At 35.6% G+C, this 72,089-nt stretch overlaps 4 protein-coding genes and 1 long non-coding RNA gene across 5 annotated transcripts; 3 read left to right on the forward strand and 2 right to left on the reverse strand.

Annotated features, from left to right (window-relative positions):
• The first annotated feature begins 9,378 nt into the window (after positions 1 to 9,378).
• LOC120090223 lies at positions 9,379 to 12,691 on the forward strand. The gene is made up of 3 exons (XR_005485453.1): positions 9,379 to 10,055; positions 10,156 to 12,461; positions 12,550 to 12,691. It is a non-coding gene; the product is annotated as an uncharacterized LOC120090223 (long non-coding RNA).
• A 6,677-nt stretch (positions 12,692 to 19,368) lies between these two features.
• LOC120091776 (DEAD-box ATP-dependent RNA helicase 32) lies at positions 19,369 to 24,661 on the forward strand. The gene is made up of 8 exons (XM_039049896.1): positions 19,369 to 19,977; positions 20,185 to 20,460; positions 21,014 to 21,337; positions 22,055 to 22,246; positions 22,321 to 22,476; positions 22,974 to 23,374; positions 23,566 to 23,723; positions 24,102 to 24,661. Exons 1-8 carry the CDS (start codon positions 19,606 to 19,608, stop codon positions 24,419 to 24,421), a joined length of 2,199 nt encoding a protein of 732 aa, XP_038905824.1. The 5' UTR covers positions 19,369 to 19,605; the 3' UTR covers positions 24,422 to 24,661.
• A 6,279-nt stretch (positions 24,662 to 30,940) lies between these two features.
• On the forward strand, positions 30,941 to 32,443 carry LOC120091830 (fatty acid desaturase 4, chloroplastic-like). Its single transcript, XM_039049972.1, has one exon. It carries the CDS (start codon positions 31,381 to 31,383, stop codon positions 32,332 to 32,334), a length of 954 nt encoding a protein of 317 aa, XP_038905900.1. The 5' UTR covers positions 30,941 to 31,380; the 3' UTR covers positions 32,335 to 32,443.
• Positions 32,399 to 36,311, reverse strand: LOC120091831 (vacuolar protein sorting-associated protein 22 homolog 1). The gene is made up of 7 exons (XM_039049973.1): positions 36,101 to 36,311; positions 35,814 to 35,924; positions 35,313 to 35,448; positions 34,480 to 34,634; positions 32,980 to 33,087; positions 32,799 to 32,888; positions 32,399 to 32,717 (listed from the first exon to the last, which is right to left on the reverse strand). Exons 1-7 carry the CDS (start codon positions 36,149 to 36,151, stop codon positions 32,616 to 32,618), a joined length of 753 nt encoding a protein of 250 aa, XP_038905901.1. The 5' UTR covers positions 36,152 to 36,311; the 3' UTR covers positions 32,399 to 32,615.
• A 28,791-nt stretch (positions 36,312 to 65,102) lies between these two features.
• LOC120089827 lies at positions 65,103 to 67,949 on the reverse strand. The gene is made up of 2 exons (XM_039047231.1): positions 67,678 to 67,949; positions 65,103 to 65,645 (listed from the first exon to the last, which is right to left on the reverse strand). Exons 1-2 carry the CDS (start codon positions 67,829 to 67,831, stop codon positions 65,362 to 65,364), a joined length of 438 nt encoding a protein of 145 aa, XP_038903159.1. The 5' UTR covers positions 67,832 to 67,949; the 3' UTR covers positions 65,103 to 65,361.
• Positions 67,950 to 72,089: the final 4,140 nt, after the last annotated feature.

Below are 72,089 nucleotides of genomic sequence, written 5' to 3' on the forward strand. Positions count from 1 at the left end.
GATTGCTCCAGAAGACCAGGACAAGACCACATTCACCTGCCCATATAGGACCTTTGTTTTTCGCCGCATGTCGTTCGACCTCTACAATGTGCCAAGCACATTCCAAAGGTGTATGATGGCCATCTTTTCAGAATTTCTTGAGGACTCCGTCGAAATATTTATGGACGATTTCTCTATCTATGAGCACACCTATGAAGTCTGTCTGGCCAACCTGGAAAAGATACTGAAAAGATGCAAAGAGACGAATCTCGTTCATAATTGGAAAAAATGTCATTTTATGGTAAAGGAGGGCATCATGTTGGGGCACAAGGTTTCTCGGGATGGGTTGGAAGTGGATAAAGCAAAAATAGAAGCAATTGAAAAAATTTCACCTCCAACAAGTGTAAAAGTTGTACGAAGTTTCTTGGGGCATGCCGGATTTTATAGACGTTTTGTCAAAGACTTCTCCAAAATAGCACGACCACTGAGTGTGTTGATGAAGGCTGACAGAAATTTTGATTTTGACAACAATTACCTCAACGCATTGAGGATTTTGAAGAATGCACTGACTACCGCACCCGTGTTAATTGCATCAGATTGGACACTTCCTTTTGAATTAATGTACGATGCAATCGGGTATGTGATGGGAGCATCTTTGGCACAGAAGAGAAAAACAATCTTACATCTCATCGTATATGCGAGTAAGACGTTAAATCCTGCTCAGATCAATTATATCACCACAGAGAAAGAGCTACTTACGGTAATTTTTGTGTTGGAAAAATTTAGAGCATATCTGCTGGGAACAAAGGTACTCATCCATACTGATCATTCGGCGATAAAGTATTTAATGACAAAGAAGGATGCGAAGCCGAGGTTGATCAGATGGGTTCTCCTCCTCTAAGAATTTGACATAGAAATAATTGATCGAAAGGGGACGGAAAACCAAGTTGCGGATCACTTGTCTAGATTGGAAAACCCTAAGGTTGACCTCAACGAGTCAAGAGGTGAGTGTGGTGTTCCCAGATGAGCAGTTGTTCCATATTGAAGAATTGCCATGGTATGCTGACATAGTCAACTATATGGTTTGCGAGCAATTTCCGGAGGAATATACTGACCACTAGAAGAGGAGGCTTAAACACGAATGCATATCATATTTCTAGGATGAGCCGAATCTGTACAAAAGAGAGACAGACAAGATTCAGCGACTATGCGTACCAAATGTTGCTCAACAATGCATATTATCGCAATGCCATGACTCATCATATGGTGGGCACTTTGGAGGACGGCGCACCGCAACTAAGGTTTTACAGAGTGGATTCTTTTGGCCAACATTGTTTAAGGATGCAGCTGACTATGTAATGAAGTGTGATCGGTACCAACGCACAGATAACATTTCATGGAAACATGCAATGCCGATGAACATCATCTTGGAGCTTGAGTTGTTCGACGTATGGGGTATTGACTTCATGGGACCATTCCCTCCCTCGAATGGTAAAAATTATATTTTATTAGCCGTCGACTATATGGCTGTCTCTTATACACATCTAGATGTGTATAAGAGACAGGTGGCCACCGCATACCATCCGCAGACGAATGGTCAGGCCGAGGTGTCCAATCAGGAGATCAAGCTGATACTTGAGAAGGTGGTAAAGCCTTCGCGAAAGGATTGGGCAACAAAGCTTGTCTCTTATACACATCTAGATGTGTATAAGAGACAGATGATATTCTCCACAAAGTGGCCACCGCATACCATCCGCAGACGAATGGTCAGGCCGAGGTGTCCAATCAGGAGATCAAGCTGATACTTGAGAAGGTGGTAAAGCCTTCGCGAAAGGATTGGGCAACAAAGCTCGACTATGCATTGTGGGCATACCGGACTGCATTTAAAACACCCATAAGTATGTCCTCGTATGTGTTGATACTTGGTAAGGCGTGTCATTTGCCTCTAGAGCTGGAATACAAGGCACTGTGGGCGGTAAAGAAACTAAACTTTTATTTGAAGAAAGTAGGAGAAGCGAGAAAACTTCAACTGGTTGAGTTGGAGGAATGGAGGATCAATACATATGAGAACGCAAAGATTTACAAAGAGCGCACAAAGCACTGGCACGACAAACATATATGTAGCAAGAACCTCCAAGTCGGGCAGAGGGTCTTACTATTCAACTCACAACTACGACCCTTCCCTGGAAAATTAAAGTCACGTTGGTCCGGACCATTCATAGTTAGAAAGGTATTTTCGCATGGCGCGGTTGAATTATCACATGATGATGGAACCAACATATTCAAAGTTAATGGGCAGTGAGTAAAAGCGTTTCACGGAGAAGGTTGGCATCGCCAAGTCGAGTCCGTGGAACTGAGAAACTTTGAATAAAGGAAGAAGTAGGAGGTCCCTGCGCTATCAGACAATCGAAATTCATCAGGGACGCAAGTTTTGAAATCATGGAATCTTCAACTTTTCTTTACTACTCAGAATTTTCATTGCACTATATCTTTTCAGTTCTTTATCTACAAAAAAAAAAATGGAGATTGCGGTAAAAGAATTTTGTTTTGTTTTGACCCTCTCACTGTTTTTCTTGCAACGATCGAGGTACAGGATTGCGGAGGTGTTACATGAAGAAGCAACTTATCTTATTCCGTCACCGCAATCTAACGAAGATGGGTTGCATTCTTCCTTAACTTTATTTCAAATTTTGCACTATCGCATTGCATTTTGATCACCGCAAAGTAGGATGCATCAACACACAATACGGGCGACAGCGTAAATTTGGGGGTTGTATTCTTCCTTAACTTTATTTCAAATTTTGCACTGTCGCATCACATTTTGATTTTAAAGGTTTTATCACTGCATCCTCTGTGATTACCACAATCATTTAATAATGATAAATTTAGTAAGTCATCGCATGTTGTCTCTTTGCCAATTAAGAATACAATGATGAAACACATGCTTCTATTTTTTTTTCATATATACTAGAACCAACTTAATCTTAGAAAAGTCACCTCATGAAACATTTCTAGAAGTTAGAGGTCTGCTATATTTTTTTCAAATTCTCTTTACGTAGCTTCCTAAGAACATCGCATGACTTCTTTCAATCTTTTGGTAATGGGGACATTACCGCATTTTAAATTTGGGGGTGAGGTATTTATTTTCGATCTTGCTATTTAAATGAGAATAACAATTCTACTGTCAACGCAATGAGAAAACCCATGTTGATAAGATTAAGTGGTGAAGGGCACTTACCTGTAGTTGGATGTCCACATGACACACGTGGGGGCAAGCCAAAATGAAAGTAAGTCGCCAGGATCAACGCATAAATACAATGACCATAACTCTACTGCCAAGAAGGTATGAGTTTAGTCTAATAAAGAGCGCATTGCTCGTAGTTGGATGTCCGCATGACACATGTGGGGGCAAGCTAAAATAAAGGCAAGGCACTTGGATCAACGCAAGGTCAGAAAAAACTAATAATGTTAAGAAATATGCAAGGATAAAAATCATTTGACACCCCAGTGGAAAAGTTTTCTTTTTGAAATAAATCATGCGATGTCCCGGAATTTAGTAAAGTCCTTTTGAAGGTTAAACTTGCGGTCCCTAAGTCTTAAAAATATTTTTAGAGGAGACTTGAATAAGACTTAAGAAAATTTTGGTATATAAGATTTAAATGAGGTATCCTTGAGAAATCTAGGAAAAGAGAATTGCGGTCGACTTGCTAAAGAAAATCTTTAGCTTATGCTTGAGGACAAACATTGTTTAAATTTGGGGGTATTATTTTATGATGTGGAATTATGGATGAAATGCGATGATGAAAATGCATTGAGTACTCAAGTTTTCTCAGTAGCATCCAAGTGTAAACCCCACTGAGTTTCCTGGTAAGTCCAGGGTCGAACTCAGGGACTTGGGAAATCAGGTTGCGATGGTAATTTTTCAGAAGACTTTGGGGTAACCGGTAACTCAAATAGTTGTTGGTTTTATTTGTTGTGGTAATGAAAATAAACAAATGCGGCAGAGTTCGAAAAGAGTTGATAAAATGGAAGATACGATGAGTATGTGGTGAACGGGTTGAGAAAGGTTTCGGCTAACACTTCATAGGATGCGTTCATGCTATGCGAACATGTAACACACATACAATAGTAAACCATCTCTCGTTGCGAATACTATGGCTTCTAATGCTAGAACGCATGCGATATAAGCAATAAGTCTATAAGACCTACACATAAGTCTCTATTCTTATTTATGCGATGACAAAATGACACACACAAAAATAAAGCGACCACATAATATCATTCCTATCTCTAGGATGCGATGCAGGTTGGCAAACATAGATTATCTCTAAGTCCCTATCTCTTGTTTATGCAGTTCAAATCTTGCTTTTTCGAGTCTATATTCTAACCTAGCTCTCTTAAGTCTTAGGTTCTTTCTTTAGACTCTCTCTCTCTCGAGTAGCTCTAAAGGGATGTTTGGCACAACATAAAACAAGATAATTACAAGCAATCAAAATCCTAGGGCATGTTAGCTTAGTTCTTCTCAACCCATTTGACAAGTTTAGCTACTCATGCGTGCTAAGAGAGTGAACATATATAGAATAAGAACTTCCATTATATAAATATAAAGATGAAGTACAAAATAACAATGCAAGAAGAGAATAAAGAGCCTGGTAGCAATCTCTTGCTTCCCAGACTTTTACATTGTCTTTCTACTCTTGTTCAAAAGATAATCTCGCTCTCGTGAGAGCCGGCCCGCTCTCTGCTTTTTACGCCTCTAGATTCTCTCTCGAGTTGCCCTGAGCGATCTTCCGACGTCTCTACTATTCCCTTGCTCTGCCTTAAGAATAAAAGAAAACTATGAACTCGGCTAAAGCTCCTAAATAGGTGAACAGGTGAACTTGTTAACCTCTTTTCTGAAGGATGCCTTTGGTATTTATAGAGCTTCGAGATGAAAGGCGGCTTCTCTCTTATGATTGCACAAATGGGATGGCTTTAATTCTCCGACTAATGTGCCGAATATTTGTCATCGAAAAGCTGAATGTACTCGTTATCGTTAGCGACTGTCAACTTAATTCGGATTCGACCGTCATCAGCTTTCTGTCCCATCGTGATTAATGATGTCTTTCACCCAGATGCTCCCACCAAGTTACTCCGGCTTTATGCGGCAATCCTTCTTGAGCAGATATTTGTGAACACAAATCACTACAAAGCCTTGCGGTAATGCTGCGCTCGTCCGTTGATTTCTTGTGATCGCTCTTTTCGTCTTGCATCAACGCATACTCTGCATAAAAATATAAAAAATCAATTGTTTCTATACGATGAACGCATGCGACTGGAATATTATAAACTTAATGCTTCTGGACACAATCTAACATATTTTATCAATGCAAACCTTCATTGTTTAATAACTTAACACTATAATAAGTTGCATTTCTATCTATTATCATGTATTACTCAGATTGGTTCTCACTAACTATTGTTCTCGAGAAATGACCCGATCTAGTTTATGCCTTTGATCGAGTTGTAGTTCTAAGGGTTGATAACCAATATCTAATAACAATTAACATTCAATCAATAACTTATTTGAAGTAAAACATGTGTATTTCATTTTATAGGCATGATATTCCATGTGTATCGAAAGTATTTAAAATATAAGATATGAGTGTATTAGACATCAATAAATAGTTGAAGTTAGACATGTGTGTACCAATAGCATCTCTAACGGCAATCAACATTTAGGTGTATCAACAGTATATCTCGCAATGATCAATTTTAAGGCCTCATATGGTAACTATTTCATTTTTTGTTTTTGTAAATTAAGTCTATTTCTTCTCTCTCTCTCTCTCTTTTTACAATAGTTGACTTATTTCTTAATTACGAGAGTTGAAATCTTAGTCAAATTCTAAAAGTAAAAAACAAGTTTTCAAAAACTATGGCATCGTTTGGTAATTGTTTCGTTTTTGGTTTTTGGTTTTTAAGAATGAAGTCTATTTTCTCCCCATTTCTTACCATGATTTGCATGTTTCTTAGGTTGAATTCTTAGCCAAATTCAAAAAATAAAAACAAGTTTTTAAAAGCTACTTTTCTTGGTTTCTAATTTTTTGTTTGATTTTTTAAACCATTAGTAAAAAGTAGATAACAAAGGGAGAAATTTGGAGGTGGAGTAATGTCTATAGTCTTGATTTTCAAAAAAAAACAAAAAACAAAAAACAAAAAACAAAAAACAAAAACAAAAACCAAATGGTTACTAAATTGGGTCGTATTTCTTAGTTTTCAAGATTTGACTTGGTTTTTTAAAACATAGGTAAAAGGAATATTACAAAGCAAGGAAGCTAGAGATGGAATGATTGTTTATAGGCTTAATTTTCATAAACTAAAAACCAAAAACCAAAAACCAAGTGATTACCAAACGAGGCTTAAGTAATTGTTTTTTTTTTTTTTTGCCATTTTTGCCATTTTTGCAAACATGAAAAAAATGAAGACATTAACCTAACTTTTATAATTCTTTTTGCTAACAGTGCAACCAGCCCTTAATTTTATGCATAATAGTTTTGTGAAATTATAATTATTGAATATGATGAAACCCATTAGACTCAAAAGTTTAAAGCTTTAGAATTTACCTAACATTTTTAAAGTCAAACGTTGTTAAAATTCCATAATTCTGTTAAATATTTCCATGAGAAGTTCACTCCCTCCTTTGAATGGAATCTACATATCTATGAAGAAATAGATGGCTGAAAGATGTTTGGCATCTCTAAATAGTTACATGCTTGTTTTGTAGAAATATTTATATGGCGTGTGAAAATATTTGGATAACTTTTGGAAAGATATAATAAAAGGAATATTTCACTTTAAATATCAATTTGAAATAAATCAATATATTATTAAATTTAACTAAAGTTTATTTCATATCCAAGTGTAAAATATAAATATAGTTAATTGCATATATTGTTATGTTGCAAAAGCATCCAAAACTATATAGGTACTTTCATATGGACATCTTAAGATGTCTGAGCATTTAAAGATATGCCTAGATATTTTACATTATCGCAAAACAAATGTGTTAGTATATGTGTCCATCCATGTAGAATCTTAGATTTTCAAAAAACAAATGATTTATGAAATGGGGGCATTTGAGACAATGAGGGGAGTTATACTAAACTCTAAGGGATGTTTGGTTCACCAATATGAGTTAGATTTTATCGACTCGATGATTGACCCACCAACTTTAAATGTTGGTGGAGTTGAGTTGACTATTTTTGCAATTACCAACTCAACCCAATTACGTGTTAAAATGGCTCCACTTGTTGGCCATTGCCAGCGACTTCAGTTACCACACTCCAACGGATAAATTCGACAACTACCTTCACGCGACCATCTTCAATGATCAACTTCAGGCTCCAACAACCATCTCTAGCGACAACTCCATTGAAGAACTCCTCCAATGAGCCACTATGGTAACAACCACCTCTAACGACTAATAACGGTAGCCATCTTAGGTGACCACACTACCTGACTGACGTCGCCACACTTTGATGACCACCTCGCATAGTCAACTTTGACGATCAACTACAACCTCGAACAACCACCTCCGAACGACAAACTCCAATGACGAATACCTCCTATGTTCAACTTTGAAGGACAACCACCTCTAACAACCTACACTAATATTCACCTTTGACGACCAACTTTATCATTCATCTCCAATGATTAACTCTAGCGATCAATTAGACCAATCACGTACTAAAATATAACAAAAAAAAAAAAAATTGGCTGCCGAAAGTTTCCTTAAATACAATTTTGAAATTATTAGTTTATAGTGTTTTTTTAAAATAAAAATAGTTTATAGCGTTTAATGGTCATCTTTTATAGTAATTTGACCTTAAAGGATTGTTTGAGGATGACTGTGTCATCCTAGTAGAGCTACTTTTCACACCCATCTAGAAAATTGACTGGAAGAGATATTGTTTATGCCTACTTGGTATGAGTGACTAGTTTGTCTATCTTAATGAACGATATTTTTTTGTATGTATGAAATCAGCTCATATATTTGCAAACATATAAATAGACACCACTAATGGGTCAAGGTAAGCTTGGCTTAGCGGTATTAGCAAGTGCTATGTCCCTATAGATCAAAGATCCAATCCCCCACCCCTACAATTGTTATACTAAAGAAATATATCACTAATAATTACCCTATTTTTTGTACATGTTCAACTTATTCATTTCACATTGGCTAAAGTATGTTGTAGGGTTGTTGCTTCTATAAAAAAAAAAAAAAAAATAGCATTTGTCTAAGTGCAATAATTATGTGTAGAAAATTGTAAAATATATTTTTATTTATTGAGTTTACATCTCAAATGAGTATTAAGAATTTGGGGAGGTATGTATATATAGAATTGTTATACAAAAAGCTAAGCAAAAAAAAAAAAAAAACCCTCATAAAATGCATGGGTTTTTAGGTTACGAAAAATTACACTAATTATTCATAACTCAACCAACTCAATTCTACCGCCAAAACACTAACTTTCTTAATCAACTAAATTAACTATGCACTCCAAATACAAACAATTATTATCAACTCAATTCAACAAAACTTTGAACACAAAACACACTATAAGGAGTTGAACTCCTAGGGTATATGGTGTAGGAAGTTAATAAGTTATAAAATCGATGTTTTTAGGAGTGGAGAACCCACAAACTCTTTTGGCTAAAGAAGGAGTGAAGTTCACAACTTTCCTCTCCCTGAACTCATGCTCTCTAACTCCTTAGGTCAATTAGAGCTCTTTAAAAAATTAAAAAAAAAAAGTGGACACTTTGAAACTATATGCAAAAATGTGTCTTATTTATTTATTTATAGTTGTAACTCTTCAAGAGTAATCGAAGAGAATGAACTCTTCACCCCACGGTAGAAGTACTAGATTGTGTTGATTTTTTTTTTTTTTTGAATTAAACTACAAGAAAAGGGTTAAGTAAATAAATACCTCGTAATAATGTGGAGAAGATTTATAAGTGTCCATTTACTACGGGGACTCGCCTCAAATGGGGTGGGACATCTCGAATCAAATGGGGAATGTGGGAGGAAGTGGAGATAATTTTTTTTCGTTGACTAAATGAGGTCATATTACATTCCCCATCCCCGACCACGCTACGTCCCTATGAATATTATATATACATACATACTAACTATATATATACACATACACATATACATACATATAATACTTCACAAAAATCATAGCTTAAAAAATTAGTCATTTTCTATTTTTTCACCCCAATTTTTCATACTTTAACACATTTATAACATATAGATAGGGTTGGCAAAAAAATCCACGGGGCGGATCCGGGTCCCCGTTTGGGTCGGGGATTCCCCAATTTGACTGGGGATGGGGTCAAACCGGGGAATTTATTCGGGCCCCGTTCGGGGATGGGGACAGTATCCCCAACCCCGATTAATCCCCGATCCCAAATTTTTACACACACATATATATATTTAGAAATTTTATGAACTTATTAATTTGTTTATATGTAATATGTTTATAAAATGGCCTAAAATGAAAAAGTAAAAAGCCCAAAAAGCCTAAGATTGAAAAAAAAAAAGGCCCAAAATCTTTTCCTCTCCTCCTTCCTTTCTGTCAAAAATACTAAATCCCTAAAACGATAGCAAGCCTACTGCCGAATCCAGCTCCCTCCACATCCACTACTCCAGGTGATTCGTTGGAGTCATGACTCGTGAAGAGTCTTCAGCCATTGAATACAGTGAAGATAGCGTCAGCCATTAAAATCTGAAGACAGTCGGAGTCTCCAGCCTCCGCGTCCGGTGTCCGCCTAGTCCGCGTCGATAGTCGGAGTCTCCAGGTGAAGACAATTGATTCGTGAAGCTCAGTCGACAGTCCGGCGTCCGCCTAGTCTGCGTTGAAGTCGTGATTCGTGAAGCTCCGCCCAGTCTGCCACTTTCAGGTGAAGACACTTCCGATGTCTGCCCATCGGAGTCGACAATCGACAATCGACAATCGAAGTCTCCAGTCCGTCGTCCGCCCATTCCGCATTGAAGTCGTGATTTGTGAAGCTCCGCGTCCGTCCGCCACTTTCAGGTGAAGACACTTCCGGCTTGAACTTTGTTTAGATCATTGGTCTTTGTTTTTTTATATATATTTTGACTGTTCTGTGTTGTTTTTCTTTCGAAAAAAACAGATTTTGTGCTATTTCGAGAGGCGAGTTCTATCCATTTAACTTTCAAGACTTCAAAGTTTAAGTTGGTGCTGGTAAAAATTTTCTTTCGTTCTCCGTTTGGCCGTCTGATATTTTTGAAAAGTATACTTGAAATTAGTAAATAATATGTTTGAAAAATATGTTTGTGTATTTTTTATATTTGAATGTTTTGAATTTTAGGCTTGAATATATTTGGAAAATATGTTTGTGTATGTTTGAAAATTGAATGTTTTCAATTTTGGGGTTGAATGCTTTGAAAATGAAGTCCAAGTCTAAAGAGAGGTTTTTAAATTAAATTTTTGGTAGGTTGAAAACAATGTCTTCGTCACCTTCTACAAATAATGATTCTTCAAATCCAATTCCAAGTCCAATCCCAGATCCAACCCCAAATTTAACCCCAAATTTAACTCCATGTTCATCGAATGATGATAATTTGAATGTTGATAATTGTGTTATTCTTGATGAGGATATTGAGAATGGATATTTAAAGAGGAGATTGACATCGATTGTTTGGAACCCTTTTAAGAAATAAAAAATAGATGGAGTAGACAAGGCGGTTTGTAATTATTGCAAACGAAAATTAAGGGTGAAAGTAAAAATGGAACCAAACATTTGCATGATCATATTAAGATATGCCCATATAAAGGACAAAAAGACATACGACAATCCCTATTGAATCCTAATATAGAGAAGAACAATACATTGAGTTTATATAACTTCGACCAGGAAGCTGCAAAAAAAGCATTAGCTAGGATGATAATAAGACATGAATATCCTCTCTCAATAGTTGAACATGAAGGTTTTATGGAATTTTGTAATGTCATTCAACCATTATTTAAGATGATGTCAAGAAATACAATAAAGAAGGAGATTTTGAAAATTTATGAGACTGGAAAGTTGAAAACCATGACATTGTTGAATGAGATCAAAGGAAAGATTGCCCTTACAACGGACATGTGGATTTCCAACCACCAAACAAAAGGTTATATGGTTGTCACTGCTCATTTTGTTTATGATAGTTGGGTTTTGCAAAACAAAATAATCAGGTTTATATATGTCTCTTCTCCACACACTTCTGAGATGCTTCATGAAGAAATAATGGAATGACTGTTAGATTGGAATATTGATCGAAAATTGTCATCAGTAACGGTAGATAATTGTAGTACCAATGACTCTATGGTGAATATGCTTGTTAATAGTTTGTGTGGAAACTTAATATTGGATGGGAGTTTATTTCATATGTGGTGTTGTGCTCATATTCTAAACTTGATTGTGAAAGATGGGTTGGCAGTGATAGGAGATGGGATCGAAAGAGTATGTAGTAGTGTGTCTTTTTGGGTGCATACACAAAAAAAGAAGGAGAAATTTGAGGAAACTACTCGACAGTTGAATGTTTATGATGGTCAGATGTTGAGTCTTGATTGTTGTACTAGGTGGAATTCTACCTATTTTATGTTAGTCACGTACAAAGCTGTTTTTTATCGATTAAAACAACAAGAACCAAAGTACAAGTGTTTGCCTTTGGATCAAGATTGGATATTAGTAAAAGAGATATGTGAGAAACTGAAAATATTTCATCACCTGACTGAAATATTTTTTGGATCCAAATATCCTATTGTTAATCTTTTTTTTCCAAAAATTTGTAAATTGAAATTGGCTATTTCTGGGTGGACTAATTCTGCATTCAAGAGATCAGAGACATGACTTCAAATATGATGTCAAAGTTTGATAAGTATTGGAAGACAATTCATGGGGTAATGGCCATGCCTGCAGTTTTAGATCCACGTTACAAATTAAAGTTGATTGAGTTTTACTTCCCTAGAATTTATGGAGATAGTTTTTTTTAAGTGGAAATGATTAAAAAAATTTGTTCAGATTTGGAAATAGAATATCAGCTGAAGCATGAAGGTGAAAGTGATGATTATCACATTAGAAATTTAGATGGAACCTCACAAAATATCGAATTTGATGATTTTAATGATTATGACTTGTTTATATCAAATTCCAATAATATGAATCAGAAGCAACAGTTTGATGCATATTTGGATGAACCTGTCTTACCTCGAACATCCGATTTTGACATTTTGAGTTGGTGGAAATTAAATGGTGTCAAGTAACCAATTTTACAAGAAATTGCAGGAGACATATTAGCCATCCCGTTATCTAGTGTTGCATCAGAGTCCGCTTTTAGTACCCGTGGTAGGATTGTAAGCCCATATTGTAACAAACTTCATCAATAGAGACTTTGATGTGCGCGCAAAATTGGATTGTAACTGAAGTTTTGATAGGTTGGTTTGTTTATTTTGTTTTACATCTTTTTATCATTTAATATATTAATAAATATTTTATTTTATTACAAATATTTGATAATGTAAGGTACTAGCACGGGAAAATAAATGGTTAAGATGTAAACGATTCTGATGAAGATGGTGTGGTGACTAAGGTATGCTCAAGGATTAACATTATTTCGTGGTCTGCTTTTTTTTTTTTTTTTTTGTGACATTATTTGTTTATTAAATGAATACAACTAAGGATGGGATGATGCCAATAAAGGGGAAAGATTTGATTGTGAAGTCGTGAGAGAAATGCGAGTTTTGTTGAATTTTAAGTTGTAAACTTATTTAAATGTATAAGACGTTTGCCTTTAATTGACTTCCTTATTCAAATTTTATTGAATTTTAAGTTGTAAAGTTATCTAATGGATTTGTTAGCTATTAAATTGTCAATTGATTGTCAATTGTGTTTATTTCATAAAATAGTCTATTGTTTTTTGTTCATTTGTTGTGCATTAGTCAAATTTCAAATAAAATCACTTGAATTAAAAAACGTGGAATCCGATAACTTATTTAATGGATTTTTTTGTGGCTTAATCAATTTTTAATTTAAAAAAATGGGGAATCCCGTGGGAAACGGGGAATGGGCCCTGCGGGGACCCAATTTCCTCGACGGGAAATCCCCTCCCCGTCCTCGCCATTTAGGGATAATTTCCCCCACGGGGTCGGGGACAGGGGACGCACCCCGCCCCGGCCTCGTTGACCCTACATATAGATAATCTGATATTTTAGATTTTCTTACTTTCCAGACCATGAATGTTGAATATTATATATTTAAATTTTAATTTTTAGAAATTATGCAACTAAATATTTTAATTATATATCTACACATAAAATATTATTATTCTAATTACAAAATATTATTTTTTTATTTGAATAAAAATGTATTTTCTACGGGAACTTGATACTTGCGAATCTGCTATAGAGAATTTCATGGAAATGGGAATTGAAATAGCCACTCATCCTCGCTCCACCCAATGGACATCTCTTAGAAGACTATTGATGCCACTTGGATTAATAAGGTATGCCAATTTGATTAAGGGATGGAGAAATAGAGACATGTATGGGGCATGTTGAAATTTATCAAGGGTATTGATGGCATTGTGGCTAAGCTACCAATTAAATATGTCCACTTTCTTTGAATAAATATCAAATGGATGACTTTTTCTTATTCAGTCAGATTGGGCACAACAATGAAAAGGAGTTCCATTAACCTAATTTAAGATTGATGAGAAGTACAAAAACTAAATTGAAAAATTGAAAATATAAATACTATATAGTGGATTGAAAACTTAATTAAAAATTTGAAAATACAAATATTATATAGTGGATTGAAAACAAAAATTCAGGACCAAATAGTGTTTTAAACTAAAAAGGAAAAAAGAGTACTTAACATAGAAAGGAGCATATATTTTGAGTTTGTTATACGGATGAGCAAAAATTGGGTCTAAAAGAATATATGCCCTACTTTTTATTTATTTATTGTTATTATTTTAACATATTCCTTATTATATGAGTTTGAAATTATCAAAACGAACTATTTTGCATGTAGATTACGACCTTGTTCTCGCTCTCGCTCTCTCACCCCTTTTATACCCCCATTGAATTGACACCCCAAACTCATCTCTCGCTCTTACTTTGATGCCACTTTTAGGTGAAAAACCATAGATTTCAGTGGTGGAAAAATCAACCGACCTAATTATGAAACTCAAATTTTAATTTCTCTACTTAAGCAGATAATTAAACGAATTAACTAAGTGTAAGTTAAATACTATGTTGAAGAGAAGAGAAATTTCTAAGTGTTAAATAGATTTTTCTTGAGTAGCTTTGAGATAAGCCTTAACTAGTGAAAACTTGGTTAAGTGTAAAGTCAAAAGAAACCATGCATTTGGTGTTAACGCATGAGATGAGGCTAAGTTGTAGAGGTTAAAAGGAGTTAAGCATTGAAGCCAAGGGCAAACATGCGTAGAGATTTGGACGCATGTTGGCCAAATGTTGGCAAGAGGCATTGTTAAAAGTGCTCATGCGTTGAGTTGCGTGAACAAGAGCGAGAGAGCGAGATAATGAGCATAAGGCGTTGGGCGGACGATCGTATAACTATGTGCAGACGCTAAGCGATGTATTAGACGATCGTGTAGCTTCAAGCGACACTAAACGATGTGAGTTGATGCGCTAGACGATGGGGCTACACGATAGGCGATGACACTATACGATCAAGTGTAAGTGCTAGACGATAAGTGTAGAAGTTGGACGATAGCGCTAAATGATGAGCGGACAAGCTTAGACGATGCGTTAGGCGGACACTGAGCGGTAGATGCAAGTGCTACACAATGGCGCTACATGATGAGCATGAGCGTTACAAGATAGGCAGAGTGCTGGACGATGGGCATTGTGCGATAGACACAAACGTTGGGTGATGGCGTTACACGATAGGCAGATGCGTTAGACGATAAAGCATCAACGCTACACAATGGAACTAAACGATTGGCACAGGAGCTATGCGATACGCGATAGCGAGATCGTTGAGAGTAAGAGATCGCTAAATGATTTGAGCTATGCGATGGGACACAGGTACTAGACGATTGGCAACAATAAGAGGGCTAGATGTTAAGTGATAACGAGAGGTTAGCTAAACGATGGGGCTGTGCGATGAAGTGCAAGAGTTGCACGATGGACTAGACAATGGGCTATATGTTTAAGCGGTGCTGACGCTTGTGTTACGTAAGGCTGATGAGCTCACTCGAACAAATGGCTATATCGAGAGAAGGTTGAACTTGAGATTAGTAGAAGCTAGACAAATAGAATGTCATGCAAAGAAATCTTATGCATGAGGAAGACAACTCAAGCAGGTAAGTGGCATGAGAGTAGTGAATGGAAAGGAAGAAGGTGGTGGCAAAGCATGGTGTAAACACTCCAAAGTAGGAGGTGTCTTGCGTTGAGGCTTAGTAAAGATGAGAAGGATCGGTTCCTTTGGCCTATAAATACCACCATAAGGCGTCTCTTCAATTCATAACCCAAATCCTCTTCAAAGAATGTAAGGAAGAGTGTTAGAAGGTAAATTTGGAGGATATGCATTGATCATGAAGGGCATGCATTGGTAGCAAGACCATATGTTGGTCAAGAAGTTCCAAGAGGAGGAGATGTTGTCGGGCAATGAAGTCTGAAAGTAGCATCAACTTGGGAGGAGGAGTTCTCCCAGAATACTCGTGTGTTTTGAGTAATTTCAAAGCCACCTAAAAGCTGAGATAATCTAGTTTTCAGGGTAGGACTATCGAGGAAGAATCTCCAAGGAATCAGGCTGGAGGATGAAGAAAAGGCAGAAGGGTCAAGCTCTCGAGTAAGCTTGAGCCAATCTTGATGATTTGAGGATTCCAGCCGAACCACAAAGATTTATGAGCTAATATTTTAAGGTAAGCTTTCTGAGACATTTTAGAGCATGTTTGTAGAAGGAAGTATCTCGAAATAAGTCTCATAACTCTGAGTAATCAGAGCTTAAAGTTGAATATGGAATTTAGGGTTCAAAAGGAAGCTTTAGGAAATCAAGGAACTTTTAAGAGAAAGGTTCCTACTTTACCAAGGTTTGTGGTACTTTCCTTTAAGTCTTAAAGCATATCTTTTAAAGTATATGCTTATGTTATGAATGAGTAATTAGCACGAGAATGAGATTATATGATCGGGATGGTCAGGGGGTCAATAGACCTAGTTCCTGAGCCCTGAGTGGAATCTCATGGGATGGTCAGGGGATCGAGAGGTTTAGTTCCTAAGCCTGTGAGATGAACCTTGTATGGGATGGTCAGAGGGTTGGCAGGCCTAGCTTCTGAGCCCATAAGCGAGGATCTATGTGCACATAGGAAAGAAGCTAGGATCTATGTGCACATAGGAAACAAATGGAATGCAAGAGAGTAAGTGTTTATGATTAGTATTAGTTTAACTATCTACCGTGTGTGTAGGTATAGTTTGAGATCAGACTCATTCAAGACTAAGGTTTGAGTATTAACCTCGTATTTGTGATATGCTTGTATTATTTATGAGTTGAAATAAACTCTAGAAGTTGCTTACCATTCACTGAGCTTCTTGAAACTCGTTCTTTTCTTTCATGTTTTTCTTCCCAGGTAGCGAAAGATGAGGAGTTCCAGTGTGCTACTAAGGTCAAGGTCTGCCATAGCCACAGTCATACTTTCAGATTTTAGAGTTGTGGATGTAAACTTTATAGTCAAGCCTGAGAGTTGTATAAACGTTATACTGTTGTAATAACATGAGCTTGATCAAACAGTTGTTGTTTACTTATTTTGCTTAAAGTTTACTGAGAGTAAAGAGGTTCAGATGGGCAGTAGGTATCACAAAAAGGTGGTATCTACGGTCCCTCACGCCTCTCCTCGGGCTCAAGAGGCGGACTCGGGGTGGGATGTGACACTAATAAACCCATTATTTGGCAAAAACTCACACATTTGACTCTCCAACGACTTCTCACATCCCTTTTGATGACCCCACGAGCTCTTCAGTGAACACATAGCCGACAATCACTACGTAGCAACAATGGGAAAAAAACTAGAGAAAGAAGAAATTTGGGAAGAGGAGGAAGGTAAAAGATATTATGGGCAATTTGGTTTAAGGTTTTGTAGATATATGATAATCGAAGATGATTATGTTTTGTTGTGCATGAGAAATACTACCAGAATTATATAAACAAAAATTATGTTTGTATTTAATTTATAAAATTAAGCATGACAATCTTATACAGGTTTAATATATTAATTGATTAAAAAATAAATATCATTAAAAATTAATTGATTAAGAATCAATAATAATTTTAAATATAAATATTTGAAAATGGAGTAAGTTATCATTAAAATTAATTGATTAAAATATATAATGAATGTCATATTAATGATAGTCTAATACTTAATCATTTTTAATTATTTGAAACCAAAGCCAAGGGCAAAAACTCCACCAATAAGAGCCCCACCATCAACCAATAGTTCAGGAGCAGAAACAAGTTTAACATCTGTAATTTTAATTTTAGTTAAATAATAAAGGGAAATATATTTCAATAAACAAAATATTATATAAAAAGTGAAAAAATGATATATATATATATACGTACGTATGTACGTGCGTATGTATGTATAAATATGATACGTTAATAATAGACGAAGAAGTAAAAAATAATCACAAAAAATAATTAACCAATTATAAAAAAAAAACATATAATCATAATAAAGAATCAAATTAAAATTAATCTTAATAAATAATTGTTTGATTATAAAAAAACCTATCGCAATCGATTATCATTATTCAAAACTGAATGTTATACTAAATAGTTTACTAAATAAATATATTTAAGATTTTGTTAGCTAATTAATAAATAATTTATGTAAATAAGTAATTGCATTAATTTAATAAATTTTTATGGTAAAAATAGATTAAGTAAATATTTATATTACTTTTTTTATTAAAACAAATATTTATATCAATCTTATTAAATTAATATCAATAAATTAATTAATTAAATTCAAATGAAATTATAAATAAAATGAAAAACCTAATAATAGAGAGAAGTAGAGAAAATCCACAATTTTGGAAAGGAAAAGAGCTTATTTCTAGACAAAATGTTGAAAAATGTGAAATAAACATTAGTTTTGAATATCCGTGGTTTAATTTTCAAGCTCTCAAACCAAAAGAGCATTATTCTCAGTTGATGATTATCTATATATATACTATATTAAAAGAACTAATGGAGGAGACTTTTTAACTTTTCTATTTGTCTTTAACTTCTTTCAATAAAGACTATTTTGCTCTTACAATCACACTAGTCCACATTCGTACCTTTCATACTTCTTTTTAACATGTCTCTTTTTTCTATTATATCTTTCGATAACTTCTACTTCACATCCCGTCCTACTTTTTTGTACATCTACTTTTATTTTACCTTTCATGTGTTTTCTTTTTCTTTTGTCATCAATTTTACATTTTCCTTTTCATTCATTTAATTTTACATTTTCCCCTTGTTATTAGATATTTCAACCATTCCTATTTTATCTTCAAAATCTTTTTTTTCCCGAATATTAGTCTATTTATTTCGAATTTTTAATTTTTTATTAAAAAATAAACATAAAAATATTTCTCCAATCTATAAAAATTCTACAATGTTTTAGAAGATACAACGTTGTTTCAAATTTCCTTTTTTAAAAAACTCTAAGTGTATATAGTTATAAATAATTTATTTTTACTCAAGACCATTTAAAATTATAAATGAAAATACATTTCTTTATTTCATATTTTTATTTAATTTTAAACTTCATATCTAATATTTACAAGAATTATATCTGATTTGCCATTTATATTTCCCTAAAGTATATTTCAAAAATTTTAAACTACATCCAACACATTTTATATTCATTATAAATTGATTGGATAAACCACGATGTAGTCTTAGTTATCTAATATAGTTTATTACTTTTAAATTGCACATTAGATATTTATACTATTTAAATTTAACTAAAAATATATTTATTTAAAATTTTAGGTTCTAACAATTTTGGACCATGTATATTACAATGTGCTATAACTAGTGTCAGTAGAAGATAAAATCTATATTTTGAAAAAGCGGAGCAAAAATTATTTTAATTTTTTTTTCTATTTACAATTAACTTCAAGGTTATTTTCAAATATATGAAATAGATCAAAATATTTACAAACAATAGTAAAATCTTTCGTTTAAAATATATATTTTTTTATTTCAGGATTGTGATAAACGGTAATATTTTGATATTAATACTAAAATATCGTGTCATCGCTCTCGTGATAGACTCTGATAGTTTAAAATAATTTCGTTAAACTTCATGTATTTTCCTATATTTATTATAGATTTTTAAAAAAGGTTCCAAAGAAGAGAAAACCCTAAACCCTACCTTCGCTCCCTCCATTCCCCCACTGATTTTCTTCAGTTCTTTGTACTTCTCCCTCTTCTGTTATTGTTCAGCCGCAGACCTTACCGGCCCACCGCCAGTCACCGGCGCGCCTCCACCGCCATATTTCTTTCTTCGATCCTTATTTCTCCTTCTGGTGCAGTTTCACGCCAACCCCTGGTTTTTTCACAATGAAGAAGAAATTCAAATCCAAGAAGTCTGCCAAGCAGAAGCGACTATCCGAAATTGAAGAAATTAAGATCTTAAATTCATGGATTGAATCACAGAAACCTGACTCAGGCTCCAATCCTATGTCGCTCCCTCCGCCACCCGCGAATTGCCCCGTTGGCCGCATCGACGCCGATACCTACTCTCGTTACGCCGGAGCGACGAGGTTTGATCAGTTGCCGATTTCGAACAAGACCAAAGATGGGTTGCGCAAAGCTGAGTTCGTCGACATGACTGACATACAGAAGGCTTCACTGCCTCACGCGCTTTGTGGTCGAGATATTCTTGGTGCAGCTAAAACTGGTTCAGGAAAGACGCTAGCTTTTCTCATACCTGTAAGTTGAACAGGGTTTTTTAATTAACTAAAACTGTTACTCCTTTTGAACGTTATTCTAGATTGGATTAGAGGTGGATATTTAGAGGGAGTTCGGGATAATTGAGAAGCGTTTTTAACTGACTTGTTCCAAAGATTCAAATGCATTATGTCTCCTACCTCTTGCATGCATACTTGCTTAAATTGATCGAAGGAATCCATTTTTCAGGTTCTTGAAAAATTGTATAGAGAGAGATGGGGTCCTGAGTTCGGAGTAGGGAGTATAATAATATCTCCCACAAGAGAATTAGGAGCTCAGCTGTTTGATGTACTGAAAGCTATTGGAAAATTTCATAATTTCAGCGCTGGCCTTTTAATTGGTGGTCGTAAAGATGTTAACACTGAGAAGGAGCACGTGAATGAGTTGAATATTCTTGTTTGCACTCCTGGTCGACTCCTTCAGCATATGGACGAGACTCCAAATTTTGATTGTTCACAGCTTCAGGTCATCATATTTAATTTCTCAATCTTTACAAACAAATGATTAAAATGTCATGCACTTTTTGATACATTAGAGTTATCTCTTTGAACATGATTCTTGTCACCCTTCGAATCACAGTTATCTCTTTGAATAGATTCTTGTCACACTTTGCATCACAGTTATCTCTTTGAATAGATTCTTGTCACATTTTGCATCACAGTTATCTCTTTGCATTCCTAGATACAACAGTAGATTTGATGATTTGTTTGTTCTGATCTTTGTTGGCTAGTGTTCCTTCATTTTTTTTATTAGGGTCCTTTCTCTATCTTACACACACACACACACACAGGGAGGGGATATGAAGTTAGAGAATGGAGTTGAAAATAAGATTACATCATATAGATTTACAAGCTTGATTGTTATTTATTTATTTATTAATATTATTATTTTTTAAATTGTGTGTGTGTGTTGCTACTTGCTTGATTTAATAGTGTGCTTATATAACCTTTTGTTCTCAGTGATGGTGTAGATGTATGTATAATTTTCTGCTGATTGGATGGTTCCTGGCCAGTGACAGGTTTTAGTCCTTGATGAAGCGGATCGTATTCTTGATGTTGGATTTAAGAAGACTTTAAATGCTATCGTCTCACAGCTACCTAAGCATAGACAAACCTTTCTGTTCTCAGCAACGCAAACAAAGTCTGTTCAGGATCTGGCCAGACTCAGTTTGAAAGATCCCGAGTACCTTAGTGTCCATGAAGAATCTGTGACTGCCACACCCAATAGTCTACAGCAAACTTCTATGGTTGTTCCTCTCGAGCAGAAGCTGGACATGCTATGGAGCTTTATAAAGGCCCATCTTAATTCTAAGATTCTTGTGTTTCTCTCTAGCTGTAAGCAGGTAACTACTTGTGATACTTTTTGGTTACAAGTTTAACTTTTGATTGCAGGAGATCTCATATAAAGCATATTCTTGTGTTTCTCTAAAATGTTCACATCCAATGGGTCTAGTCTTAGTGTCAACTACCACATCTCAAAAGTTACTATTATATTATCATTAACTAATGGGCGTGCATACTCAGACGTATTTATGTAAATGTAGATAACTATTTAATAAACCCCCGTTAAATTAATTTATAGCATCTGTGTAGTGGTTCTCCATCATTTGATAGTCTTATATTTTTAGTGTTCTTCAACAAGTAATCTGATAATAATGTTACCAAGCCAAGCCCCACAATAAAACAAACTCAAAGAAAGATAAAAGTAATAAGACATTTTTTGGTTTTCATTTAGTTCTCAGAATCTTTATTTTGGTTTGTTTCTTTTGTATTTGTTATCTTGAGCATTAGTCTTCATTCATTTCCTTAATGAAAAATTCCACATCCTTCTAAAAATATACATGTATATTGTTACCAAGCAAGAACTTATGAATATTGTTTCAAAAAATACTGTCATCTCTCTTATATAAAATAATAATATTTTTTTGATTGTTTATGATAAAAAAGAAAAGAAAAGAAAACACTGCCATATCTCTTATAAAAAATAATTATCATGTCAATATCAATGTTACTGTCTGTTGTTGCTTCAGTCATTGACATTTGTCACCATCGTTTAACAGGTGAAATTTGTTTTTGAAACTTTCAAAAAGTTGCGCCCTGGAATCCCATTGAAGTGCCTCCATGGAAGGTTGAAGCAGGACAAAAGGATGGGGATATATTCTGAGTTCTGTGAGAAGCGCTCAGTTCTCTTCTCAACAGATGTAGCCGCTAGAGGTCTTGATTTTAATAAGGCTGTTGACTGGGTTGTACAGGTAAACTACTTAAAGAAATGATCATTCTCAACTTCCAATGGTGCTTGATTTCAATCTTATTCTTGTTTATGAAGGTTGATTGCCCAGAAGATGTGGCGTCTTACATACATAGAGTTGGTCGCACTGCCCGGTACCATTCAGGTGGGAGATCAGTTTTATTTATTATGCCCTCGGAAATGAAAATGCTTGAACGATTGGAATCAGCTAAAGTGCCCATTCAGCTTATCAAGGTAAACATTTTCTCATTCCTTTCTTTCTCATATCTTTTTCCTGTTCAGTTGGTTCTTTTGTTTATTATTATTTTATGAAAAGTTGTGTATACCATCTCTATACAAGAATTGTTTCAAATATATCAAAGGAGATATATTTAACTTTTACCCTTTATTGTCCAACTCTTTTAATAATTTTTTTTATCATACGAAATCTGACCTATGAAATTTGGATAAGTAGTAATTTATGCCATATATTTGTTAACATTCAATATTATGGTAGATGATAATTATATCATCATGTTTTGGGGTGTTTATAAAGAGAACACCAACATAAAAAGACCATCGGGGTGGGGTGGGTGGGGGAGGACTAGTAAGTTCCTCTTATGATGATAATGGATTATGCTCCTTTTTATGTTGTAAAAATATTACAATGTAGTATAAGCGAACTGATGGAAGTGTCAATATCATAAATTAACTAGTACTTACTGTATTATCATGTTTACTTCCTTTTGTAGGCAAACACAAAAAGACTTCAACCAGTTTCTGGTTTGCTGTCAGCCTTGTTAGTCAAGTACCCTAATTTTCAGCAACTCGCTCAAAGGGCCTTTATCACATATCTTCGGTCAATTCATATCCAGAAGGATAAGGAAATATTTGATGTTATGAAACTGTCAATTGACGAATTTTCAGCTTCGTTGGGGTTGCCAATGACCCCAAAAATTCGTTTTATTGATCAGAAAAGGAGGTCACAGAAGATGTCTGCTAATCCTACCACTTTTCTTGCATTGGATTCGTCGGGTAACGAGAATGTTTTCAATACATCCGATGGAGAATTGGAGTGTGGTGACTTTAAAGAAAGCGACCAAAGACTTCTTCTGCCTATTGATACCCCTTCTAGTGAAGTTGAAGATGCTGCGTGAGTTTTTCCACTTTTTTGTTTTTATTTTTCTGTTAATGTTTGTACGGTAGATGATCATGATCTTGCTAATTGGTAAAGGTTAATTTGCATTGGGAAATGTTAAATTCACTATGGTTTATGTTAATTGAAATATTTGGTTGGGTAAGAAATGTTGTCTTGCTACCTGAAGATTTAGAAACTTTGCTCAGGGCACCTACTCGGATTTTGAAGAAAAAGAAGTTAAAGATAAATGTCCACAGGCCAGTAGGAACGAGAGTCAGTTTTGACGAGGACGGCAACCCACTTGCCCCTCTTGCTAGGCTAGCCGACATCAAAAGTAGCAATGAGACATTTGTAGTCGATAAAGGTATGCCCTCTTATTTGTAATTGCTATTTAGTTCCCGTTTTTTTTAAAATAATAATATTTATTTATTTGTTTTATTCTTTTGGGGCTCCTTTATTTCACAATGACTGCTGCTTTCTTTGATATGGCTTCTTATCCATTCAATCCTCCCATGGAAAGCTGCTCAGGAAAACGAGAAGGGAAAATAAATGTGTTGATGTAGACTTAATTTTTGTTAGACTACATAGCAAACATAAACTAGTACAAAGTGAAGCATAAATTTTTGTTAGACCTAATGGTATCTTACAGTGAACCTGCCCTACTGCTTGCTTTTATTGAACATCAGTATTCCCTGTAAAAGAAGCATGAGTATTTTCATTTATTATTTGGTTTACGTGTCAGATAAAAAAGATGAGTTTTACAAAAAGAGGAGGGAAGAGTTAAAACAAGCTGACAAGGAAGACAAACTTCTCAATCGTAACCGTCTCAAAGAGAAGAAACGAAAGGAGAAGATGAAGAAGAAGGCTGCCAAAGAAAGTCAGGAGGAGGAGGACGACGTTTCTGGGTCTGAAGAAGACAGACCTCAGAAAAGATCCAAGAAATTTGTTGACAGTGATAGTGATATTGACAATAAAGTAGAAAACAACTTCAATACAGAGTCCATTTCAGTGGCAGAACAAGAGGAGTTGGCTCTCAAATTATTGAGTTCTCTGCAACCATAATTTTCAAAAGGTACTTATATTCCAATTTTCTTAGCAATCCCTTACCCCAATACTAGTTGAGTTTATCACCTATAAACTGTGGAAGGTTTTCTTCTTCTGCGGTTACACAATTTATATTCTTCTGTAGCTTGTGTTCAGGTAAAGCCTTTTCGAAATAGGTCCCTTCTGTATAATTTAATGAGAAATTTTGAGCCACTTCTATTTTTAATTTTAATTTTTACTTTAGTTTATTTCCAAGCATTTCTGTATAACATTTATTTTTTATTTTTTATTTTTAAAATGAATGAGATTAGATTCTTAGCATGAAGAATCCATAATGGAAGAGTCTAATAATGTCTGCCCAGTGGGCAAAGGAAATTGTTTAATGCATCCAATCTATTGATGGAGCATTTCATAACTAGACGTTTTGTTTCACTACGAGCTTAAACGAATGACCCGTACTCTGTCATGACCCATTTGAAATGTACTAAGATACATTTCAGATGTCATATTCAAGTATTAGGATTTTATAACTTTGGAGTTTTTGGTTATAAAGACTTTTCTAAACATATATTAAGCGTCAGTTAAATTGTTCTATTTTGCATCTTTCAATCTGATTGACAACCTTTGTACAATCAAAGACTTGACAACCTTTGTGCTATCATTAGCGAAAGAGTCAATTTTGTTGAAAATATTGTATTAAAGACGTGGAAGTTTGATTAGTAAAACTAATTTAGTGGTTTTATAGTGTCTTGCTCTTCAATATAATTGTAGTAGCTGTATATCAACAATTTTTTGGTTCAATAATGTGGGAGGGAGTACTAACCTCTCATTTAGAGGAAAAAATGTATAATATCTTACTCCTAATAGCTATTTTTTTGTTGGAGTTATTCAAAATTTCTATCCACTGACATTAATTATTGATCAATTATATTAAAAAAAATTTAAGTACTAAACAATTTCTTTTTTATTTAATTTCAAACATGAGGTAGCAAACTTTTTTTAAAGCTCAAGAGTAGAGCAAGAGTTGATTCAAGTTTTGAATGAAGATTTGCTTTAAGTAGTTATGCTTATGCTTAGGTTGGTTATGAAGATGACTTAACTATTTGAAGTATAGGTACGTACCATTGATATCTAGTTTCAATTTGGTTTCTTTTTAGAAGTTTCAATCCAATTATATGGCTTGGATTTAGGAACTTTGATACTTAGTTTGCTTTGGTTTTCTAGTATAAAATTGGTCCTATTAGTTTGTATATGAAGAAAACTAAAGTATTGGTTTGGATTAAATTTTTATTTGAAAAACCAATCAAAACTGAATTGAACTGAGAGTATTTATACACCTTTAAAAATAAATTTTAACATTAGTATTTTACTTAGTATGGTGTATATATATTTGTTGTTTTTTTTTTTAAAAAAAGATCAATTATTATAGCGTAATTATTATAGCATTGGTATGTTTTTTATTTAAAAAAGTCTAATTATTATAGAGATAGATCTAATTTTGATTTAAAATTAGAAAAAAAAAACTAATTCAAAACAAAAGTAGAAATAAAAATAAAAAATTGGAAAAGAAAAGAAAATGCCAAATGGAGAACCAGGCGATAATAGATTGACTAAATAAAAAGAAATTCATTAGTTTTATTCTTTTATGATCATTGGTTTGGATCCACTCTTTACAAAATCATTGATTTGGTGGATCTTGGTTGATCCCATAACCTATACTTATAATTTGAGTTTAATTTTATGATACAATATTTTATTTAGGTAATTATATTACTTTAATATATCATGGTTTAGAGCTTACCTTAAAAAAAAAAAAAAGATATATTTTTTGAGCGGGTTATATATGACTTAGGAATCATTTGTGAGTTTTAAACAAAGTATAGGAATCAGAAATAATTCTCAAATGGTAAGGACTAAATTGAAACTTTGTATTCATATGAATCAAATTGGTACTAAATTCAAATCATAAGGACTACATTAGAGTGGAAAACGATAAAAGTCTTGCAAAAACGTCATCTATAATAATCAAAGGCTAAATTATAAAATATGTTCTTGAATGCTGTAATTTGTATAAAAAATATCTAACTTTCAAAAGTTTCAAAATATCCTTAGACTTTAAAAGAAAGTTCAAAAATATTTTTACAGTCAATTTTGGATGGAAACCATTATTTAAAAAATATTCTTGAACTTTCAAAGTACTAAAAACCCTTAAAACTTAAAAAAGAAAGTGAAGAAATATCCTTATCATTGGTATATGAACAAAAATCGTTAATATCTCATTGCAAAAATAATTCTAAAATAAAATAAAAATAAAAATGCTCCCTTCGTTGATCAATTTGTTTAAATTGTTTTTAGTAAAAAAAGAACCAATTTTAAAACAAATTATATATAGATATCTTCATTTTTGTTTTTCTTATCGATACCTTCATTTTTATCATGTTAGTCCAATTCTTACACCAATTTCATTCTTATTCTTTTTAGCGAGTGCCAAGCTAAGATACTCGGTCTTTGCTTGACACTATTGTGTGGAAAAAACTCCCATTTTCTCAAAGATTAGAGATGGAACTGGTACTATGTCTATGCAAGCCCTACCTCCGTGAAGAGATGCGATTGCGAGAGCTTTCATTATTCCTATTTCAGGAGAATCTTTCTGAAAGGGAAGGGATGAACCGATTGGCTTAGGTCATGGCTACAGTACTGTCCTTGGTACTATATTGACCGCCTTAGCGCCCACGTAGGCATCGAAAAATTCCTCGAGGCACCAATCTTGAATCGAAGTTGGAGGATTGATCGGACTGCTCCTGAGCTGGTTTGTCTCGTTCAGAAGTCACTTTGGTCTAATGTGCTTTGAAATTGACACGTTTTCTCAATTTAAAGAAGTGTGAATATGATCGTTCTTAGCAATTAAAATAAAAATCAAAACTTTAAGTTGAAATATAAAATCCCACAAAATCTTACAAAATTTCAAAAATCTAAATCTACCCCTAAAACACACCACAATGATGTAGCCAAATACAAGATATATATATATTTCTATTAACACACATTTAACTATTAATGTACAATTTTGTTAAAACATTTAAGTATTAAGATCCTTTGACGATTCTATTATTATTTTTCTTCTTGTTGTAGTCTATATACATAAATTGAAGTGGGCAATTTTATTTATTTATTATAAATAAGTAAATGTCATACAATTGATAAAGAGGGGAGTAAGAGGGTATTGAAAAAGAGAGGGAAAAAAAAGAGAAGTAAGAAAGTATTAGCGATTTCTATTCATATATTAATAGTAAGAGTGTTTTTTTTAATTATTATTATTTTTTTTAATTTTAAAGTTAATATTTAAACTTTTAAAAGTTTAGGAGTATTCTTTTTTACACAAAAAAACTAATGATTTCCATTCAAAACTAATGATAATGACATTTTAGAATTCTTTAGGAAAGTTTAAAGGTATTTTTGAAAATTTTAAAAGTTCTAGAATATCTTTGACACAAAATACAAAGTTTTGGGGCATTCTATACAAAGTAAGTTATTAAGTTTGAGATTTGTCTATTTATTAGGTTTTTTTTTTTTTTTTTAAAAAAAATATTTTGAACTTATTAAATTTGAAAAATAGTTTGAAATGGTCTATGCTAATTTTGTTGTTCATTCCCGCATAAATTTGGGAATGTATGATAAGAGATTTTAGAACATTCTCACAAATCTAGGTAACAAACATGTTTGTTTCTAAATCTATGAAGATGGGATGAGGAGAAAAGAAAGAGTAGATATAACTTGGCCACCTCACCAATATAAAATCAGCAAATTAATTGTCATATCAACATTTTGTTAAATCAACTAATCTTGAAAGGAGATTATAACGATTATTCAGATAAAAGATTTCATTTTAAAATCTTAGAGATCAAATAAATGTCAACTTTAAATGTCACGACTTAAAAGTATATTTTGTATTTTCTTTCAAAGTATTTAGTGTCTTAAGAAAAATAAGAAAAATAAGGGCAGAAAGCTCATTCTATATTTTTTTTAGATAAAAAGATATAGACAATAATAGTTTTTCATTATCCAAACAGAGAATAACAAACCAAACAAAACAATCGCCATGCATTTAAAATTTTAAACAACATAAGACAAAGCACATTTGATCTTCATTATCAACCATCCTACGTTATTTTTAAAAGCATGTCCACAGAAAGAACAAGAAAAAAAACCAGGAAAGAACTTGAAGTGTATGTTTGTTTGTTTCTTCTTTTACATAATAATTTTTGTTTTACAATATACGATGAAAGTTCTTTCAAAACCCAGATATAATTCTGCTACATTTGGTTTTGAACCACCTGATCCCTTTCTTTATGGAACTCTTTACCTTCCCTTCAACTGCATACAGTTTGTACTTTGCAACACGTCGTCGTCTCTTCATTTCCGGTTTCTTCCACCACGGCTTCTTCATTGAACTTTTTGATGATTCTGTTGTCTTCGTCACATATCGTTTCACAAATGACGGGTCGACGATGGCTCGCTTTTGTGACTGATTTAAGTACATCTTGTTTTCACTCAATTTCCTCACGTCTATGACTTCCAGGCTCCGACCACCCTTATTCGGATGGTGGTGGAGCCCTTCCATCGTCGTCTCTATGTTTGTTTGTTTGTTTTTTCTATCTTATGAAGGATGATGGAATTGAGAGAGAGAGAGAGGAAAAAGGGAATGAAAATAGTTTTTGGTTTTTGGTTGGTTTTTAAGATTCAGAGGAGAGGATAATCTTGGTTTGGAATGAGAAGAGAGGCGTGATTATGGGGATTTTCACCCATATTTATAATTTTCCCTTTTCATTATTAGGTAGTTGGCTTTGCTAATTATGAAAAAATTGAAAGGTTGTCTAAATTTTTTATTTGTGGAAGGAGAATAATCTTGTTGTTTTTTTTCTAATTTTTTGGGTTACAAACCCACATTCATAGAATGTCATCGCACCATATTTTTGCGTTTGTTTGGTTTTTATCAAAAGGTGCAGTTGTTCCACTATTATTGCACATTTGTCTTTCGTCTTCGATTTTAAGATCGTCAGTGCTCTTTAATTGAAAATACTTGGATGCCTATTGAACTATATTCATTTTTGTGACTACCTAATGTTTAATCATAATTTGTCATTTTATAAAGTTTTTTTTCCTTCTTCTGTGTGATTGGATGTGATTAGGGTGGGTTGTAAAAATGTCCATCCAATAAGCACCCAAGTATTGCTCTCTTTAGTTTGTAATCTTGAAGTGGCCTCGTAAAAAAATGAAACATTGACGTTGACATGCCATCGATAGTGAATTTGTATTTTGGGAAAGAGATCACTTGGAAAACAATTAGAATAACAAATTAGTGTGGCATGTCACAGACACTCCAAAATTTAAGTTAGTTTTCAGTACTAGGGTTAGAGCAAGCAATTTAAGGGAAAATATGAATGTACAGCCCAGGCCCAAGATTCAGAATTTGGATTCAACATCTTATGGCCCCAACATTCCTTTGCATCCCCTGCGACTTGGCAACATCATTTAGTTTGTCTTGATGCTTCTAAGAGCAAAAGTTGTCCCCACAAACCAACACGGGTTCTTTCAGTATGTTTTGTCCTCACTCACGTGATCCTAGGAAATCCTAAGAGATCACCTAACATAGGATTGCTCTAAGCTAAGTACGTTTAATTTTGGAGTTCTTATGATTGAGCATTGAAAATGAAGGTGCACCTTGTTGGTATATATAGTAACTTCCAATTCTTTTAAGCCTTTCTTAATATACTTTTAATTTAGTATTGTCATGTTCTTAGTGGGGCTAAACATGAGTTTTCTTTCATTCTTTTAGGAAAATGATTCGAATTTCCTTTATCCTGTTTAGGAATAGGACTCTCGACGCCAGATAGTGGCATACTAAGAATAGGCTCCAAAGATGGGTTAAGTTGGCCTTGGCCTTCGAAGTCAAGTGGGTCTATTAAGTGACCTAATTATATTGTTTCTATTGTTTCTCTTCTTATTTCTTTGGCATCCATCCGAAGAAAAGAGGTGAGTTGGCCTCGACCTCGACCTTCAAGGTCAAGGTAGGTTAATTGGATTGACCGACCCAATTGATTTGCCCTCTCGTCTTTAGCATTTGTCAAAAATGAGGGGTGAGTTGGCCTCAACCTCAATTTTCAGGACGAGCCAATAACACGACATCTCTTCTAGGCTTGTTTCCTGCCTGTCTCGAGTCTATTTGGGATGAGGTAACTTTCTCAATTTTACTCACATATTTGACTTCCTCAGGTTTTATCTGAAGTCCAAAAGTACCCATAATGTTGTCAACTTGATAACTACCGTGTTACAAAAGCTTTTGCTGTCAAACCGTTTTAACATTCTATGGCAACAATATAAATTAAAGAAAAAATAATAGAAAATATCTTTAAACTTTAAAGTGTTGCAATAATACTCTAGCTTTCAATTAGAGTTAAATAATATTTTTACTGTTAGTATATGGACGAAAATTTCATCTATACCATTAAACCTTGTACCTATTTTTCACTTATTTGATAAGTGGAAAGCACATAACCAAAATCGTATTTAATCAATATTTCCAAGTAACCGTCCAAAAAGAAAGAGGAAGTTTGTAGCCAAATCTCAACCTCTGCGTCTCTATCTACAATATGACTTGCCTCCCAACCAAACAATGGTTTTAGAAATTTGTGGTACCAAAACTTAGAATTTTAATATGCTTCAAAGGCAGAAACAGTTCCACGTAGTCACAAAAATTTTCCAAAATGAAGCCATAGTTTCCCTTCAGAGAATCCCTTTAGAATAAACCTCAATGTTAACATAATCCCACTCGGCTTCTGTGTCCATCACACCATTGTCTTTTCTTCCTTTTTCCTCTTTTTTCTCTCCACAGATTCTTGGCCTCTATTTCAACTCACACTTCTCAATATTTTGCCACCCATAATTCTTCTCTATTGGTTTCTTCTTCCTCCCTTCCAATGTCCATCTTAGCTCAAAACAAGTTCCTTCTGAGCTCCCGATCCCATGTTAACCCATGCAGCACTCCGATTCCGCGCAGAGTTTTCTACTGCATAGCCAACTCTACGGTCAATGTTGCTGCTGGTGCTACGACCACCAATCCGAAGCATGCCGATGGCCAATTACTCATTGAACGTGAGGTTATATCTCCTACTCCACTTACATTGGTCAATTCCTCCACCTATTATTCTGTTCTTAATGACCCGAGTTTACGATCAACCTGGAGTCATCGTGCGTGGGTAGCCAGTGGGTGCACCACGGTGCTCGTCTCTTTGGCAAAATCAATAGTAGGCGCAGCCAGTTCACATATCTGGCTTGAGCCTGCTTTAGCAGCATTGGTAGGCTACATTTTAGCTGACCTTGGATCTGGAGTTTATCATTGGGGCATCGATAACTATGGCAACGTGTCAACTCCAATTTTCGGCACCCAAATAGAAGCATTCCAAGGTCATCACAAGTGGCCATGGACAATCACGAAGCGTCAGTTTGCCAACAATATGTACGCCTTGGCACGAGCTGTGACCTTCGCCGTACTTCCTGTAAGCCTTGCATTTGATGATCCCATTCTACATGGTTTCGTTGGTGTGTGCTCAGGTTGCATAATGTTTAGCCAACAGTTTCATGCATGGGCTCATGGTAAAAAGAGTGAACTACCACCACTGGTGGTGGCAATGCAAGATGCTGGCCTGCTTGTGTCACGAAGGCAGCATTCTGCACATCATCGTCCACCATATAACAACAACTATTGCATAGTAAGTGGAATTTGGAATAAGATTTTGGATGAAACAAAGGTTTTCGAGGCATTGGAGATGATCTTGTTCTTCAAACTTGGGGTGAGACCAAGATCTTGGACTGAGCCTAATTCTGCATGGACTGAAGAGACTGAGATTATAGAACAAACTACAGCCCATTAACCACATTCTTCTTTCATTCATATTATGCTTTTCCTTGTAGAATGGAAGGAAACAAAATTGTTCATTTGAAATATCTTCAAACGTAAACTATATATGATGTTTTGTTATTTGCAGACGTGTTTTTTCCTTTACGCATTGTTCATCAAGGTTCAACTAAAATAAATAAATAGAACAAAGGGGAAATGACAAACAATAGCATTGATACAAAAAGCATAGGATACATGCTTTGTGATTCTATCGTACCATAAACTACATAGTACTTGTTCTTTAAAATTATCATGTTAGGCATCAGTAGGGAGAGAAGATGAGATAGGAGAAACACAAGGAAACCAATAGCGACGTCTACCATCACGGTGGCCATCATCAATCATCGAAAGACCTTCCTGTAAAAGTGCAGAATTTTTTTACAAACGTGGTGTCTAACTATGCTAGATGGTAGAAAAGAAATGTTAGCTAAAACTTACATCCAGTAGAGTATCGAGGGCATCAACTGCACGACCAGATGTCCAAGAAAGTCGTCTCTCTACCTCATCAACAGTTACATAGCCTTGGGCCTGAGAGAACAATTTGTGTATGACTATTAGTCTCTTTGTGGCCAAAAACTAAAAGCAAAAGATTGCAGAAAGGGCTGAATGAGAATGTAACCTGAGCAAGCTCAAGAATTTCATTGTGATCTTTGTTCAACTCGGTTGGAACAGACCGAACAAGTTTTTTCTTGCCAACAGTAATTACTTCAAAACCACTTCCCAATATCTGGAGTAAATTATCTGGATTTTAGTGTAAGATAAACTCCAGAATGGCACTTCGTAAATCAAGAAGATTTATAGTATAGTACATTTGAAATAAAATATTTTACATTAAGAAACAACAAAAACTAATTAAAGTGCCAGGGAAAACATTAGTCAAGCATGTAAATATTTGTATGATTAGAAGCACATGAACCATTCGGTTACGATCCTCCCCAGCAACATACCATAAAGTGAGATTTTAGTTGGAATCAACCTTCCCTAGAGGAGAAACGTTTCCTGCCAGTATAACGATTTTCATCTAGCAGTCATCCCAACTGTGGAGAAAGCTTTATCCCCAAAGAGAAAAGTATTTATGCCAACATTGATTTCGATGCATTGGATTTATTCATACGTTAATGAATACTTCAAGAAATAGTATGGATAACCACAGAACTCATGTCTATTGAAGTAAATGACTAATGGGTACATGTAAATATCAAGATTATCAATTTTAAAGAACTATGAAAAATAATTAGAGTATCATGATAAATATATAGAAATAAATAAATAATATAAATAAAAATTGATTTACGTGTAAATGACTTATAATGTTATATATTAACATTAAGGGGTTGTTTGGGCCCCCAACTTAAAGTTGGTGGAGTTTAAGTTGGTGGAGTGGGCTATTACTCCAAATAAAATAGCGGTGTTTACAACTAATTAAAACCTACAATTAACTACAATAAAACTATTTGAAATCCCTCTTTGTTACAATGTTTACTATTTCCTACTCATCCTCTCTCATAGGTCAACCTACCTGATTCTACAACATTTGACTGTCAAAGAAACTTGTATCGTAGGATATTAAATCTAAGGAAGGTAGCTACCATGGATTGAACTCATTTCCTCTAAAGCCCAATATTATACCATGACCTTTACTGACTACTAGGTCAACCCATGGTGGTTTTGGATATTAAAAATTATAATTTTTAGAGGGGCAGTGGCAACCTGTTAGCATATTTACTCCATTGACTGCAGGAGTCACAGATAGCTTACGCTCCTCACTTGGATTAATTTCATAGGATATCCAAATGATCCTATGACATCTGACATCTGACATAAGAAAATTTGCACAATAGTTAATATCTTGAGTACCTACAAACTATTGTTTCAACTCACGACTTCAAGCACATTTGGGTCGTATAGTTCATTCCTTCGACCTCTTGGCTCACTCAGGGTGGTTGACATATTCCGGTTAATGGAAATCAAATTGAAAGACTGTTGAAGTAATATCCAATTTAGCTAATACTGAAACCAGAACAATAAAGATACCCTTTCTTTTAAAATTTTAATTTCAACCCATAGCAAATATAACAAGGTCACACTTTTAATATAGATCTATCCGTTATCTCAATACCTTCAGTTTACTTATAGCTCGCAGGCAGTCATCCTCAGAAACAGCTTCACGATCACTTTTTCGTCTCTGCCGAAGCAAAGTACACAGCTCTTGTAAACTGATCAAACCTCCATTGTGGGGTCTTGTAGACAAGCAAATGTCAACAATTTGCACTCCTGTCTAGCAAAATAGTTCAGTTACATTCAGCAAACACATCCGGCATACAAATCCAGCAACAAGATTGAGATAAACAAGAATGATGACTTATGCTTCAACCATAGGAATAATTTATTCTTGTCAACTGTCAACATCTTTAATCAATAAGCAAATGAAACACTTTCGGAATTTCACATGAGAAGCTTAAAATCCATTACTGGGTTGAAATATCACTTGGTTAATTTCATAATTCCTAGAGTGAGGGAAATTCGCCTTCCAAGTTCCAAGTCAGACTAAGAATAAAGAATCTACCATATACAGAAAAAGAATAAGAAAGAAACTACTATGATATTTCCCTCGGTTTGCCAAACTCAACAAGAAATTCAAATGAAAATTCCTAGTCCAAGGCAAAGAGGACATGCACAACGTGTCAACACAGACACGGCGATGTACAGGCATATGGAATGCTATAAGGATTTCACATGCGCTCAAACTCCAGCAAAATTTTCCTTTAAGCAAAAGGAATATCTTCTGCAGTTCGAGAAGGAACAAAGGACAAACTGCAAAGAATATAAGATGGATACAACTTATGAGAACATGCCTAACAAGAGAGCGAGGGACACAACAACCCCTCTTGACATGATAAACCACAAAATTTTCTTGTACTTTAATCTGATAAGAAAAAAATCCATACCTACCAATCTCGTAATAGAAATCACCAATGCCTAATAGCTCTGCCCAAAACCCCTTGTTTGAGGCCAAGGGATCTACACCAACTTTAGCACACATTTCATGGAACTGGGATCTGAAAGCCGGGTTCTTACCGATATCTTTCTGCACAAGTCAAATTATTGACTCGAAGTTATTAAAATGGCAAATTAATTGATACTACTATGACAAAGCCAAAAAGGAGAAAACCGTGAAACTAGACAATAAGAAATCCAGCAAGCAATCACTATCTTTTGGGACAGGAATAATTTGGAAGCAAGAACAAGCCGTCAATACCAAGTCCAAAGGAAGCATTTATTCAAGTAGAAACATAGAGCAACAGTCTAAAATTGTAACTACTTTTAATTTTTATATGGAAAAATGTCTAATTAAACTAAGTAGATCTCAGTTCAGATAATCAAGCAGATAACTTCATTCATCAAATATTTGATAGCAAAACACTGAAGGGGTCTTGTAGTACGATTATAGACCTTGTGTTTGCGAGCGAAATCCTCTAACTGAGATCGAAAGGTGGAGAGCTGCTCCTTCATCATATCGGTTCTGAGCTTCGCTACATTTTCACCCAGCTGGCGGTATTGGTCCTGCAAATATTATCATCACTGATTAATCAATGGAAAATACAATCTCAAAAGATGAAATAACTTCAAAATTAGTGGAGATGAACAATAAACCCCATGGAAATCCGAATGACAATGCAACTAAATTGATAAAATTCAAGAATTTTGGATGAAATGAAATAGATTGAGCAGAAAAGAACCCTCGCCGCCGCGGCTGTCTGTAAGCCTCCAATGCCAGGTCTCCTCCTCATTTTCACTCCGATTTCTGTTTGTTGCTCCGATCGGATGCCTTGATGTTATAGAACTCAAGCGGGATCTTCAACGAAGTTGAGAACCAAAAATTATCGATTTTATTTTGGGGACGAGGAAAATATCGGAGAAAATCCATTTTATATACGAATATAGTCAGAAGTTTAAAATGTGGAGGTAAACGGAATGGAAAAAGGTGATCAATGTTTCTAAAAAATAAAAAACTCTTAAAAAACTGATATTTAAGATTAAAATATTGAATTCGGCATAAAATGGGACTAGAAGCCATAGATCAAGAAAATAACAAGATTTGAGCAAAGATAGCACTCTAGGACTAAAACGAGCCTAAGGGAGAGGGTGGTTGGGCCTTGGCCACCATTGTGCTTGACCTTGGCCTCACCAAAGTTGAACCTAACAAAAATGGTTAATGAAGAACGTCATCCTAGGACTAAAATAGAACTAGGGGAGGTGTTCGATCTTGGTCTTGGTTGAAGCTGAGTCTAGCAAAATGGCCAATGAGATATGCCCCTTGTATGTCTGACCTGAGGAGATAAAGGGTTATCCCAATGTAACTGCGAAACTCTATGGATGGTAACCTAAATATCTACTCTTATAAATACATCATTATAGTTTCAAAAAAGGTAGGTTAATTTTCACACTCAAAGTCGAAAGCTTCCACGCTTTTTGATTTAAGCCTCATTTTTTTAAAATTATTATTAGGGTTTTATTTTCTTTTTCTAAGTCGAGAGATTTGACTATAAATAGTGGATAATCTTCCCCTTATTTCTACCCAAAATGTGAAAATGAGGCTCCCCACATTTTTTTTCCTCCAACTATTCTCCCTATTTCACCTTTTTTCCCTACTAACCACAAATTCTCGCCCCACTTGTTATCCCAATTTCTACATATTTTCTCATTTCCTAACAATGGTATTTTATTTTATTTTTTTTCTTTCTTTCTTTGTGTAGGTTTAATTGACATTCTCTTGTGGCTGTTGTTGGGTGAAATTTTATTTTTTCAAAAAAAGAAAAAAAAGAACCAACCTTTGGTTGGAGAATCCCACATTAGAAAAGTTTGAAAAGGAAGTCTTCTTTTTGTACTCCAACATTGGGCTATGGGTTGGGCTCCAAGGGGTACCCATATTTTGGAGGGAGTAAGGGGATAAACCAATATGGGTTCGATGGACGTCCCACGCGCGTGTCGCTGCTGTCGTCCGTTCGATTGTGGTGAGTGTGTATGATTATTTTTCTTTAATAAAGACATTATTATTTTTTGTTATTTATTTCATTATTTTTATTTTCTTTTTAAAAAAGAAAAAAATTCCCAGTTGGCCGCGTCTTCCCAGTCTTCCCCGCGCGCATCTTCCGTCCGCATCTTCTGGCTCACTTTCCGTCTACATCTTCCGGCCCGACTTTCACGCACACGTTCAGAGGCTGACCGTGCTTCTCTCTCGCGACAGTTTAGCTCTAAAGGCCTATAAAAGACACGTTCTTCAGCCAGTTTCAAATACACAACATTTTTTCTTACACTAACTTCCATTCCCATCACTTTTCTCTGCTTATTTCTTTCCATGCTTTCGTTTTCTGAGCATCAGTCAGAAGAGTGTGTGCTCTGGTCGGAAACAGTGCATTTCCGACCGGGTTTTCTTTTTGGATTGTTTTATCCTAGGACGACGTGGCAGTATTCCTAACCTGCTTGCACACTTGAGCAGAGCTGCGGAATGTCTTAAAGAGAGCAAGCTCCATGACTCAGCCAATAACGAGCTTTTGTTTTGCAGGTTTCGCTCTTTGTTTGATCATCGTTTCCTGACCGTTTGCGGCTATCCTGTTCTTCATCTGAGGGTCTTCCCATTTACAACAAATTTTAAGACATTTCTCTGCCATATCACTAATGGCCCTCACTAGCAACAATGACATTATGATTTCGACCTCAATCGTCCATTCCGATTTGAAGGAGCGAAGTTCAAACGGTGGAAGCAAAAGATGTTGTTCTTTCTTATCGTCAAGAAAGTTGCCAAACAATGTACCAGAGATAAGCCGATCGTTCCATTAGAAGAACCAACTGAACAACAGATAAAAGAAGCTGTTGACTGGGAGGAGAAAAAAATTTTCTATGTAAGAACTTTATATTAAATAGTTTGACTGATGATATGTAGTACTACTACAAAACAATGAAGACAACGGGGAGGTCTGGGATGCCCTGCGAAAGAAGTACGACCCAAAGGAGGTCGAGTCAAAGAAATATATTGTTAGCCATTATCTCAAGTTCCAGATGACGGATAACAAATTTGTGGAGGCCTAGTCCATGAACTACAGAAGATAACCCATGAAATAATTACTGAAGTATGCCTTTAGACGAAACATTCCAAGTTACTGTGTTATTATGGATAAACACCCCCCTTGTGGAAGGATTTTAAGAAACACTTTGAGGCATAAGACCAAGGAGTTTTCCTTAGAGAGTCTTATCACCTGGCTAAGGATTGAGGAGGAAGCCCAGAAGTAGGACAGAGGGAGGAGTGGAACGCCGTACCTGGGAGACCTGCCTCTGTTGCGGTAAAATCTGACCAAAAATCAAAAGAAGACAAAGAAGAAAGGTCCGAAACCGTGGCTCCAGCAACCAGAACAAAAAAAAAAAAAAAAAAAAAAAAAAACAGAAAACCCCCTTAAAGAGAAATGGAACAATTCCTTTGCTTTAATTTTAATAAACCTGTGTTGGGATTGGTGTCCTAATTCTCCCAGAGTCTCATAGTTTGTAAATAGTTTGTACACATTGTTATTAATAAAATAAGAGTTATTTTATTTGTATTTACTCATATCCAATAAACTGAGATCCGTGGTTATTTCATGTAAACTTAAGCATATATATGAGATATACAAGTGGATCATACCTTAAGTAATAAACTTAAAGGTTTGTAGTATAAGGATAAAGGAAGGATACCTTATCCTGGTGACACTACGGATACGACCCACTTTATAGATAGTTATAAGTGTTGTAACGTGCTACAAATGGTCCATTCATATGGAGACATGCGAGCGGTGGTGTCCTATATAAAGGGTTTGTATAAGATCGGACCACAAGATGATTTGTCTCTTTATATAACGCCATTGATAATTGAGACTTACATCTCACTAAAACGACCATAGGTGACATGACCTTAATCCTGAGTGTTTTGGAAACTCTTGCCTATGAGGGCGGTCCTTTGATTAGTATGGGTGAGAGTGGCTAGATTGGGGATTTTTCTGATTGGGGAACTAGGAACTCAGTTACACAAGACGAAATTCACTTCTTTCCTGAAGCAGGGGTAAGTAGATAGATTGCTCCCTTAAGGCCTGATCCCGGGTCTTGAACGTAGTGACCACACCCTCTCTTTGGAAGAGAGGAGTCAATCATAGTAGGATTATGACTTATTGTTCATTAGAGGAAGTAGTGATACTTAAGAAGTTAGATGTAACTATAGGAGCAAAACGATAAATTGGTCTAGTTGTACTTACGAGCGATTTGTGAAGGGTTATCGCGTTGTTGATTGGTTAATATGGACACAGAAATATATCTGTAGTGAGAAGAGTGCAGCTATCGGTCTTCAGTGGGGTGCCCGACAGTTAACAGATGGTGGATCTCGTGACTAAAGAGTTTAGTCAGTTATTCACATACCATTGGAGCTTCAAGCTACAGGTCTATAAGATCCCCTTGGTAGCTCAATGGGTTCAAGTTGAGAATCAGATTTTGGGGTTCGTTTGAAGTGTTCAAATTAACAAGAGGAAATTCAATTATATGTGATATAATTGGTGTGATGTATGAGATACATTACTTGGAGGAATTGATATAAATATGATTTATATCAAGTACCATAAAATAGAAAAAGAACTATGGTTTATATATCTCATGAGATGAAATATTAAAACTATAGGTTATAAATATAATATGATAAGTTGGTTATCATATTTATTTATAATATATTAATTATATGATAATTAATTCTCTTTCTCTAATAACCGATTGAGTGGGATGTTATTGGAAGTTTTATGGTAACCGTGAGATAAAATGAACATTGTTCATAAATTTATCAAGTTGCTTCATTCGGAAAGTACTCATGGAGACAAGCTATCAAGTGAAAGAGTTTCACTAAGCGATAGCGTTGACAGAGACTAAACGATCGTGTAGAGTTGACTATGCGATAATCACTCAGCTGATCGTAGCTACACGATCGAGTAGCAAAGTCTATATGATAGACTTCAGTTTACTAAACGATCGAGCACATCATCTATGCGATAGACCAGATTCTTATCTCCTACTTGCTCGATCGTCTACTCGATCGTAAACCTCATCTCTTCTTCAAGCCAAGAGCATACAGAGCCTACAACTCCTGGATTCTCATACTGAGAATACCAAGGTAACACTTGTGGTAGTGTCTTTACTCAGTTCGTGAATCGAGTTGGACTTGTTTGGGTTCGAGGAGCTGTTCGTTGTTTGTGCTGTTGGTGTTTCTGTTTGTTGCGTTCGAGAGTTTCTGTGGATGCTTTGAACTTTTCGAAGGATACTTGAAGAATGGTTCTTCAAAGGTATGCATACTCTATCCCTTGATTCTATGATAGCATGCTATAATTTCTATTTATGCATGACCTGTTAGTTTCCATTGTATGACTGTAATTGTTTGTGTTCAATCTGAATAGAATTTGAAACGATCCCTTCCGCTGCTCATGGAGATCCTTGTGTTTGATTTCCTTCAATTGGTATCGGAGCTAGGTTGTTCTGATATTCCAAATACCATTTCTATATTAAACTTATTTTACAGTTGTGGTGGATTTTAAGTTTTCTGCATTGTGTTTAAGAGTTAAATGTGTTTGTGGATGTGTTGATGAATGTTTACGGGATGATTACCTCGGTTTAAAGCTTTCTTTAAGATTACAAAGTGTTAATTTGTAAGGCCTCCTGCATTTTTGGGCATAATTAATAAGCAATAGAGTCTGTATTCAAAGTGTTTGAAGTTGTTTGAGTCGTCCATGATGAAGTTTTGAAGCATGGAAATGCAGTTCTCATCGAGGAAGAAGACCAAAGGTTGGTCGTATCGTGTAGCCTAAGGTAAACGATCATTGAGATTTGGCTAAACGATTGTGTAGAAAAGTTCTGCACGATCGTGTAGTATTTACTAAATGATCGTTTAGCTATGCTAAACGATGGGGTAAAGAGTTTACTCTATTGCGTAGCATTGGTTGCTCGATCGTGTGGACGCTGGAGGTAAACAATCGCATAGAGTATTTGACACTCATCGTTGAATAAAAGGCGCGTGCAATAAACGATCGTGTAGCTTAGCATGCTTCATCGCATAGTCACTGACTACATGATCACGTGGTATACGATACCTTACGCTTGCTCAGTGATCGTTTAGACGATTATGCTTCACTGCATTTGTCGTTTAGTTTGAATCGTTTAAAACTTGCGTTGGACGCATGCGCGCTGCACAATCGCGTGACCTCATGCTTCATCACATAGTCAAAGGTACACGATCGTTTATGCTCATACAATGTTGCTAAATGATTGATTAAAGAGTTTACTCTATCGTGTAGGCAATCACAAGGATTTGGTACACGATTAAGGAGACGCGTTTCTTCGCCTGGACGGTTCAAGACCCGGTTTGCCTGTTTGAACCGGTTGACTCATTGTTCTTTGTAATAGTTAGCTTTGTTTTGAAAGATTTGAGGCTAATTATCCCGGTTCACTTTTATTTAATGTACATGAGATGTATGTTGTTTATATGCCATAGTGTATGATATATAGTTTTGAAATCCACCTTAGGTTATGCAATTATTCATGCATCATATATTATAAGTGTTATAATATAGTTATTGGCATGATGAAATTACCTGAAAGCATGCGCATGCATCATGAAATATAAGAGTTATATTTATTCATACATCATCTTTATATTATAAGAATTATAGTATAAGGGTGTATTGAAGCTACTTGGTTTGTTGCTTTGTTATATAAGTGTTATATAAAAGTAGCAATCAATGAACAATGCATGAAGCATGACACTTAGGTTTGTTTATAAAAGTTATGAATGTCTTGTATGTGTAGCTTCGCATTATGGATGGTTTTGGTTGTTTTTGGTTATAAGCATTGTAATGAAAATTATAACTAAAATCGATAAGAAAGAGTTGCATGCGAACTTAGGTGAACTCATGTTTTAAAAGGGTTTTAAAATTGGATTGAGATAGACCTAAGTTCGTAGTTCTAATGAGATTATATACCTAAGTTAATCTTTTGAATCGGTTTAATAGGATTAAATTGATTTCCATAAAAGATTAAATTTGTATTAAATCTATTTATAAGGGGCCTTTTATCTAAGGCGGGTTCTGTCTAGGCTAGGGTACTTAAGCTGACGAAACGGAACACCCCTACTTGGGATCCTATCTAGAAAGGTGAATAAGATAGATTTGCTATAAGCATGTGACAGTTGGTCAAAAACTTCATTAAAGAGTTTAATAAATGATGATCAAAAGTTGTTTCAACTTTCCAAAGTAAACGTTACTTTTGGGCAAACCCAAAAAGTCACTTAGTTAAAATCGTTAACTGTGTTTTTTTCTAAGTAAACTAAACACTAGGTTATAAAATACTCAGTGGGAGGAAGAGATATATATGATATGTCAATGATTCCACTCACGTTTCTGCTTGAATGTTCACGCTGTGTGATTCATGCTTGGCCTCATGGTGCCCTGGGAGCATCTGCCTTCGGATGGTGTTTGCATGAGTTAATATCAAGGTGGACAGAGAAAGTATTTATAGTAAGTAGGTGAAGGATATGTGTCAACATGTCCTGCGGTCTCCTTCATTGGTTTGTACCATGAGATCTTCTTGCACTGCCCTGTGACACCCTGGGAGCGTCTCCCATTGGATGGCTTTTGTGTGGTTGCTCTAGGTGAACTCCAAAAATGGATAGGGTTGCTTTAGTTTTTTCCTCAATCGGATTTTTCCCTTAGGATTGGCTGCTTGGGGAGAAACTCTAGGATCTAAAATGAAGGGTCGCACTTACAGGAAATTTTTAAGCAAGTTAATGATTTCTTGACCAAATCAATGATGGCTAGTCGTTATAGGAGCGAGAGTTGTTCTGGTATTAATGACTGGTTAAGAGTGTCTCAATTCAGAGGAGGGATAAATTGACTACCCTTCGATGGCTTTTGTCCTAAACCTTTGAAGCGTCATTGCGAAACTAGATGTCATATGGGGTTCATTTCAATTTTGTTAAACCGTATTGGATGTTGTTTTTCAAAGAGTATTTACTAAAATCTAATGTAGATCAATGTGTTTGTTTTTTTAGAAACATGAATGATTTTCCGTTAGTTGCCTCTAATTTGATCAATTACATACATTGGAAAGAGTCTCTTAAAACATATTTCGTGGTAAATGACCTCGAGTTTATCATGGTTGAGGAGTGTTCTCAAGTCCCGACCTTTGATGCACCGCGAAATGTTCGTAATGCATATGGGGTGTGGATGAAGGCTAACTCGTTAGCTCGACTTCACATTTTGGCTAGCATACTTGATGCATTGGCCAAAGGGGTTGAGAACATGGTTATTGTATGTGAGATCATGGACACGTTGCAAGAATTGTTTGAACGCCAATTCTTACTTTTTGAGCATAAAGGGGTGGATGACAAAGAAACCAATGGTGTCAGTTCCCAAGATAACCTCTGGTCTTTCTTGAATGTCAAGGGAGTAAAAGAGAAAGAAAGTGTTGTTGACTCTAATGAAGTTCATCAATGAGAAATGTTCTCTGAAATGGAACTTGGAGCTTCTTTAGATTATGATATTGATCCCATTACTCTCTAGAAGAGGAAGAATTCTAAAGACAGTAAATTTGATTTATTTGTCTTGGAGACGTGTTTGGTAGAGAATAATGATTCTTCCTGGATTCTTGATTCAGGTGCTACTAACCATGTTAGTTTTTCCTACCAAGAATTTAGTTCCTGAAAAACATTGGAAGGAGGAGAGTTGACTCTTCGAGTCAGTATTGATGGGGTTGTTTCAGTTGTTGCTGTAGGCAGGCTGAAGTTATTTTTGGATAAGAAACGTTATCTGTTATTCTATAATATTTTTGTAGTTCCTCATATCAAGAGGAACTTAATCTCGGTTTCTTGTCTAATTGAACAAGGTTATATCGTCTCCTTTTCTGAGAGTAAAGTGTTTATTTTCAAGAATGTTATGGAGATTGGTTTTGGTTCAATGGAAAATAACTTGTATGTACTAAGGCCGTTAGTCATAAAAGGCTTGCTTAATACTAAAATGTTCAGTACAACGACAACTGCAAAAAGACCAAAGGTTTCTCTTAAGGAAAATGGCCATCTCTGGCATCTAAGGTTAGGTCACATCAACCTCAATAGGATTGAGAAGTTGGTGAAATGTGGGCTTCTAAAGAGTTTAGAAGAAAACTCTTTGCCAGTATGTGAATCACGCCTTGAAGGCAATTAAACGACCTTTTACCGAAAAAGGTAATAGAGCCAAGGAGATCTTGGAGCTTATATGTTCAGACCTCTGTGGTCCGATGAGTGTTAGAGCCTGAGGTGAGTATGAATATTTCATCTCTTTCATAGATGATTATTCAAGATATGAGTATCTATACCTAATGCAACGTAAGTCTGAAGCTCTTGACAAGTTCAAGGAGTATAAGGCTGAAGTTGAAAACTTGTTAGGTAAAAAGATAAAAACACTACGATCTGATCGTGGTGGAGAGTATATAGACCTCGAATTCCAGAATTATAAAACAGAACATGGAATCACGTCTCAACTCTAGGCTCCAGGTACACCTCAGCAGAATGGTGTGTTAGAAATGAGAAACAGAACCTTGTTGGACATGGTTCGGTCTATGATGAGTTACGCTCATTTTGCAAACTCGTTTTGGGGATTTGCAGTGGAGACCGCATGTTACATTTTGAACAAAGTTCACTCGAAAAGTGTTTTTGAAACACCTTTTGAGCTGTGGAGAGACCGTAAAGGTAATTTACACCACTACAGGATTTGGGGATGTCCGGCCCACATGCTTGTGGCTAACCCTAAAAAGTTGGAACTACGTTCGAAAGTTTGCCTCTTTGTAGGCTACCACAAGGAAATGAGGGGTGGATACTTCTTTGATCCGAATGAGAATAAGGTATTTGTATCAACAAACGCTATCTTTAAGGTTGGCAAAAATCCCCGTGGGTACTCGCCCCGATCTGGCAGGGAATCCTCAGTTTGACCGGGGACCCAAAACAGGTCCCAAACTGGGGACGGGGAGCATATCCCCGCCCCGTTCCCCTATTAATAATAATAATAATTAATAATATGAAATAAAATTAAAAAGAATATAAAAAAAAACTAAAATAGTATATATAAGCTACTATTTTTTTAATTTTATTTCATATATATATATATATATTATATAAAGCCATTGTTTTTATTTTTAATTTTTTAATAATATAATCAACTTTTAACTTTTTATTAAATTTTAAAATAAAGAAATGTTAAAATATTTTTTATATTAAATTAAATAAATAAAATAATAATAATACTAACTTGTTACCTAAAAAAGTGTATAATTTCAATAGAAATACAAAAAGTTAATGATTTAAATAAAAAAAAATGAAAAAAAAAACTAATGGGCGGAAAATTTTTCCTTACAGGACCGATCCCCGAACGGGGATTCTCTGACCCCGACCCCGACTCCTCAAAAATGGGAAATGGGTGGGGATGAGGATTAAAATCCTCGCAGGGAACGGGGACGGGGAGTACATCCCCCGCCTCCCCGTTGTCAACCCTAGCTATTTCTTGGAAGAAGACCACATCAGGGATCATAAACCACGGACAAGCTTGTTTTACATTGAGATTTCTAGTGAGGACTACTGAGAATTCAACAAGAGTTGTTGAACAGAACTGATAGATCAACAAGAGTTTTGACATCGGATTGCATCTAATTCAACCAATCTCAAGAGTTGAAGACTGCCTTGACGTAGTAGGAGGGTTACGGACCCATCAGAACGCTACATGGTTTGATTGAAGCCCAAAACATCATGTCTGATGATGAGTCGAGGATCCATTGTCTTATATGCAAACAATGAGGATGTTTGAAAAAGATGAGTGGATTAAAAACCAATGATCAGGAAAATGGAGTCATGTACTTTCAATTATGTCTGGGAACTGTGGATCTGCCTGAATGGGGTAAAACCTATAGGGTGTAAATGGATCTACAAGCGAGAACGAGGTGTAGATGGAAAGGTGCAAATCTTTAAGGCTAGACTCGTGGCAAAGGGTTATATCCAGGTCGAGGGAGTAGACTATGAGGATCAGTATGGCAACCCTAAAGGGGGTGAATAGGGTTTACTCAAACTAAGTAAAAATATTTTACTATGTGAGCCCAATTAAACAAACTAACAATTTTTTGCTAACAAGTAATTTAGTAAATTTATAGAAATAATTTCACTTCAAAATAATCAAGAAGTTAATAATACTACCACCCAATTTGATTCTAATAACAAGATTGATATGAGATATGTAAAGATCAATTCAACAAACTTAAATACATCATTAAACAATTAAGTTAAGGAACAAATATTGCAATTATTTTCATGCAATAAAATATAACAATAAAATATTTTTTCGGGAGCAAGAACGAACCCGATCCTTTCCACGGTTGAGGATCAAACCGTTACAACCACTCTTTTTAGGGAACAAGAGCAATCCTTACAATGAATTTGAAAATGAAGAACAATATGAGAAAAACTCTCTTGAAGAGTAGATTTACAAGTTTTTGTTCACAAAAAAACAATCCTCACAATAGATAAGATATCTCTCTAAAAAATTGGATGAAAAGAAGAAAATTGAAACTTAGAGAGAGAATAACAATGGTGGTTCTAAGTTATGGAGGATTGAAAAATAATGTAGGAATTTTGGAGAAGGAGAGTTTAAATAGAGAGAAAAGTACGTGAAAACCAAATTGAATTGGACCTTTAGATCTCGTTAAAAGTTAAATCAAAGGTTGAGATTAAAAAGTTTAAAAGTAATATAATAATAATAATAATATTATTATTATTATTTAAAAAAAAAATCACCCCACCAATAGTCACCTGCTGCAGGAGGTAAATGTGATTTTTTTTCTTTTTTTAAATTTTACCGTTACCTCACATGTCCACATACACATACAGTAATTTTTTTTTTCAAAAAAAATTCATTTTCATTTTAAATTCTCACCACGTGTCACCTTTTCCATTACTCCATATATCACATTTCAATTGAGTTAATTTGATTAATTTTGCTGCCATGTCGCCACCTTGAATATTTTTTTTATTAAAGCTTGTTTTGGTTATATCTTCTTTGTTTGAATTCCGATTTGAGTGATTCAAATTGCATTGAGATTGTTGTTCCAAGCTCTATGCAATGGACACTTCAAAATACCAAAATTTTTAGTAAATGAAAGTTGATTTTTTATCATCAAAATATTAATTAATTAATTAATTAGAGACTGATGGTAAAAAACCAACACCTTCTTTTTCACAAATAGAATTAATGCTCCCCATGGTGTCACACTAGGCCAAATATAGTCATTGTCCACCAGTTCCTGTAACTGGACCTTCAACTCCTTTAATTCAACAGATGTCATCCTATATGGTGCTTGGGAAATAGGTGTTGTGTCAGGAATTAAATCAACTGTGAACTCCACTTCTCTGTCAGGTGGTATGCCTGGCAATTCCTCAACAAATACATCAATAAGCGCCTGCACCGCTAGAACATCCTCTGGTCCCAGCTTCTTGGCCTGCGAAACAATCACATGGACCTGTAGGTCGTACAATCTTTACTCAACAACTTCCTAGCCTTGACTGCCGAAATTAGGCTAGTAGGAAGAATTCTCCATTTTCTTGTAAATGTTATCTCAACTCTATCTAGGTTTCCTAAATACTACTTCCGTTTTATTACAATCAATAGAGACATGATATTTACTCAGAAAATCCATTCTCAGTATAACATCAAATTATATTAACTCTAAAAGGATTAAGTCAGTCAACATGCTTTGTCCCTCAATCTCTACCTTACATTTCTATAAAACTCCCTTACTACTAATGTCTCACAAATAGAAGTAGAAATAAATAACTCATTAGGCATGACCTTTAGCATTCTATTAATATACAATGCAAACATGCTAGAAACAAATGAATGAGTAACGTCGAGATCAAACAATACATATGCAGGTTAGTTACAAAGGATTACCATACCAGTTACAACAATTGGAGCCTCCTCAGCCTCCTGGTGGGTCATAGCATTAACTCTACCTTACTATCGTGGCCGACTAGCAACTCCCTTATGTTTGGCTCCATTAGTACCCTCTCTACCAGCCTCAACTACTCTAGGCTAATTAACCGTCTAAAAGGTCACCCTTTACTTCGCATATGCCTCCTGAACTAACTGAGGACATTTCTTCTTGAAATGACCGGTTTGACCATAGTGGTAACACACATCTTTCCACTATAACAAGGGCCTAAGTGGTTCTTACCACAATTTGAACATGGGGGTTTCTCGGCAGAACGAGTAACAGACTCACCAGCATGTCCCTACCTGGATCCTCCGGCTGAACTAGCTGGCTGACTAGATCTTCTCTTGTTCTATTTCTGCTAGCTCTTAACTCCACTGCCTCTAGAGGCCGTCTACCCACTAAAACGAGCTTTAAAGTTTTTTTCCCCGACACACTAGGAGTAAATCTCCGTTGTTCCTCTCGATCTCCCTGTACCTGTTCCTCCTCTATCAAACTATTTTCAACTCTCATTGCTACCTCAACTAACTTGGAAAAATCCATCTAGTTAGCTGTGAAGGTTACTGAGGCACGATTTCCTTCCTCAAGTCTTTCTCAAATCTACTGCATCTGTCTTTATCTTCAGCGATAATAGTGAGTGTATACTAAGATAACTCAGTAAGTTTCTGCTCATATTCGACTACCGTCGTTGAACCCTGAACAAGTTTTAGAAACTCACTCCTCTTTGCCTATCTGAATGAGCTAGGATGATATTTATCCTCGAATGCTTTCATGAACTCTCCTCATGTCATTACCTCCGATCTTTTCCTTCTGGAATCTAGAACCTTCCACCATTTCTCTGCCCTTTTCTACAGTAAGAACATAGCCAGCTCAACCTTCCAAGCTTCAGAACAACTCATCACATTAAAACATTTCTCAATCAAATCAAGCCAAACCTCAGCATCTGTCGGGTCTGATGAACCTTCCAACGTCGTGGTACCTAGTGCCTTCAGCCTCTCTATGCCATACTTTTTTTCTGGATCCATCTGTACAGATCTCATACTCGCTTCTAGCCTCAGTGCTATTCTGTCAAAAACTTTATCCTCCATATGAGGATCAACTCTATCTTGAGGGGTACTACATTCTCTCTCAGATGTAATCTCTTGTGTTACTAGGTCCCTGGTTGGGTTATGAGCTTTACCTACCTCAGGTTCTCTAACAGGATCTCAATCCCCTCGTACTACGAAATCTCTGGTAGGGTCACAATCCCCTGTCTGTTGTCTGCTTTCTCAGTCTGCCACTTCTTCTAGGCATCTTTCCTATAATAGTGTACAAATATTAGAGACATTACATCATTTATATGCTCTTAGTCTAATGCTTGAGCCTATCCCCAAAATATTATGCTTTGATACCAATTTGTTGTTGGGTTTTATGCCCTAAAACTCATAGATAGTGAATATAATTAAATGATCGTCATTAATAAATAGTTACTAATGTTTTTCTCAATAAGTGTTATTGATGTTTTATTTAATTTTAACCCTAAAATCCAATAAACTAACATCCTAAGTTGTCTTATGAGTCTTGAGCTGTATGTAGAGACATATAGGGATCAATATTCAAGATACAGCCTAAAGGGTCTATAGTATAAGGGTAAGGTTGGGTACTTTATCCTGGTAATACTACGAATACGACCTAATTTGTATTTGATACAAACATAATGATGTATCGTGTTCATATAGGAGATACGAAAGTGGGAGTATCCTAGGTGATGAGTTTGCACAAGACTGGGCCGCGAAATAGTAATCACTAGATGTAACTCCATTGACTAGTTAAGTTTCTATTTCAATAGGATGACCTAGGCAACTTAGTCTCACTCTTGAGTATATTATGAACTCCTGTTCCTGAGGGGGTATCCTTTGATTTGTATGGGTGAGAGTGGTCAGTTCACCAACTCAATATGCATACCATTTTGGGGATAAGATCAAGTGTGTAGCTAGGAACATAATCATACAAGATGGATTTCACTCATTCTCAACTTCAGGGTAAGTAGATGAGTGTTCCCTTAAGTAGTGTCTCTAGGACTTGAACAAAGGGCCCTACCCTCTCCCTAGCCCGATAGGGGTTTCTGTTTAATGGTTGGACCATAAACAGGTTGTTCATTAGAGAAGCACTGGTAAAATTAAGGATGTAGAGGTAACCAAAGGGTAAAACGGTAATTTGACTCAACTGGTGTTACGAACAATCGTGAAGGACTAACTTTGTTGTTATTGATCTATATCCGTGGACACAGAAACATATATGTAGTGAGAAGAGCGCAGCTGTGAGTCTTTAGTGGTGTGTACCTACAGTTAATGAATATTGATTAATTTGGTTAATGAGTTTAGCTAATTAAGCTCACATCGTTGAAGCTTCTGATCTGTAGGTTCATTAGGTCCTCTTCCTAACTTGTAAAGGGTGTTGAGGTAATTTGTCACTAAATTGAATTTGAAATGTTCAAATTCAAATTTGGGATATTTTTAATGTATGTTGATACATTTTGATATAAAGTTTAATTTTAGACATTATTATTATTTTCGGATATGATTCAAAATTAATAAATGAGAGAACAAAATATTTGAAATGTCACACCCTCTCCCAAATTACCCTTTTTATTCTGGAAGAGGATATGACCGTGGTAGTTACTAGCCCTACTGCCAACACTCACCACCCAAGCCTTCTAATCTAAATACCAACCTATTCATCATATTAGCAATATACGCAAACAGTTAACCTCCCTTAAGGTTCTACAAAGATTACATAAATACATGCATACAGGCAAGACATTACTTTTATAGATCACAGGTGGCCTAAACATTCCTACAGAAGCCATAGTCCCTCTAAAAAACATGTGTACATAAACAGATCATCAACCTAAGTCTTTTAATAAGCCGAGTCTTTCGGTGGCAAGCAGCAGTAGGATCAACCTTGAGGAAACTGACCGCTACCTAAAAAGGGAAAACACAGAAATTCTGTGAGCTAAAAGCCCAGTGAGAGACTATAGAATCGTAAAGCAACAAGCATAACATCACTATAAACATGTAAATATACCAATGATTAAACTCAAGCAATTGCCTCTAAATGTAGCTTTAAACCATTCTCAGACATCATTAAACATTATTATTCCCTAGTTAAGAACGAGCCTAAATGCTCTAGCTCCCAAACATTTATTACTGACCAAGAGACCCATACTTCGGTCTCTCATTCATAACTACCTACGTGCACGTGGCCACACTAAGTACCATCATATTTTAGGTACTTCTGCTCAGATACCTTCTCAAATCTGTCCTTCAATATTGAGCTACTATGATACCTTCTCATATATCCTTTGGTATTAAATTGGCCAGATACCTTCTCAAATGTCATTCAATATCAAATTGACCAGGTACCTTCTCAAATGTACTTTGGTACCAAATTGGTTAGATACCTTCTCAACTTCCTTCGATATCAAATGTGTATTTTGTAACATCAAATTAAGTTCCATTACCACTCATTTACACAAGAACTTGTTCTCTCGTAGCCTTTCTCTAGGAAGCATATATCAAAATAAAAAACATAGCTTTTGTAATGGTTACACGACATACCTTGGTCTGTGTTACACACATACAAGCCGAGAGACATGCATTAAGTTATTCTCCAACCATTTATTGCTTGAGGAAGTATAAATTCATTATTAATGTCACTGTGCTTTACTTGATCATATATGCATGAGTATTGGAAACCTTAAGTTTACTTAGTTACTCACCGTTCGTCAGGCATCTAATGGTTTATACGTTTCCCCTAGCTCTTCTTGGCCTAAAACGATATAATTCCCGATTAAACTACTTAGAATTCCTAGTAAAATACCTCAAATAATTCATTTACTAAAGAAACTTCCATCAACACAGATAACTTTACTGGTGAGATCTCCCTGAGCGAGGTCAGCGAGATCCCCCTGAGCGATGCTAGTGAGATCCTCTAGAGCGATGCTAGCGAGATCCTCTAGAGCGATACCTGCGAGATCCTCTAGAGCGAGATCAAGCTTTTCCTGTCAAATTTTCATCTTAGCGATACTCAACTCAATTCCTAGCGAGATTTCCCCCTAGAGTGAGATCCTTCTTACAAAATCAACGAGATTTCCTTTACAAGCGAGATCCTCATGCCCAAATCTCGCTATAATTCTCCACGATGAACTGCTTGCTTGTTCTTCACAATTCCCTGTTATAACTTCAAAAATTCATAACTCAAAATCCAGAGCTCTTTTCAAGAAATTTCCTTCTACAAACTTGTTTAGATTTGAGTTAACTTTCTTTCCTTAAAATTTCAGCCCAAAATTTCTTATAGTTTGGCTTGGAACTTCCAAACTTCACCTTGGCCCTGCTTAAACCCGAGATTCTACCTTCTCTTGGTTTTCTTCACTCCTTGTTCTTCTCCTCCTGAAATCTTCCTCCAGTAAGACAATTTCACAACCTAGATTCTCTCATCTTTCGAATGGCACCGAATTCGTTAAATTTGCTCTTGTCAATTACCGAAACCATGCTTTTGAAGTTTCACTTCCCTTTTTATCTTTATGCCACTTCTTGAATTGAAAGAGTAGATTGCCACGTCACCCCACACTTAGTGCCTCCAGCCAGACTAATGATTGAGTTTTTTCATTTAATATATTTTCCTTCCCTTCCTTCATAATCCCTATAAACAACATGAATTTCTACTTAATAAATATGTAATATAACATCCCTTTGGCTAAAATACTTATCTAGGGAACCTAAGTTCGGGGTTTACATGAAAAGAGTTCAAATATTAATTTAATATGAATAAGATTCATAATGAAAACTATAGGTTAAAAATAATATGTATTGGATGTGCATTAAAACTATAGGTTAAGTGAGAGAAATGTTTTTGAATATGATTCAAATGAAAAATTAAATTAAATATGTGATATTTAATTGGATGATTAATTAATTAATTATTTTATTTTATTTTATTTTGTATTTAACTAAATTGACTAAATCAAAACTACAAGTTAAAACTAATGCACATTAGATGTGTTGGGTTTTATGTCCTAAAACTCGTGGTTTATAAACAATAAAACTTATTCTGAAAATTCAATTAGTTATTGAATATATGAATTGTTTATTTCGTTTTAGAAATAAATCCAATAAACTAAAATATCTATGACTATTACATGCATACTTGAACTTTATGTAGAGACATAAAAGTGGATCAGGTTCGAGTAAATAGTCAAAATGGTATATAATATATGAATAAGGTTGGGTGCCTTATTCTAGTAACACTATTGGATGCGGCCCACTATGTAGTTGTTACAAGGAGTTGTAAAGTGCTACAGATGAAGTGATCCTAATTCGTACATGACATGACATGAGGAGTGGGAGCATCATGTGCAATGAGTTTGCACAAGATCGGACCACAAAATAAGTCACTCTTACTTTATAGCGCTGTTTACTGTTTAAGACTGACTATTTCAAAGCGATGACCTAGGTAACTTGACCTTAATCCTGAGCTAACTATGAACTCCTATTTATTTGGGATTAACCTTAGATTTGCATAGATGAGGGTTGGCTCAATAGCGCCGGCTCAATAAATCTCCATTTCAGGAGTAAGATCGGGTAGATAGCTGGGGACATAGGGAGCAAGATAGAATTTACTCCTACCCGCTTTCAGGGATAGTAGAGAGGTTGTTCCCTTAAGTGCTGACTCCGGATCTTGAACAAGGGGCCCCACCCTCTCATCGGTCCGAGAAGGACTCGGTTTGATGATCAGATCACAAACCAATTGTTCATTAGAGAATCTGTGGGACTTAAGAAACAAGAGGTAATCTTTGGGGTAAAACAGTCATTTGACCCAATCGTTATTACAAACAACCTATGAAGGGTGAGCTTACTAATCATGGTTATATCGAGTGGATATAATATATCTATAGTGAGGGGAGTGCGACTCTGGGCTTTAGTGGAGTGACCCAATAGTTAATGAAGAGTGGTTAATTCGGTGTAAAGAGTTTAGCCAATTAATTTCGGATGTTGGAGCCCATGATCTGTAGGTCCACGAGGTCCCCCTAATAGCTCACAAATGGATTAGCCTTGGGGGAGTGTGATAAGTTAATTTGAAACGTTCAAATTAGAATTAAGGGAATTAGTAATTATATGTGATATAATTACGCGTCTAATTTTGGAATTAAACGGAATTGGAAAGTCAATTAATATTTAAATAATGAATTTGGTTTCATGATTGTGGAATTAGTGTTAAATTAATTTAATGTTTGATATTGAATTAATTAGAATGAATTAAATTGTTTAATTAATTAATTATTATTAATTTTATTAGAAAATTAATTATTGAATTAATTTTGTAAAATTAATAAAGATTTCATTTTTGAAAATTGATTTTAGAAATCAATTACAAAATCAAAATTGAAAAGAATAGAAAATGGAAAATCCCAAAAAGTGGGATTTCTCCACTTTCTATTCAACTAGCTAACATACATTCCAATATATTTTTGAGTCAATCTTCCAAGCATGAGGTGCAATTCATATAGCAATTCTTTTTGCATGAAAGTCATGCAATAAACAAAGAAGATTGAAGTGGAAATCGGGCATGCACTTGGGTTGATTTTAACAGAAAATCTCTCTAGGTTGAAGAGGAGTCTTCAGTTGATAAATCAGTGATCTTCTTCTCCATTTTTCCTTAATCCAAGCTTATTTTGAGTCACACAACTCAATCTAAGGCACAAGAGGACAGTAGGGAAGCCCTTGTGGTAATTCACAAGCTGATTTCAAGGAGATTGCAACTGGAATTCGAGTTTTATGTGTTTCTTCAAAGGTATGTCATGAAACCCTCTTATTAGTTTATGGGCATGCTTAATTTAAAGCCAAAATTAATGAATTAGAATGCTTAATGATCCGTTTTTCTTCCACTGTATGTTTTCTAACTCTAACAAGATGCGTATTAAAACTATAAGTTATGTGAGACGGAACTATTTAGATATGATTTAAATAGTTATTGGTTTTTATTTATTTAGTTAAATTAGATTAATAGTTTTATTTAATTTTAATTAAATAAAAGTGTAACTCCCTACATAGGGGAATTACTAGATACGTGGGATATCACTTCTCTCTCTCATTCTCTTTGTATTAAAAAAATGCAGAAAGAAGAATATTTTTTTTATCTCTTTTTTTTTTTTTTTAGAAAAAAACTCTCTATATTTTTCCCAAAATCCTCCCAATTTCTAAAGAGAATCCCACATTTCTTAAATCCTCAATTTTCCTACTAGAATAGGGAGGACTCTAAGTACTGGTGCCCATTCCCAATTCGTACAAAAGAATTTCACATAATTCCCAAAAGGTTTCCAAGGTAGGGTTTCTTCTCTTTGCAGGTTTTGTTTCTAGAATTGCATGCTTAATCTATTTTGATCTATAGTTTTTATTCCAAAAAAAAAAAAAATTGTTTTGATTTTATATGACATTTTGAAATACGTTTTGGGTTTTATATGTTATGGCTTCCACTGTGCCTTAGGGTTTTCATCCCTACACTTGTCACACCCCTTTCCTAGATTAACTTCTTAACCCAGGAGGAGATGTGAAGACAGCTGATGCCAACCCTCTTATGACATCTACTGCCCATCTCTACTCTTTTGACCTGATCCCCAAAGCCTTAAACACCTGATAAACAGTTTATAAACATACAATCATCTACACATTTCCCACACCAACACTCAGCCAACTCTGGTGCACATGATATTTACATACCAAACTAGTTTACACATACAAATTACACCACTATGGGTCCCGTCTCAAAACTACTCTTGAACCTAATTTGTACATGATATTTACTTAGTTAGACAACTTAACCACCTAAACGCTTTCTACTTCTGCTTTCCTCTAGACTGTGAGCTTTGTGAGTAGCAGACTGGCAGATCAGCTAGGCGCTAGGGAGTTGACCGCTACCTGGGAAAAATGAAAACATTGGAAATGGTGAGCTAATGCTTAGTGAATGACTTCTTAAAACATGTTGTTTAGTAGACGTGATATGATAACATAACAATTCATAAACATAAACATAAAACTCTTAAACTCAGGGTTAAGCAACACTAAAAGTATTGGAAAGATGACATCTTTGAAAGTGCTTTTAGAAACCCTGGAAATCTCGTAATGTGAAACCCAAATTTCCATTTTTTTTACTTAAGCAGGTGTCTAAAGGAATTAACTAAGTGGAAGTTAAATCCTATGTTGAAAGAAGGAAATTTCTAATTGTTGAATAGATTTTCCTTGAGTAGTTTTGAGTTAAGCATTAATGGATGAAATATTGGCTAAGTGTAAGGTAAAAAAGGACTCATGTGTGAAGGAACATTAACACATAAGTTGAAGGCAACCATGCGTTTGTAAGGTTGGACGCATGATTGGCCGAAGTATTGGCAAGAGGCATTGCCAAGAGTTGTCATGTGTTGGAAGCTTAGGAGAAAAATGACTAAGTATTTGACAATGCGTTAGTTTGTGCCATGCGTTGCCCATTAGACTTTGAGAGGTTATTTGGGAGGTTAATAGTACATGCAGCAGCCAAGGTCTTGAAGAGGTTAGAACAACGCATGCGGAGCCTCAAGTTGCACATCCAAGGGCGCTAGACGATGGATGCATTGGACGCGAATGGATGCGATGGATACGTTGGATGTGATGGATGCGATGGATAGAGGCATGCGGCGATGGAGGCATGCGCGATGGATGCGTTGGACGGGAGAGTATGTGACCGATGGTTTGCAGCCGAAGGAATGTTGGGAGTATGTAGTGGCATGCGGTGGCCTTGCTATGCGAGAGTGTGTGGCCGAGGGCATGCGATGATGCGGCCGATGGTATACGTGCATGCGGCCAAAGGAATGCGTTTGTTGTATGCGCTGATGCGGTGATGCAAGGGCGTGTGGTGATGCGGTATGAAGCATGCGGCGATGGATGGCATGCAGCGAGGGAGGCATGTGGCATTGGACGAGACAGTGCTATGCGATGGTAAGCAGCGATGGAAGCGATGGACGCGATGGATGCAGCAGTGATATGTGATGGTAAGTAGCGATAGATTCGATGGACGCGATGGATGCGGTAGTGCTACACTATGCGGTTGTGATGTGCTATGCGTTGGTGATGTGCTATGTGTTGGACATGTGCTATGTGTTGAACATCCAAGGGTTTGTGGGTTCATAGAACAAGCTAGTAGTATGCGTTGAAGGAGTGTTGGTAATTATCCTAGTTGAGCACAAAGAGCAAAGGTGAGCCATGCGAAGGAGAAGGATATGCGGCCAAAGATGATCTTTGCGAGCATCTAGCATTTGTGACTAAGTTGCATCGATTAGATGTACAAGGTAAGAGTGAATGGATGCATGCACCGATGGATGGTTTTTGGACATAAGTAGATTGCGGAAATTGGATGGGCGCATTTGTGGTTAATGCATATGTGGTTGGATGAACGCATATGAAGGATGAACGCATATGAAGGATGGACGCATTCAAAGACGTCATCCAAACATGTGGCTTGTTGGGAAGAAATCTTAAGCCTTAAGCAAATGAGGTGGGTGCATAAGAAGACATGCAAATTTGAGGGCTATGCATTGGTAAAAGGGGATCAAGACACCTTGGGTTGCGTCGATGCAAGATTGGATTGATGGTGTAGGGAAAAGACACTTGAACATGCGGCCAAGTAGGAGGTGTCGACCTTAAAGAGTTTTTGGACGCATATAAATAGGGCCAAGGAATTTAGATGAGAACTCAAAATCTCTTCAAAGGACATAAAGAAGAGTGTATTGGGAGAAGACTATGCGTTGATAGCAAGACCATGCGTTGGTCAAGGGGTTCCAAGAGGGGAGATGCTGTCGAGTAGAAAGGACAGGAAGTAGCATCAATTTGGGAAGAGGATTTCTCCCAGAATACTCGTGCGTTTGGAGTGATTCCAAAGCCACTTGAAATATAGAAGAGTCTAGTTTTTAGTGTAGGGCTTCTGGAGAAGAAGCTCTAAGGAATCAGGCTAGAGAATGAGGAAAAGACAGAGGGGTCGAGCTGTCGAGTAAGCTGGGCTAGTCTTGATGGTTTGATGTTTCCGGCCAAACCACAAGAAGTTATGAGCTAAGATTTTGATGTAAGCTTTCTGAGACATTTTAGAGTATATTTTTAGAAGGAAGTAACTCGAGATAAATTCTAAAACTATGAGTAGTCTGAGCTTTAAGTTGAATATGGAATTTAGGGTTCAAGAGGAGCCCGAGAAGATCATAAAACTTCTAGAGAGAAAGGTTCCTAAACGACCAAGGTAAGTGGTACTTTCCTTTAAGTCTTAAAGCATATCTTTTAGAGTAAATTGTATATGCTTATGTTATGAATGAGTATCTAACATGAGAATGAGATTATGTGATCGGGATGGTCAGAGGGTTAATAGACCTAGTGTCTGAGCCCGTAAGCAAAACCTTACGGGATGGTCAGGGGACCGAGAGGTCTAGTTCCTGAGCCTTTGGGAGGATCCTCGTATGGGATGGTCAGAGGTCTGACGGGCCTAGCTTCTAAGCCCATGAGCGGGGAGCTATGTGCACATAGGGGACAAACATAAAGAGTAAGCGTTGTATTTAGTAGCAGTTATCTATCTACCGTGTGTGTAGGTAGACAACATACTCATTCTAGTTACTTATTAGTTTAGCTATCTACCATGCGCGTAGATAGAGTTGAAAACAGACTCATTCAAGGCAGAGATTTGAATGTAACCTTGTATCTATGATATGCTTGTTATTTATGAGTTGAAACAGACTCTAGAAGTTGCTTACCACTCACTGAGCTTTGTGAAGCTCATTCTGTTATTTCATGATTTTCTTCCCAGGTAGCGAAAGGTGAGGAGTTCCAAGGTACTGCTAAGGTCAAGGTCTGCCACCTGCCACAGTTACACTTTCGGAGGGTTTTAAGAATGGTTGTAAACTTTGTAATTAAGTCTTGGAGTTGTATGAACATTACATTGTTGTAATAAAATGAGCCTACCTAATCAGTTATTGTTTGCGACCTTGACTTAATCAGTTGATTGTTGAATTTGTTCATGGGTATCATAGTTATTTCTGCAAGAGTTATTAGGCAGTAAGTGTCAACAAAAGGGTTGATAACTACTGCAGTCACATCCTTTCCTAGGCTCAGAGAGTAGTCTGGGACGGGGTGTGACAACTTGGTATCAGAGCATAAGTTTCTGGGAAAATTGAGGAATTAGTTTATACCAGCTTAGTATCAAAGCATAAATTTCTCGGAAAGTTGAAGGGTTAGTTGATACTAGTTTGATATCAAAGTATATATTCTTGGAAACCAGAGGGTTGAGTTAGGAAAACCTGAGGTTTGAGTATATTAAAACCAGATGGAAGTGTGGTAGAGTAAAGGTTTAAAGAGAAACCTAAGAATTAATCAAGGTAGTCTAAGAGGAATAGCGGAAGTGGCATGACCTAGCAGGCAACCGGAGCTGGAACTCACAACGCTACCTGAAGATCTACCGAGGAAGGTAAGCATGAATTTAAGTTATTCTCATTTAGTATTTGAGATAGAAATGTTTATATTGTAGATAGTTTGGTTCAACATCTAGCTTAGAGATGGCTAGGTGAGGTATCATTGGACAAACTAAGAAGGTTGATATCAAAGTAGCGCAGTGGAAGCGTGGTAATAGACGAGGTTATAAGAGGTTACAATAGTGGTTGTTGTGGAACCTTAAACCGGGGTTAGTTTGAGTAAATTTCGAGGACGAAATTTTCTTAAAGGGGAATTAAATGTGAAACCCGAATTTCCATTTTTCCTACTTAAGCAGGTGTCAAAAGGAATTAACTAAGTGGAAGTTAAATCATATGTTGAAGTGAAGGAAATTTCTAACTGTTGAATAGATTTTCCTTGAGTAGTTTTGAGTTAAGCATTAATGGATGAAATATTGGCTAAGTGTAAGGTAAAAAAGGACTCATGTGTGAAGGAAAATTAACATATAAGTTGAAGGCAACCATGCGTTTGTAAGGTTGGACGCATGATTGGCCGAAATGTTGGCAAGAGGCATTGCCAAGAGTTGTCATGTGTTGGAAGCTTAGGAGAAAAATGACTAAGTATTTGACAATGCGTTAGTGTGTGCCATGCGTTGCCCATTAGACTTTGAGAGGTTATTTGGGAGGTTAGTGGTGCATGCAGCACCCAAGGTCTTGAAGAGGTTAGAACAACGCATGCGGCAGCCTCAAGTTGCGCATCAAAGGGCGTTGGACGATAGATGCGTTGGATGCGATGGATGTGATGGATACGTTGGATGCGATGGATAGAGGCATGCAACGATGGATGCATTGGACGCGAGAGTATGCGGCCGATGGTTTGTAGCCAAAGGAATGCGTTGGTAGTATGCGATGGAGGCATGCGGCCGAAGGAATGCGTTAGGAGTATGTGGTGGCATGCGGCGGCCTTGCTACACGAGAGTGTGTGGCCCCACATGCGATGATGCGGCCGATGGTATGCATGCATGCAGCCGAAGGAATGCGTTGGTTGTATGCGCTGATGCGGTGCAAGGGCTGTCTCTTATACACATCTAGATGTGTATAAGAGACAGACACGAGAGTGTGTGGCCCCACATGCGATGATGCGGCCGATGGTATGCATGCATGCAGCCGAAGGAATGCGTTGGTTGTATGCGCTGATGCGGTGCAAGGGCATGCAGTGATGCGAGGGCGTGCGGTGATGCGGTACGAAGCATGCGACAATGGATGGCATTCGGCGAGGGAGCCAGGCAGAGGTTTGGATGTAACCTCGTATCTATGATATGCTTGTTATTTATGAGTTGAAACAGACTCTAGAAGTTTTTTACCACTCACTGAGCTTTTTGAAGCTCATTCTGTTATTTCATGATTTTCTTCCCAGGTAGTGAAAGGTGAGGAGTTCCAAGATGCTGCTAAGGTCAAGGTCTACCACTTTCCATAGTTACACTTCCGGAGGGTTTTAAGAATGGTTGTAAACTTTGTAATTAAGTCTTGGAGTTGTATGAACATTACATTGTTGTAATAAAATGCGCCTACCTAATCAGTTGTTGTTTGCCTCCTTGACTTAATCAGTTGATTGTTGAATTTGTTCATTGGTATCAGAGTTATTTCCGCAAGAGTTATTAGGCAGTAAGTGTCAACAAAAGGGTTGATAATTGCTGCAGTCACATCCTTTTCTAGGCTCAGAGGATAGTATGGGGCGGGGTGTGACTTGTAAGACATTCAGTTCATTTGAAAATCATCATCCTCCAGCCTTAGTTGAGGGAGAGCCCTTTTTTCTCAATCATTCAACGTTGAAATCCTTATTGATGTAGAGTAATCTCAATACAATCAACGTCGATAATATAGATCCTACGTGCACATGGTCAAGCCCTATAGGCTACTCAATGCACTGGATATCGTCATTCCTTAGGTATCAAGGGACCCAGATACCTTCATACCTTCAGTATCGGGTTGCCTCAATTAAACATCATAAAATTCGATTTAAATTAAACTTCAAGATTCACAAACATAAAGCATTCCAGTAGAAATACATCATAAGTATCAGAATTATTTAAGAGTAGATCAATATGGAATGCTAGTAAAAATATACTTCCAAGTCTTTAAACTCAAGTATGCTCTATTAATCTCTTTTAGAATGCGTCACCTATAAGCTTTAAACTTGGTTTTGAAAGCTAGGAAAAGCATACTTTAAAACCCATAATAAAACTCATAAAAGGCATGCTTTACTTCACATAAAAGCTCAAGCTTTTAAAAGAAAGGGGACCGTGCGTCCACTCATCAATTTACAATCAAAACATGTGTTGAAACCTATTTAGGATAAAATATGTTCTATAAAAGTAGAATTCTTTGTAAAGTAAGTAGCTATGTTGGAAAACTCATTGGAACTTAGTAAAATATAAATCTTACTTCATAGAAATAAAATCAAGTTCAACTTAACGAAAACTAGTTACTCACTGTCTTTAAGTTACTTCCTGAAAGGGTTGTAGGCATCCCTTATAAGTGCTGACCCTGTGAAGATAATAGGAACCTTTGGTCAATGCCTTTTGCTCTCTCTCGAGCTTAACTTCAATATTCAAATTTAATACTATTATATAGAACTTCCTCCCAATATTCTAAATTTACATCTAGCTCAACGCATCAATACACTCAGTCATATGCTAGATTGTGTCTAGGTCTTGTTGAGCAAAGTAAATTGTGGACACAAGATGATTGCAATTTCTTCATAAAGATTGAAACAGTTTGAATCCCTCTTTTTCTCTCATTAGTTGTTCACAACATTTTTTTCTCCTAGTGTTTTGTAACACTTTGCTTTTCTTTTACTTTACAAAGCATACACCAAATAAAATTATTCTATTTTGGTTACTTTTTGTCACAGACTTTGAGAAGGTCTTCATTTGCTTAATTGATCCATTATACTCTGTTTCACGGGATTCAAATACTTGAATTCCATCCATTTTGTATTACTTTTCAATGGTGTATACTTGTACTTAGGGATATTTTTTCCAACACCCATCAATATATCATTTGATTTACATAGGTGAGAGTGACTTATATAGTTAATTCAATAAGATCTATTATTTTGGAGACTTAACCAAACAAAGGGCGTAAGTTTCACACCGTAGAATTCCCTCATTCCATTATAGGGTAATAGATAAGTAGTTCTCTTAAGCGTTGATTTCAAAACTTGAACAATGGAGCCACTTCCTCTCACTGGCACAAAATTAACTCAGTTTATGATTGGATCATAAATAGATTGTTCATTAGAGGATCAGTGATATTTAAGGTATAATATGTAATTACAAGGGTTAAATGGACTTTTCACTTAATGGCAATTAAGAACAACTCGTCAACGGTCGACTTGCATATAATATAGGGAGCATAGATACTTCTAATTGTGTAGAGAATTGGTATCAGATACGTATTAGATACGGATACATTCAAATATGTAGTAGATACATGTCTGATACGTGATTTGAAGTATCTGATTTTTAATTTTTTTTCAGATACGTGTATCTGCTTCTAGATATGTGAATGGGATACCCTAGGTCACTTTCTTTTTTGCCAAAAGCCCAACCCACAACCTATTTTATTTAAAAGTCCACTTAAATCTAGCAATCCAAAATAAAATAGATTAAAAGTAGCAAAAACAATAAAGAACGAAAACATAAAAAGTTAAACAAAACCCCCGAAACATAATTAAATCTTCATTCTTCTCTTCTCTCTCATTATCTAAATCATGATTCATACCCCCCTTCATCCTCAACTTCATTATTCAATCTTTATCTTCTACTCCTTTTCTACTGTCTGCTCTAATCGCTCAACCACGACTCAGTGTTGTTGGATTTTTTTTTTTCAAATTTTCACTTTCTTCTTGAATCTACTTTAATCTAACTTAAAATAAGTATTATAACAATTAATTGGGAATTATCATATATACGTATCTTAGTTATTTAGAAAATGGCATATCGTCGCATCGTATCCATATCCTATATATGTATATATATGTGTGTGTTTCTTAGCATATAATAGTTATATTCATTGACACAACTTGTTCTACTGTGCATAAGAGTACAACTCTATAGGTTTATAGTAGATTGATCTACAATTAATGGATCAAAATTGATTGATTAAAGAGTTTAATTAATTACTTTTGTAGCATTTTAATTTTTAATCAATAGGTTCATAATGTTCCCTTGCTAGTTCATAATAATAATACTAAACAATTATTTTAATTAAAATGATTTTTTTAAAATGTTATATTTTAAGTATGAAAGAAAAAATATATTAAAATTTGAAAGGGTGAAATTGATATTTAACGTATAAGATATATACAATATGAAAACATATTTAATTCATAAAATACTAAATGGATTAAAGGATTTGGAATTTGATTGAGAATCAAATAAGTTCGGTAGAACAAATTGTACCTTATTTTTGTGGAAGTGTATACTTATGTTGAGGTTTTTTCACGTAATTGTATCAAAATTATGTAAAAACAAATAAAACATTTAATTTGGTCATGGACAATATGACCATATAGACTTGAATTAAATTAAAGAAAAACATGAACTTTTTTAGAGAAGTTAAAGAACCTACTCGTGAAAAACATAATGCAACAAAAATGAGTCATTATATAATGTTATCATATAACTTTGATACTCTAACTAAAAACATGTATTATAATCCTAAAGTAACAAACAATTAGGCCAAAATTAAGTCAAACATCAAAAAGAAAAAAGGTTCAAGAACAACATACAAAAATGTATCGATGAATTGGTCACCTCAAATGATTTAGTTTGCATATTTTGACCATAAAGATTTTCAGTTTATCTTTCAAATTTCCATAAAACTTTTACCATTTTTTAGACTTGTATCATGTATGTATTTACAGATATTTTTTTTCCTTTTTTTTCTTTTTATACATGACTGCACCCATATGCGAATAAATGCACTAGTTTGATCTGCAACACTTCCACTCGAACAAGCATGACTTAGAAGACACTTGCGTTTGCATAGTCACATCCTATCAACGAAGGAAGAAATAGTTGCATTTGTATAGTTGCATCCTATCAACAAAGGAGAAAATAGTTTAAAAGACAAGTACATTCAAACAGTTAGGTCCCATTAACAAAGGATAAAATAGATACTAAAAAATGTAAGGGAAAAAGAGAAAGTAAAGGAAACGTTCTCCTTGATAGCCCCATAGTACCAATTTACCATATTATGGATATGAGAATCGGTATCAACCAGGCAATATTTTCCAAAATCTATCAGTAACATTGGTTCTAATTGATGTACATCATAACAAAAAAGTTGATATAAACAGACTGAGGTTTACATTAAAACCAGCATATAGAAGATAACATTTTTTAATAAGAAGACTCAATTGTGGACTTCCAACCTCACAACCTTATTGCGGCTATTCAGAATTTGTCAAATGCAGTATGTTGGCATGCTGCTCGGTCGATAGACGAAAGGCCTGACAGTGTGAGAGTGACCAGATGGATGATTGTAACTGAACTTCACTCCCGAGCTATTAGCACCGAGATGGGTGCAGTGTTCATGAAAACTGCTGATTGGCCGAGCGAGGCATGCATCCCAACGGTTGTTTTCCGACATCGTCTCTGCAACAGTGTATCTACCCTTGGAGTTGGTAAATGCCTGGTAATTTAGAACTTCTCCCGATCTTGTTATGCAAAGAACCGCTACTTCAGCACCTGAAAATGACGAGAATAGGCCACAACGTTTTATATCTAGTATAACTGTTTTTAACACAACGAAGTTGTGAGAAAGAGCCAAAAGGTTGATGCTCAAGCCCAATGATTGGTTACCATCTAATAAGGTAAATACAAGGTCAGAAACAAAACAGAAAAAGGGACCCAAACAGCAGCAATGGTAAGAAGAAGAAGATGAAGATTCATTTAAACTACTGGGATTTATGCAGCTCAAATGCAGATGATAAGAATCTCATTTAAACTACAAATATTTACGCAGCTCAAATGCAAGTGACGAGAATAAGAAGATTATTCATTTAACCTACTTGAGATTTATGCAGCTCAAAAAAGCACGATCGATTTTTGCTCCTCGTTTTGCATCAATTTGTCCCAAGAAAGATGTTAAATCAACCATCAACTTAGAAGCTTAAGTTGATGGGCTGTAGTAAATTTGATTACATTAATACTTCAACACTCACTCTCACTCGTGAATATGAAAATTTGAAGAAAGCCCAACGAGTGGAAATCAATGTTGATTTTGGGAGGAAATGACATTATGGGAGTTGGACCACAAAACCTCATGTTCTCCTACCAAGTTAAATAACCACTGAATACAAAACCTAATGGTAGTTTAACATGAAATTTCCAAACTCATAAGTGAAGAGAAGCATTGAAGTACTGATATAATCAAATTTTACTCTAATCCAACAGCTTATGCTTTTGGATTCAGCAGTGATTTAACCAAAAAATTCCAACACTAAAGTATACATTTTCTTAGTGGTAATGATATCCAGTTTCATTGACACTTCAATTTTATATTTTCTTTTGATAAGTGAGATAAGACGATGAATTCTATGCTCTACTGATTCTCTTGTTTAGTTCAAACACAATATTAGGACGTGGGAGGATTTGAATCTTTGACCTCTTAGTTGAGAGCATATGCCTTGACTATTTGAGCTATGCTTGGTCTGGCCTATGTTCAAATGATTCTTTTATCATATAAACATAACTTGTATTTGAATTTCAAGGCTAAAGGATGACCCAGTCATCAGTATCACGCAATAGGCATTAATTGCTGCAACAGCAGACATATAAATTGAACCTAGGATTTACCATCAGAAGGCAAAAATGTTCGCTAGAACTATCAAACTCAAACATCGATTCTGAAAATTCAACCAAAACATAAAAAACAATAAACAGGTGAAGAACCTACTATTCATCTCCATCATAAAAGTACTCCCCATCTAATCATTTCCAAAACTAGTAGAAAAAAGGGGCAAGAACTACAAATTTACCAAAATGGGAAATCCCATGGAAAGCAGTGATGAGTGATGACAGAGTGAAAGACATTAATGAAACAGCTATCTGGAGCTTTAGAAGCAAAGAGCTATATATTTTTCACTCTCCAATAAAAAAATGTAGAGACATATGGTACCCACAGAGGGAACAAACCTAACTTGAGACTATGGTTCGACACGGTGCGGCAATGTTCCTGTCGTGGTGTGGTTTAGGAGTTTTCTTTTAACCATATCATATTTATCCATTGGCTGCTAAATAGAAATCCTTAGGTTAATTTTCCATCATTCTAGATCCTTTTCATTTAGTAGTGATTTTTCTCAAAAGAATTCTCCAGGAAAAATCACATATACATATACTTTATTCATTATTACCTATATTATTGCTTGTTTTTCATAAGACAGCACAGTCAGCTATGCAGAGGATTCGACATCTTTCCTTTCCCGAATTTACATAAGAAACACCAGAAATGGAGGCCAACACATTCATTACACATACAGTTTTACTTGATTTCATTTACAAACAAAGATAAACAGTTCACAGTATACATAATTTTTCCTTAATTTCTTAACAGTACTTGTATCAGCACAGTCCAGTCAATTCATGGCAAAAAGCAACAATCTCAGACGAAATCATCCCCAAAATAGCCAAACCAGTAAGATCAAAACCCAAAAGCAGGAAATCTAGTCGAGAATTTTACTACCAAAAACCAATATCAGATTGAAAACAGGAGACCGACCTTCAAGAACATGGTCTTCTGGGCCAATGGAAGAATCGCCACAGACATCGCAGATAACTCGGCCATGGATTGCCCCGGTCCAACCTCTTGAACCTGAAACGAACACTGTGAGAATAATCAAGCCCATCAACAGCTTATTCCTCTGTGCTTCCATGGATGGTGTTGTTTTAGGGCTCCAATGTCTTCTTCAACTGTGATTTCAGCTCTAAATTTTGATTCACTGGTGCGAAAGGGAGAATTGTGTCAGTCGGTAGCAGTGTTTTAAAATTCGATCGACATGTCGGAAGGGGCTCTTAGGGGCGGTTATTATGGTATGTCTGTGAGTATTATTTCGAGTGGAAAAAAAAATTACTCTCATCTTTCTTTCTTTCATTTTTTTTTAAAATTCTTTTACCATTTCGAGTGGAAGAAATTATTATTATTATTTGACAAAATACACTTATGGCCCGTTTGATTCATAGAAATAACATATGAGAATGAGAAATGATATTTTATCATCATATTTGTTACAAGTTTTTAACTTCGAGAATGATAATATCTTATTATAAGACATTTCATAATTCCATCCATGAAGGTTTTTCATAGACTTTTTATTTTAATATTGTACTTTGAGATAATTATTAGGAAATAAGTGATTTTGAAAGTGTTGAATGAGAAATTTTGGATCAATCACAAGTTGTCACGTCATTTACTAAATCAATGACGAAATTCCAAATCACATATGTCCTGAATTAAAGTTGAAGACAAATTTCGATGACGACACATGGTTTTATCATGACGATTGAATCAAATAAGATTAATTTGGCCTAATTTGATATTATTATTTGGGTCAAAGTCCAACCAAGCCCAAGTCCAACTAATTGGGCCCAAAGGCCAGACCCATAGATCAACCAAGCCTAAACCCACTTGTTGACTCTATAAATAGAGAAGCTCTCCTCATTTAGAGAGGTCAACAATTCTACTCCAGAGAGCTTATAGAGTTTTCTACAATCAGAGGACTCATTGACTTCTAAAGTTGACCACGCTCGAAGACTGAATTCCTTCCAAGCATTTTGAAGGCTGAAATCCTTTGAAGATGCAAGCATCTTGAAGACTGAAGTCCTTTGAAGATACAAGCATTCTGATCATGCTTGAAGACTGAAGTCCTTTGAAGATACAAGCATTCTAACCATGCTTGAAGACTGAAGTCCTTTGAAGATACAAACATTCTGAAGACTGGAGTCATTTGAAGATACAAGCAATTCTACATTCAGAGAGCCTAGAGAGAATTCATCAAATAGCAGAAGACTCCTAAGACTCCTGAAGCTGCACTCCTAGAAGACAGAACACCCTTGAAGACACAAACACTCTTCCAAGACTTATACTTCAAGAACGTTCGATGATTTTCTTCTTCAAGTCAAACACATCCACCCAACCGAGAGAATCAGAGGATCAAGTACTAGAGATCGAACCACATCACATCAAACCAACCTCAACATCAACACTAACTCAAGTTTAACTTTACGAAACAAGTTTCTCCGGAAGCCTCGTGCAAACACTAATCGTCTAAGATGATCAACAAGCCCGAAGGCCAATCGTCCAAGAAGATCATCAAGCCCGAAGGCCAATCGTCCAAGAAGATCATCAAGCCCAAAGGCCGATCGTCCAAGAAGATCAACAAACCCAAAGGCCGATCATCCAAGAAGATCAATAAGTCCAAAGGCTGATCGTCCAAGAAGATCATCAAGCCCAAAGGCCGATTATCCCAAAAGATCATCAAGCCCAAAAGTTGATCATTCAAGAAGATCAACAAGCCCAAATGCCGATCACCCAAGAAGATCAACAAGTCCAAAGGCCAATCCTCCAAGAAGATCAACAAGCTCTAAGGTCGATCGTCCAAGAAGATCAACAAGCCCTAAGGCCGATCGTCCAAGAAGATCATCAAACCCAAAGGCCGATCATCCAAGAAAATCATCAAGCCCAAAGGTCGATTATCCCAAAAGATCATCAAGCCCAAAAGTTGATCATTCAAGAAGATCAACAAGCTAAAGGCCGATCATCTAAGAAGATTAACAAGCCCAAAGGCCGATCATTCAAAAAGATCAACAAGCCTAAAGGCCAATCACTCAAGAAGATCAACAAGCCCAAAGGCCAATCCTCCAAGAAGATCGACAAGCCCTAAGGTCGATCGTCTAAGAAGATCATCAAGCCCAAAGGCCGATCATCCAAGAAGATCATCAAGCCCAAAGGCCGATCATCCAAGAAGATCAACAAGCCNTAAGAAGATCATCAAGCCCAAAGGCCGATCATCCAAGAAGATCATCAAGCCCAAAGGCCGATCATCCAAGAAGATCAACAAGCCCAAAGGTCGATCATCTAAGAAGATCATCAAGCCCAAAGGCCGATCATCCAAGAAGATTAACAAGCCCAAAGGTCGATCATCCCAGAAGATCAACAAGCCCAAAGGTCGATCAAGATTATCAAGCCCAAAGGCCGATCATCCCAGAAGATCATCAAGCCCAAAAGTTGATCATCCAAGAAAATCATCAAGCCCAAGGCCGATCATCCAAAAAGATCACCAAGCCCAAAGGCCGATCATTCAAGAAGATCAACAAGCCCAAAGGTCGATCATCATCCAAGAAGATCAACAAGCCCAAAGGACGATCATCCAAGAAGATCAATAAGTCCAAAGGACGATCATCCAAGAAGATCAACAAGCCCAAAGGCCGATTCAAGAAGATCAACTAGTTTAAAGATTATAGTTTATTTTGAAAGCATCAAAATACTATGTATTAGAGATTGTACTCACTTTCCACAAAATTGATACAAAGTTCAAGTTCCACGAAATAAATTTCTTTTGAAATATCGTGCGAACAGAAAATATTTAGAAAAATGTGGGTAGTGTGACAAGCATTTAGAGATTGAGAGTGAAATAAAAAAAACAAAATAAAATGTCGAAAGTTCAACTCTCGATCAACCCTTTATATAATATATAGAATTTTTGTCTCTTGAAATCAAAACATGCCTTTGGTCGGTCGGTTGGGTTTTTAATTTAGAGTTGCAGTCCCCCTCCTGATCCCTGGTTTGATTCAAGAGAGATGCAACTTTTGTCTTCAATTTTTTTTTCTTCGAGAAAGTAAATTGTTTTCGATTTTAAAACTTCAAAAAACTTAAAATTTGTTTATGGAGACTAAATTTTAATGAATAAAAGGATATATGAAATAGAATAGATCTTAATTCAATATTAGTATAAATTATGTGCTAATGATTTATGGTATGTGATTTGAATCCCCTACCTTTATTATACTTTAGAAAACTAAAAAGCTTAGGTTAAAAATTAATTTATATGTTTCTATTTAAAATTTTTATGGTGATTAGAGACTAAAAGTGTTTTTTAACCTTTTATAAAGTATCTAAAAAATTTATACAATTTTATTTTTGTGTTTAATAAGTCTTTTATTATTATTATTATTTATTTTTTTATATATGTCTAAAAGATATTTTTTACATCTGTATCTATTTATCTATGTCTATATATATCTATTTATTTATAGTATCTAAAAAGGTAGGGAGAACCATTTGATTTCTCCTGTTGCCCTTTTAGTTGATAGTCATTGGGATATCTTACATAATTTCACATTTAAATCACTAAAAAAATCTAATTTTATCACTAATAAATATTTTTTTCCTAAAAAAATCATATTTTATGTCTAACTAATATCTTAATGAAGGGAATATATATATACTGTCTCTTATACACATCTAGATGTGTATAAGAGACAGCTCTTTTTCTTAGTCTCTTCTTCTTCTGAAGTCTCTCTTATGCCGAATTCGTAAAAGAAAGAAGAAGAAGTCTTTTTTAGAGCAATTAAAAAAAGGGGCTTAAATGAAAGACGGAATTCCGAAATCTTCAAATTTGTGACCAACTAAGAGTTGACATGTGTCCCAAATTGAAATTAAGGACAAATTTTGTGTTTTCGTCGCATACGTCAATTGAGTAAAATTAATTTCGATCAATTTGACGTTATAATTTGAGCGTTGGGCCAGTTGCAAAGTAGACCTAAGCCTAGTTAATTGGGCCTAAAGACCAGACTCAAGTCCAATTAAATTAGGTCCATGGACCAATCAAGACCAGACCCAAGCTCTTGAAGCCCATCATGGAGCTTAGAGAAGCTCCCCATTTGCAAGGGTCAGCAATTCTATACTCCATAGAGCTTATAGGGAATTATGAAGACTGAAGTCCTTCGAAGATACAAGTATTCTGAAGACTGAAGTCCTTTGAAGTTGTAAGCATTATAAGACCGAAGTCCTTTGAAAATACAAGCCTTCTAAAAACTGAAGTCCTTTAAAGATACAAACAATTTTACATTCAGAGAGCCTAGAGAGAATCATCAACAAACAGAAGACTCCTAAAACTCTTGAAGTTGCACTCC

Source organism: Benincasa hispida, chromosome 11 (genome assembly GCF_009727055.1).
Source record: "Benincasa hispida cultivar B227 chromosome 11, ASM972705v1, whole genome shotgun sequence".
NCBI lineage: Eukaryota > Viridiplantae > Streptophyta > Magnoliopsida > Cucurbitales > Cucurbitaceae > Benincasa > Benincasa hispida.

Bases quoted from the DNA above. Each gene is read 5' to 3' on its own strand.
- LOC120091831 (XM_039049973.1), bottom strand. From the start codon at position 36,151: ATGAGGAGGAGACCTGGCATTGGAGGCTTACAGACAGCCGCGGCGGCG. The intron at 32,889-32,979 runs GTTACATTCTCA...TTGTTCTCTCAG, and splicing joins AAATTCTTGAGCTTGCTCAG to GCCCAAGGCTATGTAACTGT. The intron at 32,718-32,798 runs GTAAGTTTTAGC...GCACTTTTACAG, and splicing joins CCCTCGATACTCTACTGGAT to GAAGGTCTTTCGATGATTGA.
- LOC120091830 (XM_039049972.1), top strand. From the start codon at position 31,381: ATGTCCATCTTAGCTCAAAACAAGTTCCTTCTGAGCTCCCGATCCCAT.
- LOC120091776 (XM_039049896.1), top strand. From the start codon at position 19,606: ATGAAGAAGAAATTCAAATCCAAGAAGTCTGCCAAGCAGAAGCGACTA. The intron at 19,978-20,184 runs GTAAGTTGAACA...TCCATTTTTCAG, and splicing joins CGCTAGCTTTTCTCATACCT to GTTCTTGAAAAATTGTATAG. The intron at 20,461-21,013 runs GTCATCATATTT...GGCCAGTGACAG, and splicing joins TTGATTGTTCACAGCTTCAG to GTTTTAGTCCTTGATGAAGC.
- LOC120089827 (XM_039047231.1), bottom strand. From the start codon at position 67,831: ATGGAAGCACAGAGGAATAAGCTGTTGATGGGCTTGATTATTCTCACA. The intron at 65,646-67,677 runs GTCGGTCTCCTG...CGTCATTTTCAG, and splicing joins AGAAGACCATGTTCTTGAAG to GTGCTGAAGTAGCGGTTCTT.